The 68,798-nt window shown below is 48.2% G+C and overlaps 4 protein-coding genes and 1 pseudogene across 8 annotated transcripts; 3 read left to right on the top strand and 2 right to left on the bottom strand.

Moving 5' to 3' along the window:
• The first annotated feature begins 16,648 nt into the window (after nt 1-16,648).
• Nucleotides 16,649-23,541, top strand: ARMC5 (armadillo repeat containing 5). Its single transcript, XM_090277686.1, has 6 exons — nt 16,649-17,155; nt 18,544-18,651; nt 18,750-19,536; nt 21,109-21,614; nt 22,226-22,358; nt 22,461-23,541. The coding sequence occupies exons 1-6, from the start codon at nt 16,696-16,698 to the stop codon at nt 23,269-23,271; spliced, it is 2,805 nt and encodes a 934-aa protein (XP_090133812.1). The 5' UTR covers nt 16,649-16,695; the 3' UTR covers nt 23,272-23,541.
• Nucleotides 23,542-26,732: 3,191 nt separating this feature from the next.
• On the top strand, nt 26,733-32,079 carry TGFB1I1 (transforming growth factor beta 1 induced transcript 1). The gene is made up of 11 exons (XM_090277694.1): nt 26,733-26,826; nt 28,078-28,193; nt 28,320-28,372; nt 28,475-28,617; nt 28,787-28,874; nt 28,953-29,058; nt 29,168-29,362; nt 30,226-30,399; nt 30,704-30,785; nt 31,076-31,224; nt 31,445-32,079. The coding sequence occupies exons 1-11, from the start codon at nt 26,814-26,816 to the stop codon at nt 31,709-31,711; spliced, it is 1,386 nt and encodes a 461-aa protein (XP_090133820.1). The 5' UTR covers nt 26,733-26,813; the 3' UTR covers nt 31,712-32,079.
• A 4,693-nt stretch (nt 32,080-36,772) lies between these two features.
• Nucleotides 36,773-42,857, top strand: SLC5A2 (solute carrier family 5 member 2). Of its 2 annotated transcripts, XM_090277687.1 has the most exons (14): nt 36,773-36,898; nt 37,469-37,540; nt 37,617-37,721; nt 38,581-38,745; nt 39,046-39,151; nt 39,387-39,467; nt 39,613-39,842; nt 40,149-40,284; nt 40,503-40,610; nt 40,730-40,880; nt 41,006-41,174; nt 41,250-41,465; nt 42,187-42,316; nt 42,403-42,857. In XM_090277687.1, exons 1-14 carry the CDS (start codon nt 36,773-36,775, stop codon nt 42,627-42,629), a joined length of 2,022 nt encoding a protein of 673 aa, XP_090133813.1. In that variant the 3' UTR covers nt 42,630-42,857. The 2 variants fall into 2 exon arrangements, with proteins under 2 accessions (XP_090133813.1, XP_090133814.1); XM_090277688.1 differs by lacking the exons at nt 37,469-37,540; nt 37,617-37,721.
• RUSF1 (RUS family member 1) lies at nt 41,583-60,614 on the bottom strand. 4 transcript variants are annotated; one of them, XM_090277690.1, is made up of 13 exons: nt 60,298-60,614; nt 59,991-60,105; nt 52,218-52,263; nt 50,565-50,597; nt 50,373-50,478; nt 47,745-47,846; nt 45,898-45,968; nt 45,634-45,818; nt 45,495-45,552; nt 45,037-45,107; nt 44,229-44,372; nt 44,049-44,126; nt 41,583-43,016 (listed from the first exon to the last, which is right to left on the bottom strand). In XM_090277690.1, exons 1-13 carry the CDS (start codon nt 60,595-60,597, stop codon nt 42,919-42,921), a joined length of 1,407 nt encoding a protein of 468 aa, XP_090133816.1. In that variant the 5' UTR covers nt 60,598-60,614; the 3' UTR covers nt 41,583-42,918. The 4 variants fall into 4 exon arrangements, with proteins under 4 accessions (XP_090133816.1, XP_090133815.1, XP_090133817.1 ...); XM_090277689.1 differs by having other exon boundaries at nt 44,049-44,153; XM_090277692.1 differs by lacking the exon at nt 41,583-43,016 and adding an exon at nt 43,661-43,922 and having other exon boundaries at nt 44,049-44,153.
• On the bottom strand, nt 56,363-56,967 carry LOC150009725 (thioredoxin reductase-like selenoprotein T pseudogene; annotated as a pseudogene).
• Nucleotides 60,615-68,798: the final 8,184 nt, after the last annotated feature.

Here is a 68,798-nt window from a genome sequence, read left to right on the forward strand (position 1 = left end):
GCAACCTACTGCCCTTTTCAGTGGGGTGAGCGTATTGATGACATAAGACACAGACCCCAAGAGGGGCCGTGACCTCCCTAAGTCATACAGCTAAGAGGTAGAGGGTCTAGGAACAAATTCGAGTGGGTCTGACATCCCTTGTCTCCTGTTTTTCCAACTATCCCACAGTCTTCTTTTCTTTTTTTAAAAATTTATTTGCTATAGTTTTTTTTATTAATTAATTAATTTGTTTGTTTGATTTTATTTTTAAAAGAGAGGGGAAAGGAGAAAGAGAGGGAGAGAAACATCACTGTGTGGTTGCCTCTCACTCGCGCCCCTAACTGGGAACCTGATGTGCAACCTAGTCATGTGCCCTGACTGGGAATCAAACCAGCAACACTTGGCTCACAGGCCGACGCTCAATCCACTGAGTCACAGCAGCCAAGCTACCACAGTCTTCTGAATGTGCTTTATACATTCTAGGACATTCTGCATAGAGGAGGAAGTTATCATTACTATTACTGCAATATTTGCCCTCCTAAGAGTATGTGTGGACAGCCTGGAGGAGGCATAAATTTCCATATACATAATCCCTCCAAGCAATTTGTCCATTTTTGAGGACACTGGGACTTTTAAGATGTTGGTTAGAATTTGGGCCTGGGGTTCAGATGCACATGGTTTCAATCTGTGTTTTCTGTTATTACCAGTATAGGCTTTCAGACTAACTTCTGAAAACCTCCATTTTCTTCTCTGTAAGGTGGGATAAAGACACATACTTCATAGGGTTACTGGGAGAATTAAATGAAATTATGAATGTTAAGTGCTTAGCACCTGGAACATAGTAAATTCAAACAATGAAAGCTGTTGTTATGATTCATCTTCCACCAGCACTTATCATGGGGTTGGGAATGTAGTAGATCCTTGATACATGTTTTTAGAATAAAATAGTCTTCAGAAGCCTTGTGTCCTTCTGAGTTCAGAGTCTATAATGTTTTCATAGAGCACAGCCACCTATCAAAAGATGTAAATTGTTCCCAATGAGTTCCAGCTTGAAATCACTGCAGCAGTGAGGCTTCCAGTCCTAGGAGAGGAAAGGTTGCGTGTCCCTGGCCCCTTGTCCCTCGCTTCCCTGTGACATCACACCAAAATGCTAGCACTTGCTCTGAGGCAACGTCAGGTGACTGGTCTGGACAAATCTTTCCCATTGATCTGCCAACAGCCACCAAGACTCAACTACGAGAGGAGGATGTACTCAGCCCACACAAAGGGTGCACCTTGAGTATCCTGGCTGGGTAATAGGGAAGTCTGTGCCACTGGATCCTACAGGCCACCTACTATATTAGGCCATACTACCAAGACAGTGAGTCATAGCAGCTCTACCTAATACATAGAAACAAAAACAGGGAGGCTGCCAAAATGAGGAGACAACGAAACATGGCCCAAATGAAAGAACAGATCAAAATTCCAGAAAAAGAACTAAACAAAATGGAGATAAGTAATCTATGAGATGCAGAGTTCAAAACACTGCTTATAAGGATGCTCAAGGAACTTAGTGAGGACCTCAATGGCAGTTTAATAACTAATAAGCTTAGTAATCAATGTGTGTTAAAAGCTATTGTTTCAGACACTGGAGGTATGACCCACCTTGACTCCAGAACACCATTAAGCAGTTGCACCTCTGTGCCTCAGGAGGACTGCAAGCAATTAAGATGGTATCTGAGCCATTGTACTCCAGGGTGACCGCTGCCCAGGACACTAAGACCACTGCCCTGCAGCTTTTATCTCATTAATTTTTCTCTGAATTCTTAACCCCTTACCTAAACTTTTCTTCTCCTTATAAAAAGGGTCCATTTATTCAGTGGATTGAGCGTCGGCCTGCGAGCCAAGTGTCGCTGGTTCAATTCTCAGTCAGGACACATGACTAGGTTGCACGTCAGGTCCCCAGCTGGGGACGCGAGTGAGAGGCAACCACACAGTGATGTTTCTCTCCCTCTCTTTCTCCTTTTCCCTCTCTCTAAAAATAAAACAAACGAACAAACAAATAAAAATAATTTTTTAAAGGGTCCATTTATAATGATATTTAAGACAGTCTGTTAGGGTACAAACCCGTTGTCTTCTCAGATCACTGACCATTTGAATAAAGTGCCCATAAAGATTCAATTCCTATCTCTGTTTATTGGGTCTGGTAGGTGACAGGCAGCGCAAACACCATCTTTTCCAGTTTCATAAGGAAAAGTATGACTACTGTTTGGCTTTTTGAAATGTTGACAATAACTCTGCCTCTCATCAGTACCTACACAATCTCCTTCTTCCTGAAAAGAAAGGATGTTGGGCTTGCTGGAAGGTTGTGCTTTATCCTACTCCTTCACCTCTTTGCCCTCCAGGAAGGGGATCCAGCATAGAGCTGAGTAGTGTGATGTGAATGGCAGGAGAACCAAGGAATCCCAAGCTTAGTGGGAAGTTCGCAGCTGTGGGAAAGGCAAGTTTTAATGCAGGTATAAGCCCATGCTCACAAGCATGCACCCTACACATAGTAGAATCATACCCTCATTGAGTAGTAGCTTTGGAAGGGGCCTTGAAGACCATCTTATCCTATATGCTCATTTTACAGATGAAGAAACTGAGGCCCAGAGAGAAGTGATTGGGGGAGGGGTTAAGAGTGTATTAAGAGGTTGGCATGGGTGGGCTGGAAGAAAAATCTGCAGGAAACTTCTTGGTATCCAAGGCGTTTTTGACTTTACAAAGATTGTGCTGAGATGTGAATGTGTTGTGCCTAACTCAGATCCAAGATGGTGCTGGCCATTAAGAGATGCAAGCCTTTTGAACTGGGAGAGGCTATGAAGAGAAAAGGCCAAGTAATATAATTCTAAGTTTCAGGACTTTTTCTTGTTGTTGTTCTTTTAATTTTGAGAGGGGAATGTTGAAGCAATAGAAAAATTACCTGTAGGAAAATAAATATATGATATTCTTACTTAAAAATTTTGTGTTAGCCCTGGCTGGTGTGGCTCAGTGAATTGAACTCTGGCCTGTGAACCAAGAGGCACCAGTTCGATTCATGGTTGGAGCACATGCCTGGGTTGTGGGCCAGGTCCCGGTTGGGCATGTGCAAGAGGCAATACATCGATGTTTCTCTTGAACCTTGATGTTTCTCTACCTCTCTTTCTCCCTCCCTTCCACCCTCTCTAAAAATAAATTTTTAAAAATATATTGGGTTGGCCAAAAAGTCTGTCACTTTTTTCCATGAAATAAAAGACATTTTTTATTTTCAATAATAACTCTTGATTTGGATATTTTGAATATGTTGGCTGTCTCCTGTTATTGGCTTCTAGTGGGTAGATGCCAAGGATGCTGCTTAAACATCTTCCAATGCATAAGACAGCCCCACAGAAAAGACTTATTTGGCCAAAATGTCAATAGTACCAAGAAAATTCGTAAACCACTTTTGATGCATTCGATCAGTGACAGCACATTCTCCATACCCTGCACAAATTTTTGTGTTTCAGTTGTGTCTTTACCTTTCTTGAACGAATAAGGCATAACACGCCGAAAATGTTGCATATCTTCTTCCATCTTCAATATTAAAATGGTTGCACAAAAATTCACCAATTTTGATACTTTTTTTAAAAGCATGCTGATATGACAACTGTCACAATACAGTCTAACAAAATTGTTTCAAATGAAGTCAAAGACAACTAAGCTCTACAGAAGCCATTGTACGGAAAAAGGGTAGTGGATTTTTTGGCCAACCCAATATATATCTGTCCAGGGTGCTGATGAGGCTCACAATTTCCAGGTTGCAAACACTGTCACATCTGCTTGTTTGTGAGAAACTACTTACTTGTACCCAATTTCTTGGAAAATGTGAGTGACTGCTGGTACAGAGCGGCCAGTAAGTGTGAGGATGAAGCCTCTGGATACTGCTCTGTGTGCTCTGTCCTGTCTCTCTCCAACTTCTTCCACACCTCCACCTCCTCACCCTTGCCAAGACTTTCCTCACAACTCATTTGGGGTTTTTAGCCCAGAAAAACACTACCACGGCTTAGGTTGCCCCACCCTTAAAGTAGAGTGGACACTAGGGAAGGTTACATGTGACAGAGACAGTTCATGAGGCATGTGCATGGTCAATGACAGTTTACTGGGAGTGTGGGAAGCAACCTCCAAGTTGGCCCTAGTGATTCCTACCTCTCAGCGGTCGGGCCTTGTGTAATCCCCTCCCCTTGAATGTGCACTAGATTAGTGGCTCCCTTTTAGTAAAAAGAATGTGGCTGAAATGATAGGGTGCTACTTTCAAGGTAACATTACAAAAAGACTGCAGCTTCCACTTGAGCATCCTCTGTCACTCTCTTGGTTGCTTGGCCTGGGAAGTCAGCTGCCCTGTTGTAAGATACCCAAAGGACTGACCCACGTGTCAGAGAATTGATGTTTCTGGTCCACAGCCAAGGAGGACCTGAAGCCTGCCAACAGCTGTAACAGTGACTTTAAGAGTGGATCCTTTCTCACTTGAACCTTGATATGACTACAGCCCTGGTCCATCTTGATTGCAACCAGAAGAACTCAGCTAAGCTGACCCCAAATTCCTGACGCACAGAAACTAGGAGATAATACATGCTTGCTGTTTTATGTCTCGGGAGAAATGAGACATGGGTCAGTTTCTTACTGCTGTTGGCTGTTTCTGATGACCAGTAAGATGAAAGAGACATGGGGGTTTCCTATGACAATGTTGCAGTGATTAATAACTAATACAAGTGGAAAATAATTTATTCATTTCTTATATGCACTTGAACCATATTTTTCTTTCTATGTTGAGGCCTCAGCAGCTGAAGTTGGCAAGGAGGCTGGCTGCCTGGAGTTGGGTTAGACCGAGTTTTTTAATTTAATTTAATTTATTTTTAGAGAGAGGGGCATGGAGGGAGAAAAAGAGGGAGAGAAACATCAATGTGTGATTGCCTCTCATGTGCCCACAACTGGGGACCTGGCCAACAACCCAGGTATGTGCCCTGACTGGGATAGAACTAGCAACCCTTTGGTTTGCAGGCTGGCACTCAATCCACTGAGCCACACCAGCCAGGGCAAGACTGAGATTTTTCAAAGCCTTGTGGACCATTCATGAGAGGCTTGCCTTTCCCATGCTCCTACTAGTCTTTCTCTTGATACCTGTCCTAGTCCCCAGTCTCCCACCTTCATCTTTCTCAGGTGACCAAAACCCTTAACTCTGGTCCCTCATTCTGCCCATTAAGCAGCAATAACTATAGAAGAGTGGGTCTCAAGTTTCCAAAGGCCAGGCCTCAGCTCGCACCTGTGTAAAACCACCAGACTCTCGTAACTATTGAATATTACACTGGCTATGGGCCTCCCATTTCCAAATGTTTCCCTGTAAATCAGGATGAGGTGGGGGGAAAGAGGGATGCCGAACAATCTTATCCCCACATAAGGAAGTATAACAGGGCTACTGGCAGGCCTTGAGGAGCTGAGTATTGTTTACAGAAAGGGTTTGCCCCTCTCTGACCTAAACCAATTTGCACTAACATTATTTGGAGTACTAACTTCCTTATCTTCTTAAATGGAAAAAAAGGAAAACAAACAGAAAGGAAAAGACCCAAGGCCTTTCGGGGACCAGCTCCTTTGGGAAGCCTGCCTGTGTCTTCTGGAACTACTCCCTGAAACTCTTCCCAAAGTCTGTATCATGTGTACTATGGGCTCCCTGAGGGCAGGGCCATAACTTATTCTGTAGACTGAAAAGGCCTTGAGAGCTAAGACCACAGCTGCCTTGTTCACTGCTGCATTCCCAGGACCTAGCATAGAACTAGCACTTGGCAAGTGTTCAGTAATAAGTAATTATGAATTAATAAATAAATGAATGAAGTTACTTAGTATAATCAATTTTTTTAATGATTTTGAAGGACCATTAAAGACATTTGTTTTCTTTCTTTCTTTTCTTTTTTAAAAGTATATTTTATTGATTATGTTGTTACAGTAGTCTCAATTTTTTTCCCTTTGCTCCCCTTCACCCAGTACCCCCCTTCCCTCCACCAATCACCCCCCCTTAGTTCATGTCCATGGATCAAGCATATAAGTTCTTTGACTTCACCGTTTCCTATATTATATTTTAAAAATATGTATTTATTTATTTAATTTTAGAGAGAGGGGGAGGGAGAGAGAAAGAAAGAGAAAATATCAATGTGTGGTTGCATCTCACATGCCCCCAACTGGGGACCTGGCCCACAACCCAGGCATGTGCCCTGACTGGGAATCGAACCAGCAACCCTTTGGTTCCCAGGTCGGCACTCAATCTACTGAGCCACACCAGCCAGGGCCTCCTATATTATTCTTAACTTCCCCCTGTCTGTTTTGTACCAACCAATTATGCTTCTTGATCCCTGCACCATTTCCCCATTTCTCCCCCTTTTCTCTGCCAGCTGATAATCCTCTAAATGATCTCCATACCTATGATTCTGTTCCTGTTCTGGTTTGCTTAGTTAGATTTTGTTTCTATTTTTAGATTCAGTTGTTGATAGTTGTGAGTTTGTTGTCATTCTAATGTTCATGGTTTTGATCTTCTTTTTCTTAAATAAGTTCCTTTAACATTTCACATAATAATGGCTTGGTGAGATGAACTCCTTTAGCTTTACCTTGTCTGGGAAGCATTTCATCTGCCTTTCCATTTTAAATGATAGCTTTGCTGGATAGAGTAATCTTGGTTGTAGGTCCTTGCTTTTCACCACATTGAATACTTCTTGCCAGTTCCTTCTTGCCTGCAAAGTGTCTTTTGAGAAATCAGCTGATAGTCTTACAGGCACCTCTTTGTAGGTAACTCTCTGCTTTTCTCTTGCTGCTTTTAAGATTCTTTCTTCATTTTGAACCTTTGGCATTTTAATTATGATGTGTCTTGGTGTGGTCCTCCTTGGGTCTAGCTTGTTTGGAACTCTCTCTGCTTCCTGGACTTGTATGTCTATTTCCTTCACCAAATTAAGGAAGTTTTCCTTCATTATTTTTTCACATAAGCTTTCAATTTCTTGCTCTTACTCTTCTCCTTCTGGAACCCCTATGATTCAGATGTTGGCAGGTTTAAAGTTGTCCCAGATGTTCTTAAGCCTCTCCTCATTTTTTTAAAATTCTTGTTTCCTCATTCTGTACTGATTGACTGTGTTTTTCTTCTTATGTTCCAAATCATTGATTTTAACTCCAGTTTCCTTCCCTTCATGATTGGTTCTTTGTGGATTTTTCTTTGTTTCATTTAGCATAGCCTTTAACTTTTTCTTTCTGCATTTGCAGTACTCAAGCATATTTGTTAAGTCTGTGAGCATCTTTATAACCAGTGTTTTGAACTCTACATCTGCTACCTTAACTATCTCCTCATCTGTTAGGTTGGCTATCTCCTCGTCGCTTAGTTCTACCACTGGAACCTTGATCCCTCTTCTCTGTCTCTTCATCTTGACAGGCTCCCGTGTTTGTTTGCCTTTGTGTCTTAGGTAGAGCTGTTGCACCTGTTACATTGTAAGGGGCGGAGCCTTAGGTATTTGTCAGAAAGGGTGACCTGTTTCACCATGTTGTGGTGCTGTATGTGGGGGAGGGGTCTGAGAGGGAACAATGCCACTTGTTCAGCACTCGCCCCTTTTTCAAGCACTTCTCCCACTTCTGTATGGGACTGGTGCCCCTCTAGCTGTTTCCCTGGCTGTCATTTCCAGAGTGGGTGGGTCTGCGGATGTTCTAGGACTGTGGGGGCCCTTTAAACAAGTGGACTCTGATCAGAGACCAGCAGTTTCTTCCTCCGCCCCAACCTCCACTGGTTTTCACAGTCAGAAGCAATGAGGCTTTATTTTCCCTGGCGCTGAAACCTTGAGCTGTGCAGTCTGGTCTGGTGCTAGAGGTGCTCCCCAGTGTCCCTGCCTACTCTTTAAAACATGCGACTGCACTTTCTGCCAGCCTGCCACTGCCACCACACCGTGTCCTCTTCACCGCAGTTTCACCCCTCCTACCTGTCTGGATGAGTATTTCTTCTTTATATCTTTGTTTGTTGGACTTTCATGCAGCTCAGTTTTCTGGAACTTCTGGTTGTATCTAGTTTTGAGGTTGTTGTATTCCTTCTTAGTTGTGGAGGGAGATGCAGTGTGTCTGTCTAGGATGCCATCTTGGCAGGAAGTCTTTTATTTTTAAAGATTTTGTTATTTATTTTCAGAGAAAGGAAGGGAGGGAGAAAGAGAGGGAGAGAAACATTGTTAGCTTGCCTCTTGCAGGATCCCAATTGGGACCCACAACCTAAGCATGTGCCCTGAAAGGAATCGAACTGGCAAGCAGAGGATGCCCAACCTACTGAGCCATATCAGTTAGGGCAAGCACATCAGTTTTGTTGCCGTTCTTTAATACAGTGACTTTTTTGTTTTTGGTGTAGGTCTAGCTAAACACTAAACATTCCCAAACTACCACATTCTTTGACTATTTATTTTTCTAAAATTCTTTTTGAAACAAAAAACATACAGAAAAGCTGCAAACCCATTATAAAGAAATTTCCCCTGAACTATCTGGGAATAAATGAATGTTTTGATGCATTATCATCTCTGAATACTTTACTGTGTACTTCTTATCTATTAAGATCATTCTATAGAAGTACAACACAACCATCAAAATCAGGAAATTGCTACTGGCACCTCAAATGATGCTCAAGTTTTGCCAGTTAATAAAAAATGTCCTTTACAGCAAAAGGATTTTAGAACCACACATTTCACTGAGTTGTTATGTCTCCTTAGTCTCCATCATTCTAGAACAATACCTTCGCTCTTTCTGGACATTGATTATTGTGAAACTTAAAAAAAAAAAACATTTTATTTAATTTTAGAGAGAGTGGAAGGGAGGGAGAAAGAGAGGGAGAGAAACATCAATGTATATGTGAGAGATACATCAATCCAATGCCCTCCACATGGCCCCACTTAGAGACCTGGCCTGCAGCCCAGGTATGTGCCCCGAGTGGGAGTTGAATGGGTGACCTCTGGTTTCACAGGCTGGTGCTAATTCCACTGAGCTGCACCAGCCAGGGCAAAAATTTTTATTTTGGGGGTGGCACTGCCTTATGGCCCTTCAGAGCTAGGGAATAAATGGACATATACACACGTGTGTGCACACACACACATATTGACACAAATATTTATTTCTATATCTAGTTATACATTTATTGAAAATCATAAATGATTTTTTCCCTTTTTCTATTTATGCCTCCCATAAATGAGTTAGGTTTCTTGGTGTCAGAAAAGGGAGGCATAAATAGGAAAAGGGAGAAAACTCTGGGGCTTTAATGGTACTGGGATGGAATTGAAGGTATCAAAGTTTTACTGAGCAAAAGGGTTTTTTTCATGTGGCGTCTTGTTACTGGGTGGGAAAAGGGGTCCCCAAAATTCCCCACAGTCTGTGGTTTGGGAAGTGGGGGATGGGACTCAGTGGCGCACAGCCATTTTTCTTAAGAGATGTCTTTGCATATGTATGGCGGGTAGCTAGTGTCTTAGTTATGCAAATAGCTTTTGCCCTTCTAAGGTGCCAGGAAGATGGGAGGGGTTTTGCCCACAGAATGGTGAGGAAAGAGGTCTGGGTAAGGTTCTGCTAATGGCCATAACCGGTTACCATACCCACCGCATCACAGGCCACTGGTCAGGGATTTAAACATAAGACAGCAGCCATTTAATAGAGAAAGCCATGTGGTCTATGAGGAGGAAGGGAAAACTATGCAGTTGTGAAAGGGCATGGAGCCATGCAGTCTGAAAGAAGGAAAGGTGGGCCTTTTGGCCTGGGCTAGTAAGAAAGCTGGCGTGATGCTGCTTTAATTGTGCCTGCTTCAGTGGACTCCAAAAGCGCCAAGGACTCTGCCTTGCAGACCTGTACTTTAGGACTGTCGGAACTCAGGACATGCTGAAAGGACTGTTAAAACCTGGACTTCACCGTGGTCAGGTGTAACATGGTGTGTGCTTTCCTGGACTATTATAAGAAGGCTGATGACATCGTGCCCCAGATCCTGAAGGAGACAGCTGACAGATAAGAAATGGGGAATTTCTGGGCATGTTTTTGGCTTATAGCCTTTTGGGGAGCAAGGGAAGTGCTGGGTACGGTGGGAAAACAGGGTTCTGAAGTGCTCACAGCCCTCCCCAGGTGGGAATATTGTAAATAAAGACCTGTTTTCCTCAACACTAATTGTTGGGTTTTACACCAAGGTGCCACGTGAAAGAACCCCCTTTTGCTCATAACACTTTGATACCTCCAATTCCATCCCAACACCATTAAAGCCACTGGGGTTACCTCCTTTTCCTATTTATGCCTCCCTTTTATGACACCAAGGAACCTCATTATCCTTTATATAATAATTAAATCAATACCTGGTGTAACGAGTCTCCTATCTCCCCTGCCATCTTCTTCCCTCCCATGATGCCGTCTTCACCCTGTCAGGACTCGACACAAAGCTGTGGCCCACTGTGTCTCCCCCCAACTACCAGCAGATGCCCATTTGGCTCTGTCTGTCCCTAAATGCTTCCATACCTGATTACTCAGGAAGTGATCAGAAGGGAAGAGAAGAGGGAAGAGGACAGGAAAGAGCAGATCTTCTTTGGATTTTTTCTTTTCTCTTTTCCTTGTTTGTTCTTTTAGTTTGCATAATTCTAGCAACATTCTTTCTTCTAATATGCTATTTTTAGTAAGCCATTGGCTTAGAAACCAGATTCACTACTTCTTTACTCTTTCATAATACGAAAGGTTTTTTGTTTGTTTTTATTTTAATTACTGAGTAAATTGAGAAGTCCTGGGTCTGAGAGAAGCCTTTCTTGGGAGTTGAGAGCATGAGCTGGATACATGGACTTGGAGACATCTATTTTGAACTTAATGGCCCACAAGAGATCCCTCTTACTTCACCCCTGGAGCTCAGCTGGATTCTGGGTGGGGGAGGCTGGCAAGCCTGAGAGAAGTTACACATGGCAAGTTGGTTTTTAGTCCTTCTCTGTTTCACTTAGGGAATCCCTAGCATCTATTCTAGAGAGCCAATACTGGTGTAGAGAGGTAGGTGAGTTGTGTGGGTAGGACCCCTGGGGTCCAGGAGAGGAGGAGTCTGGGATTCTGGTGACAGGTGCTCTGAGTTTAGGATGCTGGGATTTCAATCCTGTCTTCTTCCAGCTGACCCTAGGGAGAAACAATGAGCCTCTGGATCAGAATGGAGAGGGGGTACTCTTTCATGATTAATGAAACTTCTTCATTCCCAAGTGCTTCAGTCGTGGCCCCAGGTGGAGCCTCTGTCTCTTCCTTTCTCCCTTTTAACTCTAAGCAACTGCTACCCAAGGGCTGATGTGGCTCTGGGGTGAAGGGAGATGAGAGGCAGCACATCCATGACCTAGAACATCCTGTATGGGGAAGCAGTGGTAGGAGGTAGGGGTGGGAGGAGGCAGGTTCCGGGGCATTTCTCAGGAATCAGAGACTTAAGCCCTCAGTTCCAGCCCCTAAGCCAGGACCTACCTCAAACATTCCCAGAGATCTTCACAGCACTGGGATCAAAATCAGCCAGGAGGGAAGGTAGAAAGGGGACTTCCTATTATGCCAGATGGGGTTGTCATGTTTCTGGATTTCCTGCCCCTTCTCCTCCCTCCCACCCTCAATAGGTAGCTGGGTTATGGGAATCCCTGAGTCCCCCCTTTGCAGGTCTTAAATCTGGCCAGCCACCCTCCCACCAACAACCTGCTCCCAAATGTTTCCTTAGTCTCTGCCTGAAGTTAACAGCCCTGGGACCTTCCGCCCTGAAGCTGGACTGGGGTAGGGACTGGGCATGTCTGTCCTGAGCTGGTTCATCCTCCTCAGCCCTTCCTAGAACATGTTCCCTCTCTTCTGCCACACCCTTAGCAAGTGGACTCAGATCCCAGGGAGGAGAAGCTGAGATCACCTAGGCAGTGACCGGAACTTCAAGGCTCTCTGTGCCTGCCCCAGGTGGGATGCTGTGAATGAGTCTCTGTCCTCTTGGAGAATGTCTAGGGAAGGGAAGCAGAGATTGGCTTGGGGTGGGAGTAGTGTTCCAGCAATCCTAGTACCCCTCCCAAAGCACTTGCCACATCACAGTTGAGCATAAAAGTAAACAGGACTCCAGCTGCCAGCCATGGCCACACCCAATCCACAGCAGGAGTCCATGTGTGGCCCACCAGGATCAGAGGGGGAGCCTGGGTCCCAGGACTGGGTGAGATCAGAAACAGAACTGGATTGTACTGGAATCAATATCACTGAAGTAGGCAGAAGCAGGACTAGCCCAGCAGACACAATGTTCCCAGCTCCCACCCAGCCCAGGACCCGGTGCTCTCTGGTTCACTCCTGTAACCTTAGGGAGGAGCTAGCATGTGAGCTGGTGTGATGCCTGTTGACTGACACAAGTGAAAGGGCTCTAGACTTGAGGGAGGAAGAAAGGTGAACCGAAGTTACTACACTGACCCAGTGTTTCATGTAGGCCACTCCACGGAATCCTCACCACAACTTTGTGAGGTAGCCATCATCATCCCTGTTTTACAGATAAAGAAACTGAATCCAAGAAGAAGTATACCTAAGGTCACACAGCTAGAGACAAGCTGGAAGCTGAGAGAGGAGTTACTTCACATTACTTCCCTTCAGCCCCTATTCTACGTGGGTACAGTCCTAGACACAACAAGTATGATAAAAGGAGGCAAAATCTGGGGACAGGGTGCCAGACGCATGGGGCTCATAATGGGAAGAGTCCCACGGGGGTGGGCGTTAGGCCTCACTCAACCTCAAAAAGGCACACAGGCTGCTATGAGAAGAGAAGGGTGTCACAGCACGGACTCAGTTCTGAGCACGGATTATGTTGTGCTTGGGAGGAACTCCATCTGGCTCCTATATACTCTGATTTTTACTGATAGAAATACTTGTTTGGGCAGCCTTCCCCAAATGGTGAAGGGGCCACGTTCAGTGCCCAATGTCTGGGCATAAGTGAATCTTCACCATGCTTTTCTCTATTACGGGAACAGAGAACGAGTGGGGAACCTGCAAGGAAAGGAACTAAAGAAGGGGAAGGGGCAGATGGTAACCCTTGGGCCTTCTGACCCTGCCTAGAAATGCTACAAAGCACTCCCTCAACTCAACAGATAGGTCTCCTGGTCCTTTGCTTTGGCCCTGGGCCCCACCAGCCCTAGCTTCACCCTGTAAAGACAGTTTAAGAGGCCATACACCCCAGAACTCAGATAATGATCCCAAGTTCAAATTCTCAGGTCCTCCTGCCAGAACACAGCCTTCTTTCCTCTGAAGGTTAGGACTTGCACCTCCCCATTCCCACTGCATTCCTCACAGAGCATGCCTGGCTCTGCCCCCATTCCTCTGGGATGAGGTAGTTGTTCCTCTTGCTGTAAATAGCTACATCATTCCCTAGGCCTGTGAAAGGATCTGGTTAGCAGCTGCCATAGGTGTTCTACATCTGGCGGGAGCTGCTGGGCCAGTTCTGGACAGCTCCTGCTATCTTAAAAACTCCCTCTAGCTCAGCGGTTCTCAGCCTGTGGTTTGCGACCCCTTTGGGAGCCGAACGATCCTTTCACAGGGGTTGCCAAGACCATCAGAAAACACATATGTATTTACATATTGTTTTTGTGATTAATCACTATGCTTTATTATGTTCAATTTGTAACAATGAAAATACATCCTGCCTATCAGATATTTACATTACAATTCATAACAGTAGCAAAATTAGTTATGAAGTAGCAACAAAAATAATTTTATGGTTGGGGGTCACCACAACATGAGGAACTGTATTAAAGGGTCATGGCATTAGGAAGGTTGAGAACCACTGCTCTAGCTGATGTTCTGTCTTTGGAGCTTCACAAAACAGGCCTAAGCCTTCTTTTCTGGGAAGGTTTTTTGAAGGCAGTGATCCCAGCTCTGCTGTTCTGATTCCTCCAGCCTGGGGTTCCCTGAGTCAGCCCATGAATAAACAGTCCTACAGGAGCAGAAAAGAAGTTTACATACAGATGCTGGTCACCTCAGGCTCCTTGAGGACTGGCCTAAATTCAGAGCTCAAGTTTGGGCTGAAACCGAAGCCAGGATATACTGGCAGGGGCTGCCACCCTGGTGTGTCCATTGGTGCTGGCCCCGATTGGAGCTATGGGCAAAGGCACTGAAGGCAGACATAGGGTTTCTAGCTGTTGTAAGCCACCTGGGAGAAGAGCAGGTGGGAGTTCTGGCTGAAGCTATGACCACACTTGCTGCAAGCATAAGGATTCTGATCCATGTGAGTGTACTGGTGCTACAGCAGATTTGAACTATCTGTAAAACACTTGCTGCAATGGGGACACTTATGGGGTTTTTCACCCCACCTATGTGTGGGGAGCTTGGAGCTGTAGCAGGTTTTGCCACACCCAGGACAGGCATAGGGTTGTTCACCCAAGTGGATGTCCTTGTGTTTACTAAACTTGTTAGAGAGTGAGAGTCACAGGACGCAGTCAGGGATTTAAAAATAGGCGGCAACTATTTTAGAGAGGAAGAGAGAGGAGGAGAGGAGATCCACACGGTTTGCAGGGAGGGCAGAGGAGAACTCTATGCAGCTTGGAAAGAGAGAATTCCATGCTGTTTTGAAAGAGAGAATAAATACCATGTGGCTTTGAAGGGGCAAAGCACATGTTTCCTTGGACTGTTATACGGAGGCTGATGACATCATACCCCAGATCCTGAAAGAGCTGACAGATAAGGGATGGGGAACTTCTGGGAATGTTTTTGGCTTATAGCCTTTTGGGGAGCAAGGGAAGTGCTGGGTCCCATGGGAGAACAGGGCTCTGAGCTGAAGTGCTCACTGCCCTCCTCGGGTTGGAATATTGTAAATTAAGACCTGTTTTCCTCAACACTAGCTGTTGGGTTTTATACCAAGGCACTGCGTGAAAGAACCCCTTTTCGCTCTGTAATAGTTTTGGTGACCCCAGATGGGACTAATGGAACCCGTAGCCAGGTTCTCTCTGTAACAAACTGGGTGTGCTCAGTAAAGCCATGGACACACTGAGGACACTTGAAAGGCTGTTCTCCATTGTGGGTGCACTGGTACCATAGGTTGTCAGCTGTTGCTTTCTTGCCACATTCATAGTGTGAACACTGAGCAGGTAAGAGCTGCACCCAAAGCTGTTACCACACCAGACAGTTTCTCAGGATGGAGCTGATGCTGAAAGTCTTACCTCACTGCACAGGTGAAGGGCTTCTCACCAGTGTGCACCCATTGGTGTTTAACCAAGTCCTAGTGGGGGCCCCAAACCTCCTTGCACTCTGGGTACTTATGGGGTTGGAGGCCTGAGTGGGAGTGAGTGTTGGATGAGGCTGCAGTTGAGACTGAAGCAACAGCCACACACAGGGTAGAGTTATAGCTTCTTGCCAGTGTGTGCCTAGTGGTGCTTAACCAGATCTGAAGCCAAGTTGGAAGCTCTTGCCATATTCCAGACAGTAGTAGGGCTTATCACCCAGGGAGGTAGGCTGTGGCCAGACCACACTTCTGGCATTCAAAGGCTTTGGAGATTGCAGGAAGATGGTCCTAGTAGGGGCTTCTTCCTCCGTGTTAGGGCCAGAGACCCCATGTTGTCTGCCCTGAAATCTGCCACCTGTGCCAGGACTTGCAAAACAGACTATGATCAGTGGTCATTCTGTTCTTGGGAACTGTGGGGACTGACCTGTGCTGAAACAAAGAGGGTATGTGTCACCGGCCATGTACCCGATCACGAGGTTCTCTATTATCCGAGGCAACTGAGGCATTGCCGCGGGCATCCTGCTCATAATCAGTTTCCCTTTCCCTTGAGCATTTCCCAGAAACAAGGGCCATAAATCGCCTGGACTTTCTGTTCCCACAGCAACCATCCCTAACCAGAGAACATTTTTGTTTCACCTACATCCTGGGCTCTGGAGCTGACCAGCAGGGTGACTCATCCTCCTGAGGGGTCTGCTCCATACTCTTAAAAATCCCTCTACCCCTTCCCTTACTGCTGCTGTCACCTCGAACTCAGCCCATGCCTCAATAAAGGCTTTGAACTGGTCCACCCGAATCCTCCCTTCTTCTGGGCACCAACCTAACACTCCTCAGATGCAGAGCCGAGTGTGGACGGAAATGGAAATATCCACTAGCCTGTGCTGCTCTACCAAGTGGCAGCGAATGGTTTTGGTAGATTAACCCTATCAGTCACCTGATCATTTCAGAGCTCCCCATTTGTTGTCACTGTCAAGGTATTTGACACTGTCGACCTGGCTTGAGATTCTTAATACCTCAACGTGAACTTACACGGCGAAATGAGCCTTAAGGGAAAAGGTGGTCGCTGCTGAGAGCACCCTGGGGGTGGACTAGCCATGTCATCTGGCGCAGCACGGTACTGAGACTCCGTGGTCGCAAGTCTAGGATCTCCAGATTGCACCAACGCACTCCGGGATCCCTGGGAGAGAGCTTCCCACCTGTCCTCAACCAGGCGTGTTAAGCTTTGCGTGTACTACAAATGCCAGCATGCACCACACGCACCTCCCGGGCTCGCGCAACGATTAGATAACTCCTACTCTCAGGTGCTTTCTGCGACTGTGCAAGAATCAGAGTACTGGGATCGAGAACTACAACTTCCGACTTGCTTAATAACTGCGGCGGCGCTATTTAAAAAGCGTCAGAGACTAGGTGCCTGGCTACGTCCCTCTCTTCCAGTTCCGCTCCCTCGGATCAGCAGCGAAACGGGGGTGGAGCCTTAGGCCTGAGCCAAGATGGCGGCTGCGAAACCAACCCCTGCGGACTCGCTCTCATTCTGCCTGGCACAGCTCACAGCGGCGGCCGGGGAGGGTCTAGGTGGGCTAAAGGACACCAACGAGACACCCTTGGGCCGTGCGCTCTTAGCCCTCCGCACGCGCTACGTCAAGGCAGCGGGCGGAATCGAGGGCTTCCGGGCACGCGGCGGGCTCCTCCCCCTTCTCGCGCTGCTACGGCAAGCGTCTGCAATGGGTCCTACCCCTGGCTCCGGCTCCGCCCCTTCGTCGGTTGAGTCTGCGGCTTCTGGCCCCGCCCCTCCGTCGGGCCCCGCCCCCTCCGTGGAGTCTTCTTCAACGCCCTCGATGCCTGCGCGCCTGCGCAAGACCCTGGACTTGGCCCTCAGCATCCTAGCCAACTGCTGTACAGAGGGGGCGTGCCGGACTGAAGTGCGCAGACTCGGAGGCATTCTCCCTTTGGGTAAGTGCTCCGCCCTAATTTCCTAGAAGGATTCCACGCATTCCCGTTCCTTGTCCGGGTCTGGGCGGTGTCTTGAGTTCTTTGTGTTGTATCTTGGAAGAACGTGCTTTATGACAGCGCGACACCCACACCTTTCAAGCTTTCACGCCTCATTACTTTGCAGCTCTGTTTATAGTCGAGCCCTTCCAGATCAATAATTACAGCCATTGCCTGGGTATTGGTTGTCGGGCGCCTCACTCGCCTCTGGGCTGGTGAGGCCAAAAGGGTTATTTGGTGACTTTTAGATTATGTTTACCTTCCATTTATGAGATTCATAGCAGACAATGGCTCCTAAATGTCCAAACCTATGCAGAGATGTCATTTGATGGGCTTAGGGCTCAGAAGACGTAGTGGTCCAGAAAGTGGGCTCTGCAGTCAGCTGGACCTCTCCGATGCTAGGTAAAATGGGATAATAATAACTACTTAGCAATACTGGAGTTGGGAGAAAATGGAACACAGATATAGAATGCAGGAACTCTTCAGCATGAACTGGGTACTTCAAGTTACTAAGAACTAGCACAGTTAACAAACCCTAACAAAAGACGCCCAGCCAAGTTGGCGCCCCCTAGTGGCAATGTTGTAAATGTAGTTTACACAGGTTATGCCTGTATGAAATTATGCCAGTTTTGATAAAATCTTAAAACTTTTGGATAAAATGAAACATCAGTATACTTTACATTTGCATAAAATGCATCTGGACCAAAATATGTTTGACAAGAGGCGTGGCACATTAATTAGTTCTCAATAAATTAAAGTGTTTTTTTTTATTAGTGTATAACGCCCCATCATTCAGTCACTATTATGCCTTTTAAATATCTCCTGATTCCATCCATTTCTATCCCTCTTCTGTCGTGTGCCCAGAGACCTGTGACTATGTTCTGGGCTGTGCAGACTTGGTTCAAGCCACTCTCCTTTCTCACCTGGACTATTGCAACAACTTCCTTGGTGCTTCCCCTGCCTTATTATTTTTTTCCCTATAATCCATTCTCCCCCCTGGTTGCCAGATTCCGTCACATCACTCCCATTCTTAAAGACCCATATGGCTCCCAATGCCCTCCCATTCAAGTCCTGATTTCTTTGCCTAGCGTTTGAGGTTCTTCATGAGGTCATAGCAGACATTTGGGTCTCACATCTGGACTTTTGTAAACGCTGCTTCCAAACCTGAAATGCCCTGTACCAGCCCCATCTATCATCCTTCTAGTTAATACCTATTTATTTAACCTTCCAGACCCAATAACTAGTAGTTTCTTCTGGAGGACTTCTCTGACCCTCTCAGGCCACATTCTTGAGGTGATTAATGAGAAAGATAAGAAAGGGTAGAACCCTTAAGAGGCCAAGCTCTCTTGCAGTGACTATTCTTCAGTGTGTGAAGACAGACAGCATCCAGAACCGAACAGCCCGTGCTCTGGGCAACTTAGCCATGGAACCTGAGAGCTGTGGGGACATCCATTCTGCTGGTGAGAAGGCTATAAGGATAGTTAGCTAGGGCTTGGGGTGGGAGAGGGGCTTGAATGTCTGTCTTTGCTCATTCTGTGTCCTTACCTTCCCTGTCCAGGTGCTGTACCCCTACTCGTTGAGAGCCTGACAGCTTGCCAGGACTCACAGTGCCTGCAGAGTATAGTTCGTGCCCTCCGCAACCTGGCGGACTCACCCCAGCACCGCCTGGCCCTGGCACAGCAGGGAGCAGTGCGCCCACTGGCTGAGCTTCTGGCTGCTGCCCCGGACCCTGCACTGACCTTGGCCCTAGTCCGTGCCCTCCTGGAGCTGAGTCGAGGCTGCTCCCGGGCCTGTGCTGAGCAGCTAAGTCTGGGTGGGGGACTAGGCCCACTGGTCAGTCTTGCCTCCCACCCCAAAAGGGTAGTACGTGAGGCAGCTATCCTGATCCTTGCCAATCTGTGTGCCCAGGGCCTGGTACGGCCTGCACTGGGCAATGCTGGTGGTGTGGAAGTGCTACTGGGTGAGCTCCAGCGGCGCCGGGGCCCTAGTGGGGCTGCCCCAGCCTCCCAGCAGCCCTTGGTGCGGGCTGTTTGCCTACTTTGCCGGGAGGCCATCAATCGGGCCCGGCTGCGGGATGCTGGTGGTTTGGAGCTGTTGATGGGCCTATTGCGGGACCCTCGTGCCAGTGCCTGGCACCCTCGTATTGTCGCTGCTCTTGTGGGCTTCCTCTATGATACAGGAGCCCTGGGCCGGCTACAGGCTCTGGGACTTGTACCTCTCTTGGCTGGGCAGCTGTGTGGTGAAGCTGGTGATGAGGAAGAAGAGGGAAGAGAAGCTGCTTCCTGGGACTTTCCTGAGGAGCAGACTCCTGAGCGGATAGAGGCTGGAAGCTTCCAAAGCCTCAGGTGAGTCCCCAGCTGAGCTTTGGGATGGGAGTCTGTCTGCTCTGGTTCTCTTCACTACCCTCAGCCCCATTCTGTCTCAGTAAGATTTTTATTGACTCTGCCTCCTGATTCCTTGTTTTCTCAAGACATGACCACTTTCCAGTCTCATTAAACAGATCTTCTCTCCCTTGGGTCCCCTTTTCACCTTGGCACCACCCCAGCACTCTGAACTTTGGGGTCCAGACAGGTTCACTGGAAGGCAGTATGTGCACTGGTTGTGATAGTATACTCTGGAATCTAAGTTCTTATTTTGGTTACCACCACTTAAAAGCTCAGTTACAAGGGAAAGTTAACTTCTCTGAGCCTCTAATTCCTTGTATATAATATTGAGGATGATAATACATACATACCCCAGAGAGTTGTTGTAAACATTAAATGAGGGAACTTTTTCCCTGGCTGGTGTAGTTCAGTGGATTGAGTGCCGGCCTGCAAGCTGAAAGGTCACTGGTTTGATTCCTGATCAGGGCACATGCCTGGGTTGCGGGCCAGGTCCCCAGTTGGGGACATGCAAGAGGGAACTGATTGTTTCTCTCGCACACTGATGTTTCTCTCCCTCTCTTTTCCCTACCTTCCTCTCTCTCTAAAAATAAATAAATATTTTTAAAAAATCAACCAATGAAGCATACATAAGTGCAACAACAAATCAATGTCTCTCTCTTTCTCTCCCCTGCCCTCCCTCCCTCTCTCTCTCTCTCTCTAAAATTAAGAAATAAAACATTAAAAATAAATAAATAAATGAAGGAACTTTGCACCTTACCTAGCACTAAACACAGCTCAATGAACGTCAGCCCTCTTGTGAACTTTCTGACTTCATCTCCTTCTGTCCCCCCTGGAGCCCACTACACTCTTGCACAATGACCTCCTAGCTAGTTTTTTTAACAGGATAGGTAAGTACCATCTCAAGGCCTCTTTGGTTGCTGTTTCCTCTGCCTAGAGCACTCTTCTTCCTATATGCCTTAATTAGATCTTGCCTTCTCAGTGGAGGTACCATCACCACTGTTTTTAAAATGGCAACTTTTCCCTCCTCTGGCTCTTTTCTATTTCTTTTCATTTTCTCCATGTGTATCCCTTCACTAACTCCACACTAACATACCTTATAGTTTCCATGTTTATTTTTTTCTGCTTACTAGAATATAAACTCTAAGAAGGCAGGAAGTTTTGTTTTGTTCATTGCTTCTCCCCAGCACCTAAAATGGGGCTTGGTACATAACAGGCATCAGTCATTGCTGAATGAGTTGGGGTTTCCCCCCTCATTTCTTTCTCCTCCTCTCCTAGGGTGCTGCGGTTTTTGTTTTTTTAAGATTTTTTTTTTTGTTTTGATAGGGAGGGGAGGGGAGGAGAAAGCGAGGGAGAGAAACATTAATGTGTGGGTGCCTCTGTGCCCTGCCTAGGAATCAAACCGGCGACCCTTTGGTTCACCAGCCAGTGCTCCATTCACTGAGCCACGGCAGCCAGGGCTCTTCCCGGCTTCCGTCACTTCTTTTGGACCTCCTCCCTTGCCTGACTTCAGTCTCCTCCTTCTCCTCTCTACAGGTCATGGCTGATATCTGAGGGCTATGCCGCCAGCCCAGGAGACATCTCTCCGAACTGGTCTCCAGACCCCCGTGCGCTGCCTCCACCGCCTGAGCCGGCCGGGTCACCCCGCCCCGCCCGGCTCTCAGCCTTGGTGCGGGCACCCCGCGCAGTGCGCACGCCAGGCCGCAGCCCCGCCGCCGCTGAGGAGCCTTGGGGCCGCGAGGGGCCAGCTCTGCTGTTGCTTTCGCGCTTCTCCCAGGCTCCAGACCCAAGCGGGGCGCTGGTGACAGGCCCGGCCCTGTGCGGCCTGCTGGCCTACGTGACGGGCGCGCCGGGCCCACCGAACCCCCGTGCACTCCGCATCCTGGCGCGCCTCACCTGCAACCCCGCCTGCCTCGAGGCCTTCGTGCGCAGCTACGGCGCTGCGCTGCTGCGGGCCTGGCTGGTACTTGGTGTCGCCCCGGACGACTGGCCCATGCTGCGTTCCCGGCCCCTCACTCTGCGCAGCCAGCACCGGGAGCTGGGTATGTCCCTGCACCTCTCCGCCATCACCTCACCGCTCCTCCCTCTCTCCTCGCCCTCTCAGCCCAAACAACCCTAGCTACCAGGAATCAGGAAGAGAGGGCTCCATCCAGTTCCATCCTGCCCCAGTGTCCCAGCCTACAAACTTCTGCTCCGTACTTTGCCCAAGCCTTGGGGCCCAGATATCCCCAAACCAGCCTTGGCCCCAGCAATTTAGAATTGTGCCTGTCAGTATTTCCTTCTCCAATCTGTTCTTGGCTCTGCATTGTCACTGATTTGTGAACCCAGGCTCAGACACCATGTCCTTCCAGGTCCCATCACCATTTCCCACACTACCAGCGACTGCCCTGTCTCCTGTGTCCTGTTTCAGCCCTTGAGGGCCCTGACTTACTCCCTGACCATCCCACTTCCTGTTCCAGCCCTTGACTTCCAATTCCTAGCATCTGGACCCCATCCCTTGAGAGCCTGCAGTCATCCTCCTTTCCCGTGCCCTAATTTCTTGCCCTGAGGTTTTACCCATCTTCCTTTCAGGGGCCCAGAGGCCTGTCTTGCCCATCCCGCCCCAATCTTGGACGCCAGCTCCCAAGCTGACCCACTCTGCCCATCCCCGCAGGTGAGATGCTGCTGCAGAACCTGACTGTGCAGGCTGAGTCGCCCTTTGGAGTGGGTGCCCTCACTCACCTACTGCTCTCTGGGAGTCCCGAGGACCGTGTGGCCTGTGCACTGACCCTGCCCTTCATCTGTCGGTGAGGGGGATGTGGGTGCCTTGCAGGGGTCAGGGGAGCAAGGTTGCTATTTCCTAGTCCCACCCTTTTCCACATTCTGAAGGATTCTCTTGCTCCTCAAAGGAAGCCCTCTCTGTGGCGCCGGCTACTTCTGGACCAGGGTGGCCTTCGTCTCCTCCTCTCGGCACTAACTCGGCCTGCTCCGCATCCACTCTTCCTCTTCTTTGCTGCAGACTCCCTTTCCTGCCTCCAAAGCCTGGTGTCGCCTACTGTGAGCCCAGTCCTCCCACCTGCAATCCCCTTGGACCTAGACCCACCCTCGCCTTGCCTTTATGAACCTCTGCTGGGCCCAGCCCCAATCCCAGCCCCTGATCTACATTTCCTGCTGGACTCAGGTCTACGGCTCCCTGCCCAGCGAGCTGCCTCATCTACTGCCTCCCCTTTCTTCCGGGCCCTGCTAGATGGCAGCTTTGCTGAAGCCCAAATGGACCTGGTACCTCTTCGAGGCCTGTCACCCAGTGCAGCCTGGCCTATCCTGCATCACTTGCACGGCTGCCGGGGCTGTGGGGCAGCCCTGCAGCCCATCCCCCCGCCAGGCCAGGCACTGCTGGGCTCAGAGGCCGAGGAGGCACTGGAGGCTGCTGGCCGTTTCCTGCTGCCCGAGCTGGAGGAGGAGCTGGAAGAGGCTGTGGGGCATATCCACCTGGGACCCCAAGGTTGTCCAGAGTCAGTGGGTGAGGTGTTCCGCCTGGGCCGTCCCCGGCTGGCTGCCCACTGTGCCCGCTGGACACTGAGGCCAGGGCAGTGCCCACGGAAGCGGGCCCTGGCCTTAGTGGGGCTTGTGAAAGCAGTAGGTGAGGAAGCAGGTCCCCTGACTGAGGCTTTACTGGCTGTGGTGATGGGAGTTGAAGTGGGAGAAAGGGTCCCAGCCTAGAATGTTGATTTCCCCTCGGAGGGGACCCAAGAGTCAGTTGGCTATGAGGGCAGCCTCAGTGTGGCACGGGAGGAAGCTAAGCAGGAGTCACCACCGAGGACTGACGAGAGTATGAAACTAGCCCCAAGATGATGGGCTGAAGATTCAGGAGTGAGAAACCAAGGCCAGGGTCTGCGCATGGGACCCATGAGATGGAGAAGAGCCCAGGGCCCCAGACCCCTGGCTGCATCCAGCCTTCTGGAGTTGGGATTAAAACTTTGGAGTTGGATACCCCTGTTGTGTGGTGTCTCTGCTTACTTTCCTGTGGGCATCTCTTCACCCCTTCACCCATAAAGCAGGGTCTTGTCCAGGTCTCTGTATCTCAATACAGGCTACCCTTGGCGTATAGGAGTTGAATAAGTAAAATGCAGCCCTGGGATAATGTAGAGTTCCCAGGCTTCTCCCTAGGATGTGGTTTTTGGCCCCTAGGGAAGCCTGGTTCCTGCTCATGCATCTTCATTGCTTAGATAGCCACTCAACTGGACACAGACCTTGGTCAGGGCTGAGAGGGCTGTGCTGAGGCAGTGCTGTCAATTTGGCAGTGTATGGCCACGACCTTGGCATTACTGTTTCCTGAGTGTCCATCATCCATCTTGGGCCTTCAAACTCTGGGTTTGTTTTCATTTCTTGGGCCAAGTGCTCTCCTGCTGTTTGCTTGAATGAAGACATACTATGTTCCAGGAATCCCTGAAGCCCTATCTTAGTCATGCTAGAGAGTCAAAGCCCTGGGCTGGCACTGAGGTGAGGGGAAAGCTCATGTTGCTTTGGTCTCCAAGGCAGGGCCTCCATCACCTGGCTCCCAGATCACTGACCACACAGGTGGCAGCCTAACTCTGAGGAGAACGCCTGGACTAAGTCTGCAATCCAGCCTCTGGGGAGCTAAGGCCTGACACTGCTGCCTCTGTGCCTCTGAGCATTTGTCCAGGTCTCCATTTATTAGGCTGTGTGCTAGAACAACCCAGACAGCTTTGTAAGAGATATTTTAAAATATTGATGCCTGAGCCCCTTCTGATTTATTTGGACTTAGGGGAAGGTGCCCTGGGCATCAGTTTTTTAAAAAGCCCCCAAGTTGGCCCTATCCAGTGTGGCTTGGTTGGGCATTGTCCCGCAAACTGAAAGGTCAAGAGTTCAATTTCCGGTCAGGGCACATGGCTGGGTTGTGGGTTCTGTCCCCAGTCAGGGCATGGACAAGAGGCAACAGACCACTGTTTCCCTCTTTCTCCCTCTCTTCCCCTCACTCTAGAATTAAATAAATAAAATCTAAAAAGCCCCCAGGTTGTTTTGTTTTGCTGCTGTTGCCCACTCCCTTAAGTTTAATTAACATGGCCTATTGCATTACAGGAAAAATACGAGATTAAGATTAGTTCTTGTACGAATCTCAGCTCAAAATCAGGGCTATATTACAAGATATAGTATTAGCAAGTATAACTATACAATTGAGAGCCATCTATGGCACTATGATTCTTATTATATTTTTTCTAAATTACAGGCTTAAGGATTGTACCCTATTTTACCCTTGTTAGCCTTGTTTTAAGAATTTGCTCCATTTACAGCAGAACATTGTATACCTCAATGCCACATCCAAAGAGAGGTGCACTGTAAGAAAAGTTACATTTTAATTAAAAATTACACATATAAATCAAAGCCTATGTTAAATATTAAATCCTCTCTCCACCCACTGAAACCACTATTTTGTATGAAATAATTTACAATGATGCTTTGCTGTACAGTTTCAGCAGCAGATGAAATATGCACTCATACCTCAGTACTTGTTGGCTTCAGAACTCAAACCCTGTACTCACGGCATTTTGAGAGAAAAAAGTTTCAGCACTTGGTGCTTGCCTGGGACTCATCGCATTTGCTAGAACTTGTATAAGTCATGACAATACCCAGGAAGAGAAAATGCTTCATCACTTGTTGCGTTCAGTACTCATCAGTTTTGGCCCTGGTCACGAGTTCCAGAACAAATTAATGAGCACTGAGGTACCACTGTATCCTGTAAATGTAACGAGAGTAAACCCATGTGGTCAGCTAATTTTTAAAAATCCTCACCTGAGGATATTTTATTGATTTTAGAAGGAGAGAGAGAGAGAAACATTGATCAGTTGCCTCCCGTACACGCTCTGACCGGGGGTCAAACTCGCAACCTACGTATGTGCCCTGACCAAGAACTGAACCCACAACCTTTTGGGACAACACTCCAGCCAGCTGAGCCACCCAGCCAGAGTATGGCCAGCTAGGTTTTTTTTTTTTTTTTCTTAAGATTTTATTTATTTGTTTTTAGGGAGAAGGGAAGGGAGAGAGAGAAGGACAGAAACATCAATGTGTGGTTGCCTCTCACGCGCCCCCAACTGGGAATCTGGGTCACAAGTCAGGCATGTGCCCTGACTTGGAATCGAACCTGCGACCCTTTGTTCCTCAGGCGGTGCTCAATCCACTGAGCCGCACCAGCCAGGGCCAGCTAAGTTTTTAAGGCTGAAGTGCTCATGTCTGGACTCAGGTCTGGGTTGAGACCCACAGTCCAATGGCTGCAGCACTACTGTGTGTGTCCATACCCATCTATAGAGTGTCTCATTTAATCTTGATTTCTCAGGGTCTCAGTCACAGAAAGGCTTCTTGTTCCTTTGTGTGGCTGAAGTCTGTGTATTTCTTCTCTCTGTTCAACAATATCTTGGGAAGGACCTCCTTTGGACCAAGTCTGGGTCACCTCACTGTTGGGGAAGGTCTTTGTCTTGAAGGCTGGCTGGGTCTGGCTGCCTGGGAGTGTTTTCTGAGTCTGCATGAGGCCTGTGGCTGGGTTTCAGTTTAACTGTATCTGTATGTCTGTTTTCAAGTTTTGGAGAAAGGTCCTCCTTTAGAATCTGGCAGGGTACACTGTTAGTCTCTCTGTCTCTGAGATTTCTTTGTGTTTAGTATTGTGCCTTTTGGGATCTCTGTTTATGTCATTGTTTGTCAGGGTCTCTAAGGCAAGGTCCCAGCTTGGGACCTGACTGATTGTTAGAACATCATTTCTGCCCCTAGCCTCCAAATTTTGTCTGTACCAAGTCTCTCAGGAAAGGACTGGGTGGGCAGGGGGCTCTGAGACTCAGGATGCTAATTTTCGGAGGTGTCTGCTTGGGGGCCTCAGTCTGTGTCTCAGAGTCTCATTGGGCCAGAGATCCCTGGCAGGATCTGGAAGAGCCACTTCTCTGACTCTGGCTGTAGCCGCCTGGGGCTCCCTGCATCTGAGGCCAAGGCTGGGGTGTGGCAGCCAGGCGGGCTGGGCCTGCGTGGACGGCAGCCCTCCCTCCCGTATTACACGCCCCCACCCAGGATTCTCCCGTCCATTGCCCCCCACTCCCCCCACCTTTCCCTCTAGCCCCATCCCAACGGATCCTGGCTTCCTTACATGGTCACGGCTGGGCCTCCAGCTCCCGGACGTCCTCCCCCACCCCCACCGTCCTCCGCCCCACCGGACACGGCCCCCGCCCTGCAAGCCCAGCGTGGTCCGCCTGCGCCCCACCATGGAGGACCTGGGTGAGTGGGCCCCGAGTACCTTTGTACCCAGCCCTTCACCATTGCCTGGACCTGCTTCTCCATCCTGGAGCCCCCTGGCACTCCCCATGCATCTCCTCATCCTGCCTCCTGTCTTCTCGCTTCTGGACTCTGCCCGCGCCTTCTTTCCGACTCCACGTCCCCCTTCCTGCCTCTCCCTTCCTGCCTTTCCCAGGCTGACTGCTCCCTCCTTTCTTCGCTCTGCCCCCACCGTCACTGGCTGCAGACGGATAAGCCGATGAGCCGAGAGAGGCTCTGCCTGCCTGTGGGCTCCTGGGCTCAGGGGCCCTAGGATGGGAGGGGTTAAAGGGGTCTTGGGTCCGGGACGGGAGAGTAGACAGGAAGGGAGGCTATGATACCAAGTTTTAGAAAAGAAAAGGGCCTGCCTCTGGGTTTTGGGAAGGAAAGAGTTAAACGGTTCCTAAGTTTGGTAGGGGTCAGGTAGATGCCAGGGAGAGGTTAGGGGTTCCACCACAGTGCTCAGAGATGAGGAGTAAAGGGGCAAGAACTTCTAGGTTCTGGAAGGGAAAGGCGATGGGGGTGGCGGGTAGTCGTGTCCGAGTGGGAAGGGGACATTTTGTACTCCCTGTCTGTTGGAACTGGGGCTGGAAGGCTGTGCCCTCCAACTGTGAGACAGAAGGGGTTCCAGGACCTTGCAATAGGGGGTGCTGCTCAGTAGGGGTAACGAGCTCTGGTACTGGGGAGAATAAGCCAGTCATAAAGCAGGTCCCTGCAGACTCACCAATGAGGAGCATAGGGTGGGACCCAGTCCTGGAGGTGGGCCAGAGCTGAGTGGGTCTTTCAGGTCCAGGGAGGAATTGGTGGGTTTGGCAAAAAAGCATCCAATCAGAAAGCTGAGTGCCAGGCATGTAGCCAATTGAGCAATTTGGGGTGGAGCCAAATTTAGCTCCAGTGAAGAGGCAATCTTGACGGCATTAGGGAAGATTTTGAGAATTAAAAAAAAAGAAAGAAAAAAAATCCAGCGTCTGGGTTTGTGCATGACTCCCAGGATAAGCCATTTGGGATGTTCTGGTCATAAATATTCCTTGCTGCCCTTTCACTTTTCTGCCTTGGCCTGGCCTTGTGTTTCTTCCTGATTCTTGACCTCTGCTCCTAATACTGGCTTGTCTCCAATACAGCCTGCTTGGAACCCTTATCTTCTCATATCTTAAGGCCCTCTCTCTGCCCCAACCTTGACCTCTCAACCTCTCACCCTGAGGCCTCTCCCTGCAGATGCCCTGCTCTCTGACCTGGAGACAACCACCTCACACATACCAAGGTCAGGGGCTCTCAGAGAGCGACCCCCAGAGCCCCTCACATCTCCCCAGCCCTATGGCCACCAGCCACAGGTGAGATCAGATGCTGTGGACTGGGGTAACCCACTAGGGCCAGTCTGGCCAAGGCTATGGGATTCTGGGCCTCAGTGAGACAAAGTACAGGTCTATCATCCCACACATGTGTCTGTCTTACTGTAGATGGGATCTGGGGAGTCTTTAGGAGCCTCTGGGGACAAGGACCATTTGTACAGGTAAGGGGCCTGGGAACTAGGGGATGGGAAAGCCAGTTGAGATTCAAGGGGAGGAGGCTTGAACTCCCTGACCTGAACCCAAGCTCCCACCCTGTTTCCTAGTACGGTATGCAAGCCTCAGTCTCCAAAGCCTGTGACCCCTGCGGCTCCTCCATTCTCCTCTTCCAGCGGTGTCTTGGGTACAGGGCTCTGTGAGCTAGACCGGTTGCTTCAGGAACTTAATGCTACTCAGTTCAACATCACAGGTACCACGGTTACTGAGATAGGTCTTGATGGGATTGGGGCAGGGCACGGAAGGGCAGAGATAAACGGGTATATGTTTCCCAGAGTAGCAACTAAAAGGACACAAAGCCTTAAGTGGGAGGGTGCGTAGAGCATGGCCCTATGTCCGGTGCTCTTCTCTCCTCTCCACAGATGAAATAATGTCTCAGTTCCCATCTAGCAAGGAGACTGCAGGGGAGCAGCAGGAGGACCAACCTGAGGACAAAAAAAGTTCCAGCCTGTGAGTTTGGCACAGTTGGTAGGGCTAGAAGAGTGGTAATTGGGAGCCTCTGAGCTGACACAGTTGTTTTCTTCGTAGCCCTCCCAGCCCATCCCCTGTTCTCCCCAAACCTTCAGCGACCTCAGCCACCCTGGAGCTGGATAGACTGATGGCCTCACTCTCTGACTTCCGAGTTCAGAACCACGTGAGTCAGGCATGGGGGTGGGTCATTGTGGTTTTGTGGCTCCCAACCCATTTTAGACCTTTCCACATCTCATGCCTTGCTGACTCAACTCATATCCTCCCTGTTGTAGCTTCCAGCTTCTGGGCCAAACCAGCCACCAGTGCCAAGCTCTGTGAATGAGGGCTCCTCACCCACACCAGGGCTGACCAGCAAGGGCAGCTTAGACACCATGCTGGGGCTGCTGCAGTCCGACCTCAGCCGCCGTGGCATTCCCACCCAGGCCAAGGGCCTCTGTGGCTCCTGCAATAAAGCTATTGCTGGGCAAGTAAGTGGAGCTCTGTGAGTAGGGTGATAGATACCTATGTACCCATGGATCTTCACTGAGAACCAGCCTTTGTGCTGTTCCCTTTTAATAAGTAACTCTGGAAAATGGGTATTATTGGTATTCAGATTTTATGAATGAGGAAACTGAAGCTCTGAGTCACACAGCAAGTAAGTGGCAGGGTGGGAGTTACAACGCAGTTACCATTTATTGTGGTTCTTCTATGTGCCAGGCACTGTGCTACTAGGTCCTTTACAAACCCCCATCTCATTTAATCTTCACAAAAGCCTAGTTGGCTCCACCCACCATAAGACTTTCTCCTCTACCAGAGTCTGGTTTGGTTCTTGGCTTATTGACTGAGCAGATATTATTGACAATAACTGTGCCCAGTGGTTGACGTAGATCCCCCTGACAAATAAAGTACCCTGCTTCCATCCCAGAATTTCCAATCTGAGCAAAGCAGGTGGCATTATGACTTCATGGGCCTGAGGCACTTTTGCCTTCATACATCCCTTCCTCCATTAAAAGATATTAAAAATTGTATTTGTAACTGACCATGTTAATGTGAAGACAAATATATTAATATTATACATGGACTCATTTTTCTCTAGCTCAGTTTTCTCTTCTGACTTTAAAAGAAATTTCAACAATTTCATGGGCTCCTAAAAAGTATTGTGGGCCCTACCAGTGTGCTGGAAGACCTGGGTTGACTCTCCATCACTTACAAGACTGAGTGACTTGAACATTAGATTCTTCATCCTCTTCTCTCAGAGATGAAACTTGAAAAGTGCCATGCAAACCTTAGCTCAATGGTGACATGGTAGCTCAAGGGCCACTCTGACCCTGGTCTCACTCCCAACTTGAAGGTGGTGACTGCACTGGGGCGTGCTTGGCACCCTGAGCACTTCGTTTGTAGTGGCTGTTCTACTGCCCTGGGAGGCAGCAGCTTCTTCGAGAAGGATGGAGCCCCCTTCTGCCCTGAGTGCTACTTCGAGCGCTTCTCCCCACGATGTGGCCTCTGCAATCAACCCATTCGACATGTGAGCCCTGCCTAGCCCACAAGCTCCTGCACTGTCTCACCCAAGGAGTCTGTGAGATGGGCATCAGCCACTCACTGTCCCCTCCCTCCCTGCCCCACCCCCCTGGTACCCTGGCAGCCCTACACCTTTGCCTCTTCCATATTTCTTAAGATTCCGTCCTCTCTCTTTGACTCCCAAGTTCCTCCTTAGGTCTCCCTTGCCTCAACTCATGTTACATTCAACCCACTCCCCTAGGCTTAGGCTGGGAGAGGGAAGGAAGAAAGGATGGAGGGTAACCCTGAGTGTCCACTTTCATTTCCTGCAGAAGATGGTTACTGCCTTGGGCACCCACTGGCACCCAGAGCACTTCTGCTGCGTCAATTGCGGGGAGCCCTTCGGAGATGAGGGTGAGCTTGACTCCCGCCTTCAAAGCCATGGATCTGCTTTACATCCCACCTCGCACCCCTTGGCTCAGTCCGCTAAGACCTCCTTAGTCCCTGGGGCCGTGAATTTTCTCCTGGTCTGTTCTGGCCCCAAACCCTCCTTCCTGTGGATTCCCATCCCATCCCCTTCCGCTCTGCTCCCCCTCGCCTCTGCCCCAGACCTGGTCCCTCTCTCCCTACTGCTCACTCTGACCCCACAGTTTTCACACCTTGTAGGACCATTTTCTTTCAGCCCACTCGGTTTGCACCCCTAGGTTTTCACGAGCGCGAGGGCCGCCCCTACTGCCGCCGGGACTTCCTGCAGCTGTTCGCTCCTCGCTGCCAGGGCTGCCAAGGCCCCATTCTGGATAACTACATCTCGGCGCTCGGCGCGCTCTGGCACCCAGACTGCTTCGTCTGCAGGGTGCGCTCTGTAGACGCGGGGCCTGGGGGGGTGAGCCAATAGGGGCGGACTAGGGGTCCGAGGTGGTTATTATTCAGGGCTGGGGATTCCTGGAGGCGAGGCTTCAGTCTCGGAGGGACCGTAGGGTGACGGGCGGAAAGGGGTTATTTGGCTCGTAAAGCCAGTTATCCGAAGGCGGGTTCAGTGGCTGACCCATCCTGTCACTGCCGCCCTTCCCCAGGAATGCTTCGCGCCCTTCTCGGCAGGCAGCTTTTTCGAGCACGAGGGCCGCCCACTGTGCGAGAACCATTTCCACGCTCGGCGCGGTTCGCTCTGCGCCACGTGTGGCCTCCCGGTGACCGGCCGTTGTGTGTCGGCCCTTGGCCGCCGCTTCCACCCGGACCACTTCACCTGCACCTTCTGCCTGCGCCCGCTCACCAAGGGCTCCTTCCAGGAGCGTGCCAGCAAGCCCTACTGCCAGCCCTGCTTCCTCAAGCTCTTTGGCTGACTGTCAAACCCTAAAACCCCACCCTTCCTGAAAAGCCCCTGCTCTCCAGACCCCAGGCCTTGCTCTTTGAGCTTCGGGCTCTCCTCAACCCCACCCTCTGAGCACCACCCGCTGTAGAGACTCGTCCCTAAGGCACTTTATGTTCTCCCGGCCAATCCTAAGGCCACATGCCCCTAGTGTGGGACGTACACTGACTAGCACCCCTCCTGAGCCCTTCACTTTACTCCCACCCTTGAGGGCACCCCGACTGCAGGCGGGCCCTTGCAGTTCCGACTGGTCAGAAGCCCGGCTGGGACGCTCCTACCCCCGCTCCCTCACTGCTCTGTGCACTTTCTCCTACCTACATAAACAGTTCACGTTGCACTGGTGCTGTGTCTCTGCACTGGAGAGCCTTGGGTCGCGACGCCCCGCCCCTTGTGGAGGTTCTTTCTGCAGTCGGTTCTAGGCCACCGCCTTGTGGCGGGAGCGAGACCTGCAGCCTTAGCCTTCAGATGAGCCTGACGCTGGAAAGGACTGCGAGCAGAACCACCTTGTACAGATAGTGGCAGAGCTCAAGCTGGGCCCCATAGAACCTTCCTGCCTCCACGCCCCATTCCTACCCACTTCAGCTCTCTATATTTTTGAAATAAGCACTTAAATTGTTCCCCTCCCAATTTCCCCAACCCCACCATCTTGTCTGGTTTCCAGCCCCCCACCCCCCACCCCCCATAAGACCTTCAGAGATGGACTCTATTCAGAAGTGTCAATCTATGCCCACCCTTTGGATCTGGGCACTAAGGCACAGCTTCCCTCTTACTAGTATTGACTCATAACATCTTCCCTAAGCAGAGGGGGCCATACCTGGTATGGTCAGGGCAGTGGCTGAGGGAAAGCACTGGGGGCTGGAGGAGCCAGAAGGAGGCGTCTGACTGGGAGTCAAGGAAGGCTTTCTGAAGGAGGTGACACTCAAGCTAAGTCCCAGCAGAAAAAGGTTAGGACCAGGGGGTTTTAGGTGTGGAGAAGTTCAGGCTCCATCTGAATCTCCAAGCCTCGGAGGCCTTTCTGAGCCCCCAAACCTTCACCTTGGACCCTGCACTTCCCTAGGGAGGGGGCATGGACACCTGGGTCCAAATTAAAGAGCCCTTTGAGGATGGAAACAATGGATCCATAGAGCATCTTCCAGCTCAAGGAGGATTTAGCAACCAAAGAGAGCATGTGTAGGCAAGAGACAGGTGAGGTGTTATCTGTCCTTACCTCAAGCAGACCCCCAGATCCTTCCCTCTCTAAGACTTCTCCATGGGTCTTCCCAGACCTCCTGCTCTCTGGACATCCCTGTCTTGAGAATGCCCAAATTGGTCATCTCCAGTCTCAACTCATTCATTTGCTGTTTATTGAATACTTACTGTGCCTGGCTCCATACGAGGTGCTGGGTGACCACAGGGAACCAAGTAAACCTACCCCTTGCCCTCACAAAGCTGAAATCTATCTAGCAGGGGAGACAGATGACAAGTGGCAAATGTGATGAAGTAATGGGACTTCTCTGACAGCCTAGATAAATTTGGTTCATCCCCTTTGTTTCCACCCACAGCTCCTTCCTAGTCCTTCATAGCACTTATCACTATTGCAAATACATGTTTATTTGTTGCTTCTTTATGTTTGTTTCTGAAACTGGAACACAAATTCCTGAGAGCTTATCAGAAGACATATTTTTTTGTTAGATGACTTTGTCTCTCCAGTGTCTAGTATGGTATCCGGTATGTAGTAAGTGCCCAATAAATGTTAATGAAAGAAGGAGTGAGGAAGAAAGGAACAGGGTGGGGTGGGGGAATGAGAAGGAAAAAAAATAGAGAACTAAGATAAGGTGGGGAAAGGATTACTTTAACCAGATAGAGGAGTCCTCTGTAAAAATGTAATGTCTAAGCTGAGACTTGGTTGAGAAAGAGCCTACCAGGCAAAGAGCCTGATGAGAGCACTCCAGGCAGAGAAAGCAGCAAGGGCAAAGGCCAGGCGGTAGAAAGAGCTTGGCATATTGGGAGAAAGGAAAAAAGGTCAATGTGGCTGGGATCAGAGCGAGGATGGTGGAGAGTTGCAGGAGATGATATCAAAGTGGAAAAAGGTGCCACGTCATGTCAGGGTTTGAAGGTCACAGGCCTATAGCCCCAATGTGTCCTCTGATTCTGGCACTGCATTTCTCTCAGGAACTTCAAATTTGTCACCCCCTGAAGAAGACACTGTGGGTGGCCTTCCCATATCTCCTTGGCCCACCTGGGAAGTCATATGTAGACAGTTCCCTGATACCTAGTCTCCCCAGATGCTTCCTGAGTTTCTGTCTGAGAGTGCTCTCTGGTGGAAGGAACATGCTCTTGTACCCCTGAGGGATGAAGTGGGTGGGGAGTTTTGAGCCTCCAACTAGGACAGGAACTGGTGGAGGAATACCCCAGCTTCCTGGCCACCCGAGGGTCAATTCTGAGGTGTGTTCACAGGGTCTCAGAGGGTCCCCATTGGGATAGAATTCCAATTGTTCATAGTGTTAGAAACAAGGACATAGTGACTCCCAAACCAGTAAAAAGTCATTAGTAACAAAGGGCAAATGTTATTAGAGGGTCTCTGAGAAGAGAGCTGACAGCACTGGCATATCTACAAAACCACAGAAGGGGCATTTAGATAACCGTGTTAGATTATAACTCCGGAGTAACCAGTAATGGAGAAACGGGGAAGGAGAGGGGAGGGGGAGCTAATTGCGTTAGGCAGGGGAAGCTAATCACTCTCACTTTAGGGCAAGGAAGATAATCATTTTAGGGTGGAGAAGATAATCACTTTAGGGTGGCAATTTCAGGGTGGAAAAGAAAATCACTTTAGGGTGGCAATTTCAGGGTGGGGAAGCTAAGACTATAAAACCAGTTTCCTTTGTCTACTTGGCGCGCACATTCTCCTGGCTGTGAGGGTGTGCCCGGCTCTGCAGACTCGTGAATAAAGGCCTCGTTTTACTGCTCAAGTCCTGTGTCCCAGTTTTTATTGTGAGCGTTTCTCACAATAGTGGTAACCTTTTAGTGGACACATCCTTCATTGGCTTTTCTCTCTTTGTCTTATTTCGCAACTCCTTCACTGTCCTTATGGGGATCACCTCCCCAGTGAAATCCTTGCATTCCAATTCTCATTCTGGGGTCTACTTTTTAAAGAAATCCTTATACATAACTCATTGTATTCCCCATCTCAGGAATGAACCCAGCTGCCATAGTCGGACACCGAAGTCTGGTCAATTCTAGAAGAAATGCAGAGAGAGATAAAGCTATTCATCAACCCCCTCCCTTCTTATATCCAGCCCTGTGCTGAGCGATAGAACTCTAGAGATGAACCGGGTCATTTCCAGCTCTTGGGGAGGCTCTAGCCTGTTATGAAGACAGACCTGGACCCAGACAAGGGCCATACAATGTGCTTGGAACTGTATCAGAAAAATCAGAGAAGTCTTTCCTAAAGAGGTAACATGAGCTGAGTACCGAAGGCTGAGTAGGAGTTGGCTATTGGGAGGCAGGGAAGACCTCTAAGCAGAAGGTACAACTTATACAACAGTTTTAGGCTATAAAATACACAGGCTGGGCAGGACAAAGGAGTAGAAAGGAAATAGAAGGAAACTCTAGATTTGGTATGGGAGCAAGGGAAATGGGGGCAGGAGTTGGGGCATGGCAGGCCCTGAACATCAAGATGAGGAGCTTCTACTTCCTCCTGAGTGTGATGGGGAGCTATGGAGTGTTTCTGAGCAGGGGTGTTGTTACAGAACCCCTGGGCTGCTCCAATTGAAAACAAACCCACGGGCTCTTTAGTTAGGGGCCCGATTGCCCGCCGCCAAAATTATAACTCTCAATACCAGAGTTTAGTGAAAAGAAAAAGAATTGTTTATTTAACAGTTATATAGATTTAGTTATTTGCGGATTTCTGTTGTTAAGTCTTATGCTCTTTAAAACACATATCCTTGCCTCCCCCCTTCCAAACCAGGCTAGTTTTAGGAAAGTCAGAGAAACCGTTTCCCTACTTTCCAAACACGGTTCAGCTTTACCAGCAGCTGCCAATCACTCAATTCTGATTGGGGAGGTCCTTTCTGTGCTGTGGTGCCCTCCAGCTCTCAATGCAGAACCACCTGGATTCTCAGCCTCCTTGCAAACTGCCTTCTTCCTGCAAACCGCGTGGATCTTCTCTCCTTCTCAAAACTGCATGGCGAGAGCCTCTTAAAGCAGCCTGGAGACCCCTTCTCCAAGCCACATGGAGAAGGCCCCTTCACCAAGCCATGTGGAGGGAGCACACGAGAGAGCGAGAGAGCGAGAGCGAGAGCGAGCGCGCGGGCGCGCCAGAGAGAGAGTCAGAGCGCCAGAGCCAGAGCGCGAGTGAGAACCCGAGTCAGAGAGCGAGAGTCTGAGCTAAAAATGTCTGCAGCTGCTTATATATCCCTGACTGCGTCCTCTGACGCAGTAGGCATTGCAAACAGTTCTGACCATTCACAGACCCTTACTTAGGCTCTGTGTGCTTTCTCCATACCGTCCCCTGGTTCAAGACTCCTCCCATCTGCCTGAGGCTTTGGATGCATTAAAGCCATTTTGCATAAGAAAGACAGTAGCCACCAGCCTCAGGCATGTGGAAGCTTTTGAAAAGCTGCTTACTTCTCCCCATCCCCCAGCAGCAAACTCTGGGGATTTTTGGACTCCCCTGTTTCTGTAACAGTGTGACAATGTTAGATTAGGGTTTAAAAATGATCCCTCTGGATTAGTCAGAAGTAGGGGGTTGGCTCAGCCAGATTCCCTAAGTCAAGGCTGAAAAGTAGGCATTTTTAGGGGGTGAAGTGATTTGGAGCCTGAGGCACTGGGGAAAAGGTAGGGGATAAGGCCCAGGAAGGAGTGTTCCTGAACTTGAAAGGGCCCACTTCCCCAAGACCAGCCTTCAGCCTTGATGTGACCTGATTCAGCTAAACAAAGCCCGGGAGGGGGGAAAAGGACTGGATGATTTGTCAGCTCACTGCACCTGAGGTAACCATTAATCCCTCCCCTGGAAGAATACAAGGGCTGGTCCCTTGAGGGGCAGATGCTGGACAGAATGGAGGAGCACACAGAGGCAGGCTTGCCAACAGGGCTGGAGGAGCAGAGGGCCTTAATTGACAACCCTGCTGACATCCTGGTCATTGCTGCTTATTTTCTGCTGGTCATTGGTGTTGGCTTGTGGGTGAGAAGTTGAGGGGTGCTGCTGGGGGCCAGCTTTCTGGGGAATGGGGGAAAAGTCTCAGGGAGACCTCACGTAGCGGTAGGGGCAGGATGCCTAGATCTTTCAGGGAGAAACCAGGGGCTGGGGGGAGGCGGGCAAGTAAGTCTCTCCACCGCCCCCTACTCCCACAAGTAAGTCTTTTGACAGCCTCAGGGAGGCTTAGCAGACACTCACTCTTTGTCTTCCCACTTTTGGATTGGGCTAGTATTTTCCTCAGGAACAGCACTCTAAATGAGTATTCTGTTCCCCTGTCTACATTATGGCTGACCAGAGCCCACAGGCCTGATCCAAGGCCCCCAGGAAAGTCAGACCACAACTAGCCACACTCAGGCTTGGGTAGTTGGACACCAGATTAGGGTGTGGGTGGCTCTGGGTGCCTGGGAAGGGGTTGTGGGGGTAGGGTGTGAACCATCAGGGAGCCAAGCACTGGTTAATCTTCAGCCTGAAACAAGGCTGAGGAATGTGTTGAGGAGGCTAATGAGGTCCAAAGATATGCCCTGAACCTAGGTCTCCCTAATTCCTGTCTCCCAGTCCATGTGCAGAACCAACAGAGGCACTGTGGGAGGTTACTTCCTGGCTGGACGGAGCATGGTGTGGTGGCCGGTGAGAGAGGTCGGGCTGTGGAGTGAGAGGGGGCCTAGAGAAGCAGCCTGGCTCACTCCTACCTCCGTTCCCCCAGGTGGGGGCCTCTCTCTTTGCCAGCAACATCGGCAGTGGCCACTTTGTGGGCCTGGCAGGGACTGGTGCTGCAAGTGGCTTGGCTGTGGCTGGATTTGAGTGGAACGTGAGGACCCCTTTTTGCCAATAACCCTCAACCTTGGTGGGAATCCTTGGGAGGGTCATACCTATGTAGGCTCCAGGCAGAGGGTATATGAGACTGGAGGTGGAACTTCCTGATTGTGGAGTGGGGTTGGGCTTCAAGTGAGGGTCACATGTCCAGCATGGAGGCAGAGGGATATAGGAAATGACCACTTTTAGGATAGTGATATGTCCTGCTACTGACTTGCTGTGTGAGCCCAAACCAGACACTACTTTCTGTGGCCTTTATTTACTTCTCTTAGAAGTGGGATAAACAGCCTCAAAGATAGTGAAGTGCTTGTGCATATGCTCTCTGAAGTTGTGGCCTAATGAAGATCTCTGGGCCAAAAGTGGGAGGGAGTAAAGCTCTGGGACTAATACTGGCCTTGGAAAGGTGGGGAGATAAGGGCTTTGAGCTCAGGGCTTGCTGGAGGAGGAGGCCTCTGTGCTGAGCCATGGTGGCTTCTCGCATGGAGAGGAGAGCGGAAGCAGCCCTTCCTGACAGAGGCTGGGGTCAGGCTGAGGGGTCTGCGCTTGGACTAATGAGTTTGAGGGGTAGGTGTTAGGGACCATCTTGGGAGGTACTGGCCAGGGGTCATGGCCTGGGAGAGCAAGAATGGGTCTAGTTAAGGGCTCAAGAAGGTGTCAAGACCATGTTCCTTAATGCCCAAGGCTCAGAGATATCATCTGCCTTTGTGTCCTCTGGGCCCCAGATGTGAACTTGCCTTTAGAATAGCATGTTCACGGAGAGAAGGCCTTTTATACTCTTCCGGGAGAGGTGGGGGAGGACGTGCTCATGGCAGGAACTCAGGGAGTCACTCTCAGCTGTCATGTTGTGCCCACAGGCGCTGTTTGTGGTGCTGCTACTTGGCTGGCTCTTCGTGCCGGTGTACCTGACCGCAGGCGTCATTACGATGCCGCAGTACCTACGCAAGCGCTTTGGCGGCCATCGTATCCGCCTCTACCTGTCAGTGCTCTCGCTTTTTCTGTACATCTTCACCAAGATTTCGGTGCGTACTGGCAGCAGATGGAACTGGGCTCTGAAAGGGGGAGTTCACCCAGTCAAGGTCTTTAGAAAGCTTTGGAGTGGGCGGGACCAAGGAGAAACAGATGTAAGGAGGCAGGGTCTGGAAGGCATGGATTTCTGGGGCTGTGGCCACAGTGGGTGGGACCTGGGAAGGCCAGGCCATGGAAAAATAAAGGAACCTTTGAGGCGTGGCCACACAGGATTGTGATCTGGGCAGGAGGTGGAACTGGGTCCCTGCCCCGGTATCTGGGTCCTGACTTGCGTGTTTGCTCCTTCCCCCAAGGTGGACATGTTCTCCGGGGCGGTATTTATTCAACAGGCTCTGGGCTGGAACATCTATGCCTCCGTCATCGCGCTCCTGGGCATCACCATGGTCTACACTGTGACAGGTGGCCATGGCAGGGGCTTGGGGAAAGGAAGTAGGCTCGGGAGATGTGATAGGATCCTCATTTAGCCATACTCTGCTCACCAAGCCTCCTGTTTCCTGAGTGCATGAGCCTGGAGAATGGGCCATCCTTTTGAAATCTGTTCCCCAGGAAAGGGCACCTTTTCCTATTAGAACAACAGGGTCTATACTAGGATCAGCCTGTCTGGGCTGTCCCCACTGACCCACGCCCATTGCAGGAGGGTTGGCAGCGCTGATGTACACGGATACCGTGCAGACCTTCGTCATTCTCGGGGGGGCTTTCATCCTCATGGGTTACGGTATGTCCCAATGGGGGAGGGGCGCGGAGGTCATGTGTTGCTGGGCTCTCACTCTGGGAGCTGGGACACCCCGTGTTTCAGCTGTGTGTGTTGTAAGGAGGGCCTTGGCAAGGCTCTGGGTCCCCTGATGGTTTTGTCCGCACAGCCTTCCACGAGGTGGGCGGGTATTCGGGGCTTTTCGACAAATACTTGGGGGCAATGACGTCGCTGACGGTGTCCGAGGATCCGGCCGTGGGCAACATCTCCAGCTCCTGCTATCGACCACGGCCCGACTCCTACCACCTGCTCCGGGACCCTGTCACGGGGGACCTACCGTGGCCCGCTCTGCTCCTGGGGCTTACCATCGTCTCAGGCTGGTACTGGTGCAGCGACCAGGTGCGGGGTCAGGGCCTGGGTGGGGAGCAAGGTTGGGGCAGAACCAGAACCAGTGTGGGCGGGGCTAAGGTGGGTGGAGCCTGAAACCATCTGGTGGAGCTGGTCGAGGGTGTAGCCTGACAGGGTGAGAACCCTGCCAGGGTGGAGCTAAACCCGGGATGCCGGACGGTGGGGGCTGTGAATGAAGCGGAATTGCTGCAGCGCTGAACCAGGCGGGGCCTGAATTAGAGTAGCAAGTTGAGGCAAGGCCTGAGGGGGAGGACTGTCCAGGACTGGCCGCAGGTAGTTGAGTGCCCTTGGTCACAGGTCATCGTGCAGCGCTGCCTGGCAGGGAAGAACCTGACTCACATCAAGGCGGGCTGCATCCTGTGTGGCTACTTGAAGCTGATGCCTATGTTCCTCATGGTCATGCCAGGCATGATCAGCCGCATTCTTTATCCGGGTAACGTACGCATATTGACCCAAGAGCCCTGTGCCCATCCAGACCCTTTCTTGTGTAAAGATCCGGGTGCCAGCTTCCCATGTCCGTTACAGTCCTAAAATTTGGGAATTTGGTCATCCAGTCCCACCTCGCCTCCATTAGAATTCCCAGCCCCCGCTTCAGGGATCCGAGTCCCCAGACCAGGTCCTGTCCTAGCTGTGTTGTGCCCTTTCCCCCAGACGAAGTGGCGTGCGTGGTGCCCGAGGTGTGTAAGCGCGTGTGTGGCACTGAGGTGGGCTGCTCCAACATCGCCTACCCGCGGCTCGTCGTGAAGCTCATGCCCAATGGTGAGGGCGAGCACCCAGGTTGCACCCTGCCCACAGGTCCAGGCACGCCTCGGAGACGGCCACCGGGAAGAATCACCCATTGCCAAGCCCTTGCCCTCACTGCTCCCATTGGCCCACAGGTCTGCGTGGACTCATGCTGGCGGTCATGCTGGCTGCACTCATGTCCTCGCTGGCCTCAATCTTTAACAGCAGCAGCACACTTTTCACCATGGACATCTACACGCGCCTGCGACCTCATGCAGGAGACCGCGAGCTGCTACTAGTGGGACGGTGAGGCTTGAGTCCCCACCCCCCACTCCTGCCCCACGAATCAGCCCAGGAGGCGGACAAGAAGCACTGGTAGGGTTAGGGAGAGAATGGGGTCCTGGGTGAAGTCTGATGGCTGCTCACTGCAGGCTCTGGGTGGTGTTCATTGTGGCAGTGTCTGTGGCCTGGCTACCTGTGGTGCAGGCGGCACAGGGCGGGCAGCTCTTCGACTATATCCAGGCAGTCTCCAGCTACCTGGCTCCACCTGTGTCTGCAGTCTTCGTACTGGCGCTCTTCGTGCCCCGCGTCAACGAGAAAGTGAGCATGCGTGAATACGGTTTGCTTGGTGCAGGCCTTGGACATCAGAGAAGGCTGACGCTCTCTATCCTGCAGGGTGCCTTCTGGGGACTGATAGGGGGACTGCTGATGGGTCTGGCGCGCCTTATTCCGGAGTTTTCCTTTGGTTCCGGCAGCTGCGTTCACCCCTCCGAGTGCCCAGCACTCCTCTGCGGGGTGCATTACCTCTACTTTGCCATCGTGCTCTTTGTCTGCTCTGGCCTACTCACCGTTGTAATCTCATTGTGCACAGTACCCATCCCACGCAAACATGTAAGTGTCAGCCTCTGGACAGGCACCAAACATGTATCATGTGGGCCAGGGGAGAGGACCTAATGTTCTATGTTAAAGACCGTTGAGGGCAGGCTGGGAGTCCAGTTTGAGGTTACATTTGCAAAGCAAGCACCATGTTTTTATTTAATGACATTTATTTGAGGTGATTTGGGGGAGGTGGCATGAAGATTGTGGGGGAAGTGATTAAAGCCCCCAACATCCTTGGCATGGCCTTTGGGACTCAAAACACAGGATATGATTGGTGGCTGAGAGGGACAGAAAGCGCACAAAAGGGTTTGATCTTGTTCTGCTGCAGGGCAAGTGTCCCTTGGCAGGGCTGACTGGGTGGGCCAGGCCAGGGAATGGGCGTGGGGGCTGGGCAAAAGGCAACAGGAGGAAATATGAGCAAATACCTACAGGAAGGAACACTGTATTAGCAGGACTGGAAGACTGGAGTCTAATAAAAGTACTACAATTTTAAGTGCAGACAGGAAAGCTGGGGCGATGAATCAGGGCCAAGAGCTTTAAACAATCAGCTAAAGAGTCTGGATTCAGTCTGAGGGCAAAGGGCAGCCATAGGTCATGTTTGAGTGAGATAAGCCAAAGCTAGGTATACAAGCTGGACAGAGGGAGGCTAGAAAGTGCCAGTGTGGGTGAGACATCAGGGTCTGGGGTGGGGGAAGAGAACTCCCACTTGGTCCCTACTCTCACTTTTCCCCAGCTCCACCGTCTGGTTTTCAGTCTCCGTCACAGCAAGGAAGAGCGGGAGGACCTGGATGCTGATGAAGTGGAAGGTCCAGCCTCATCCCCTGTTCAGAATGGGCGTCGCGAGCATGCAGTAGAAATGGAGGGTAAGGCACTACCCTGGGAGGTAGGCCTAAGGAGCTGGGGAAGCCAAGTACCCTCAAACTAACTGCAGGGCCTTAATTTTTCCCAGAGTCTCAATCTCCAGCACCAGGCCTGTTTCACCAGTGTCTGCTCTGGTTCTGCGGAATGAGCGGGGGTGGGGCAGGTAGTTCCCCACCCCCTCCCCAGGAGGAGGTGGCTGCAGCAACCAGGCCGCTGGAGGACATCAGTGAGAATCCAAGATGGGCTCGTGTGGTCAACTTCAATGCCCTGCTCATGATGGCTGTGGCCACATTCCTCTGGGGCTTTTATGCCTGAGGCCAACTGTGTTGGGACACCATAAGCCACGGCCAGGGCAGGGCTCAGTCTCACAATGAGTGTGGGTGGGGAGCCTGCAGTGGTAAGGGGCAGGAAGGGAGGAGGAGGGCCGTGGTTCTCCCTCTAACTTGTCTCTGCATGGGGCTCAATCCAACTGATTGGCAGTGAGGCCCTGGCCAACCAGCCACAGCAGTTCCCTTGTGCAGAAATAAAGCTGCCTTTCCCCCATGCCCTGCTGTGTTCTTGCTTCAGGCTCTCAGCCTGGGGTCTGGCCTTCCATCTGGGCTGCTCACAAGACCTTCTTTTCTGGAGACTGGAGCCATGTGGCCCTCCACTCATCCACCTCTAGCTGGTGCTTCTCAGTCTTCCAGCCCACATCCTGTAGTCCTGGGGAGAGGTCATGAGGGTATTGGTACTCCAGGGAGTACTGGGGAGGAGTCTAGGCTGACCCTGGAGAGAGGGGTAAGGAGTGGCAAAGGCTGGGTGCAGGCTTTATGCTCTGCTCAGGCTTCCACTGCCTCTGCTGGGTGATCTCTGGCATAAAATTAGGCTAAAACCTCATCTGGTTATGGCAAGAATTCATTGAGCTAGCACATGGAAAAGGGATGGAATGGAATAGATCTAAACAAAAGATTGGCATCTGTAAGCCTCCTCTCACTCCCAGTTCTTTAATGCCAAATGGCATTTATTACAGACTCAACACTGACAGACTCAGGTACCATCTTAACCTCTCCATTCTGCAGACAGGGAAACTTATGCCCAGACTTAAGCTCAAAGAAAGAACCCACACTTGAGGAAGTTTGGGTAGGAGGAGTGGATGGGCGGGCCAGTCCCTTTTCTCGAAAAATCCAAAGAACCTTTCCTGGCTCAGACTCGGGCCTTTTCAGAAACTGGAAGGGGGTTGGGGGGGGCATTTAGCTCCGCCCTACCAGCAAGGGGCACCTCAGCAGCGCGCGGCAGCCCGCCAGCGACCCGCCAGCGACCCTCCATCCACCCTCCATCCACCCGGGATCCGAGTCTCCCCTCCCCCGCCGGGGCCCTCTCCTGGGCTAGAGACGGATGCGGGAGGGCGGGGCACAATGGTCCCAGAGCCGGTCTTCTCTCATCCACAAACGTCTTGCCATGATGATAAGCCGATTCGGCTTTATCCTGTTTGACTTTCCTACGGGCCAGAGCCCTGGCAGGGTAGGGTGTAGGGGAAGGGTCGGGACCGGGAGGGAAGGTCAGGGGGATTCATTCCAAAAGACCTCACTCCAAGGCATTCGAATGGCATTCATTCAAATGCAAAAAGATCTGGGTGGAAAAAAAAAAGAAAGAAAGAAAGAACCCACACTTACCACCTCCCAGGTGGAAGGGATGGGGGCAGGCATGGCCCCTGGGGAGAAGGCCAAGGAGGCCAAGGAGCCTAAATGATGTTACCTTTCAAGAACTTTGGGAATAGCTTGTCCAACACTTGGTGTGTCTCCTTGACGATGACCCAGCTCTCTTTCTTAGGACCTGGATGGGGATGCAGAACCAGGAGCTCTTGGGTCCCCAAGCTGAACATCCTCTCTCTACCCCACCTGGAGTTATAAACAATCTAGACTGTGAGGCTCTTACCTGCCCGTACTTGGTTCCTCAGTTCCTCCAGCTCTCTTGGGAGGGGCCCATCTTCCCGAAGGGCTCCAAGCAGCAGCCCGTGTGTGGCAGCCTTTAGGACGGTCTCAGGGCCTGCCATCTGGCTCAGAATGACCTGTACCCGATCTGGAGACCCAACCACAGCACAGACTGGTACCAGGAAGACCACTCCCCAAACACTCTCGACCCTATCACCCTGCTTCATCCCTGTCTGACCCTGGAGGCCCTCACCTGGCATGGAAGGCCATCTTTCACCCTCTCCTTTCCCACTTCATCTCCTGTTCCTCCCCAGTGCTCTGACCAAACCAAAATGTCCAATTTCCAAATACAACTTCACAGCAGCTCACCAATGTGGGTTTATTTTGCATGTTTGTAATGGCTAGTGAGAATAAGCACCCTTTAACACACAACCAGCAGACCAGTAAACTCTAGTACCTTTTTCCTCAAGAAGTAACTCTGAGATAACTAAAGGTCATAATCTAATTTGAGTGTATTGAAATATACAAGGTGCTTTTACATAATCACATAATCACCTTATTTGATCCTCATAAAAACACTGTAGGTAATAAGGCAGGTATTGCTAGCTCCATTTTACAGAGGGGTAAAGTGAACTTCATGGCATGTGCAGCTCTAATTCGAATGCATCAAGTCTCATCTAGAGCTCCCTCCAGGACACCAGGTGGACTCCAAACTGCCCAGAGCTTGTCCAGGGCTTGTGGCCCTGAAGCTGGAGGGATGACAGGCTGACCCCAGGTGGGCGAGTCTAAGGTTCAGAGAACATGGCACTTACTTTGTGACTGGTCCCAGTGAAGAAGGTAAGGTTCTCGGTGTCCCTCAATCAGCTGCTGCAGCTCACAGACACTGAAGGAAAGGAAGTGCAGTGGAGGAGAAAGCAAAGGCAGGAGTGAACAGCCACCTGTTAACTGTAACTGTTATTGTTACAGTACTGCATCTGTCCTTCACCCACTTCCCTCTATCCCTTAGCACCCATGCACCCCACAGCCACCTTCCCTTCTTTCTGCATCTAGTCATCCATTATCCCACCCATCCATTCTTCCTTCATCCAACAAACATATCCTTCATATCTACTCTATTTTACACACCTAGCTGCACTCAAGCACCCATGCTGACCCACGTCTATTCAATGGAAATAATCTAGAGCAGAGGTGGGCCTGGTCAAGGAAGGCCACTGTGTAACTGGAATGAAGTGCATGTGTGTGGGGGGGTGGAGGACCCTGGGCTACTTACCTGGAGACCAAGCGATGTAGAGGGACCCCCAAGGACAGAGACAGAGATGGCCAGAAACCTGTGGGAAGTTGGAGTCAGGAGTCCCAGGCAGGGGGACAAACTGAGAGACATAGGACTTGAGCCCATGAGGTTGGGTCACCTGTCCATAGTGGCTCCATCTGATTGGCTGAAGTGGGGTCAAGTACCTCTCCCCTCTGAAGGAAGTGCTTCAAGACCAGCCAGAGCCGGCCTTCATTCAAGGTCTCTATGACAAGGGCTTGGACTGCCTGGTAGTTGGCGTAGATGTGGAGGGCAGTGAGTAAGAAGAAACAACTGAGGCTGAAGCTGCAATGAGAGAGTGAGGTGGTCAGCAGGGGCAGAGGCCCAGCAGGACACCACCGTCCCGCACTTGCTCTTGGCTTACCTAGGGCAATCTGACACGAGGGGAAGCATCAAGAGGCTGACCAGGAGCCCTGCCAGATTTACCAGCGTCTCCTGGAAAATGGCAGAGGGGTTGGGAGTTGGAGGGCTCCCCTCCAGGCCAGACTGAATATAGGCATGAGTGCTGGGGCATTTCTTCCTGCCCCAGAACCACTCAGGTCTCCCCACACTAATGAGGGTGCCTAGTAAATTTTTAACATTTTTAGTGAGTGTGCTATCATTTAAAAGATACCAGCTGCTTCTCTGCCCAGGCAGATACAATGCCCTTGGAATATTGTCTTCTTTGTTTTGGAAGAGTCACCTGAGTGGTTAGGCAAGGAAATGTCCAGAGAGTGGGGAAGTATTTTTTTTTTTTTTTTTGGTGGTTAAAGAAGCCTGAATTCCCCCTACCCACTTGGGTATGCAATTAGCAGCATTTTTGCAAAGGAGTCAGGAATGACCAGGAAGAAAGGCACAAGATTTAAACCTCTTACCTTGAGAATCAATGTTATTAAATCCCTCTGATGGCCTGAGATGGCCTGACTGAGCTCACCCTAGGAGGAAGGACCACAGGCCGCCTGCCCCCAGCTCATGAGGGAGGAGTCTGAACTGGTGCCCCTGATTACTTGGGTCTCCAGGAGAGCTGGTCCTGGCACAGAGAGGGCTTAGGCTGGAGAGCTTTTCTTACTCAGCCACCTGGGTAGGGGGGTGAGCTGTGGAAATAAAGGCTGTAGGTGTGATAGTAAGCTGGGGATCAGGAACCTTGGGAGTTCAGGAGTAGAGGACTGCCTTCTGCCTAGGTGGGGACAGTCATATTCAGCAGCCACATTAAGTGGTAACAAAGCAGCATCAGCAGAAGGCAGGGGGTCTGCTGCAGGACTGAACATGTCCCAGGTTGCCCCTGTGATGTGTTATTGCCTCTGTGGACTGAAGAATCCCTAGAGCCTTGGAAAATACAGCTAGGGGGTGGGCAAAGCTGAGGGGTTAGAGAGAGTAGATGAGAGACAGCAGGCACAGTGCTGGGAGATCCTAAAGATCAAGGCTTGGGTTGTACTAATTTCTTCTTCCCTAACAATCTACAGGAGAAATAATGGGGAAAAACTAGTCCAACCAGTTCCTGAAAGAAGGGACGTGTCCAACGGGACCCAGGGAGACTGAATCACTCTGTGTCTTACTTCATCATTGGTGGTAGATTGATGAGTTATCTCCTGACAAGGCCGCTATAGGAATTTAATGAGTTCATACAAATGAAATACATGGTTAATGCTTAACAAATATAGGTTTGGTGTGAGAGTTACATGATGCAATGCACACAGCACTTACCACAGGGGTTATGGGCGACCCAATACCTATAGGGTTCAGCCTGCAGGGGTGGTGACACCCCTACTCCAGCCTTCCCTGGTCAGGTGAGGGGCTGGGCCAGAAGGCCTGCTAAACTGCTGAGCAGGTGCCTCTGGCCAGCCAGTGACTGAAGCCACCTCACATGCTGAGCACTTTTTGACTTGCCAAGTGCTTTAACATGTGGGGCCTAACATGATCAGAACATTCACCTCTCAGAGTGGAGCTATGGCCTAGAGAGAGTGAGGGCTAGGGCTCATTCTTGGCCACTTGGGCAGTGGACAAAGGCTAAAATGATCAGCTTGGACCGACTGCCACCAGAGCCTGTGCCCTCACACCTGACTATCTATCCTGAAACTCAGAGCAGGGAGCACCTGCATTTCTTTCTGCATGTCTCTCACCTCTACCCCCAGAAGCATTCAGGTGCTTCTGTCCACACTCCCAAATTGTGAGCAGGCCTGATGCCCAGCCCCCCATTCTACTTTGTACCATCCCTCTGATTCTGCTGCTCACCTGGCTGCTATCCTTGGCGGACACGTCGGCCATGTTGTTTCTTCGCGCCTGGTGCATGGTCAGAGCAGCCCGAGTGGCCCCGCCGGCCACACTCACGATGCACTGGGTGAGGAAAGGGAAGAGTGAAGGCGAGAGTGGCCCTGAGCTCTGAGAACACAGGCACCTCTGTGGGCGAGCCAAGCAAATGGCTCAAGCCAGCTGGAGAAAATCAGGCTTCAGGCAACCCTACAGCAAAACCCTGAGTGCTCTCCTTGGTACTGGTCCTCACTCCGCACTTCTGCTATACCGACTGCCCCTCTAATTCTGGGAGAAAACTCAAATTCTGCCTGCCAGACCACCCCGTGTACCTGGATCTGAGGACACTCAATTTCCTTCCCCAAGGCGGAGGCCCAAAGACCAGAACGCCCTGCCCTCCAACTTCTACTTTGGTTGCACCCTCTCCCTTGCTGAGCTCCCAGGCCCCATCTGGTTTCCAAGTTCATGGTTGCACTCTGCCTGCTGGCAACTAAAACTCCACTCTCTTTCTGCCCCAGTGGAGGTCTATCCAAGTCTTCCAGACCAGTTCAAAAGCCACAAAGGTGATCCTGACCTCCAACAGAAACTGGATCTCTCCCTTTGAGATCTAAAGCTTATTGATGAGTGTCACTGATCACCTTCATTCATCGTATATATATCAAACCTTTTTTAGATGTCAGGCAGATTTAAGTAATATTATATAATTCAGGCTCAATCTCTGCCCTCAGGAAGCTTATACTGTATAGCAATAGATGATAAAGAAATAAACAAATTATGTAGACAGAGGAAATAGCTTGCTTAAAGGCAAGAGGAATGTGATACAAAATGAGCAGGAGTGACTGGGGAACCTGGTCACGCAGAACACTGCAAGCCTGGAGTAACGGGGCAGGGAAGTGATCTGATTTGACTCTCTCTCTCTCTTTTTTTAAAAACTATTCCCTTTTTTTTTTTTTTTAACTGATTTTTATTTATTTTTTTAACAAGGTTACTTTTTAATTTTATTTTTATTTATCTGTTTTTAGAGAGAGGGGAAAGGAGAAAGAGAGGGAGAGAAACATCAATGTGCTGTTGCCCCTCACGTGCCCCCAACCGGGGACCTGGCGTGTAACCTAGTCATGTGCCCTGACTGGGAATCGAACCAGCGACACTTGGTTCGCAGGCCGACGCTCAATCCACTGAGCCACAGCAGCCAGGGCTTTGACTCCCTCTCTTATTGGACTGCTCTGGGAAGGACTGAAAAGGGTGAGAATGGAAAGGGAGACTACTTAGGAAGCAACTATGTTTTTTCAGCAGTGAGGAACCACAGGTGACATGGAGATGGAGGAATGACTGGACTGGAGAGATTCAGGAGGGAAAATAACAGAACTGAATGGAGATGTAGCTGAGGGTGACAGGTCAGGGAGCAGGAGAAGGCATGGATGACAGCCAGGCTTTTGGTCAGTGTACCTGGGGGACAGAGGTGCTCGGTCACTGAGACCAGAACTCTAGAGAGGGCTGGGGAGAGGGAGAAAGAGTGCGGGAGTAAGTTCCTGGCCCTGTTCTATTCCCTCCTATGATGAGACTGAGGCCCAAAGGCAGAGTTTAGTTCAGAATTCGAAACATGGCAGAGGTCTCAATCCTTGGGCTACAGCAGCGATTTTCTCTGGGGTTTCCTGGCCTCGGGGGTGAGAGGATACTCAGGGCACTCAGTGCATGGGCCAGGGAAGCTACCTGTCCTCCACCACAAAGAACTGTTGCATATGACATGTCAGTACTACCCTGAGGAGATACTGCTCTAAAGTGATTTTGAACAGATAGATGGGCCTTTTAGATGTGTCTTACATGTCTTCTTAAGAGTCTTCAGTCTGTGGCAGGTACTTAACCCTGTGGTGAAATCATGCTAAACTCTTCACCAAACCTTGCTAGGCTTCAGTTTCCTCATGTGGATAAAGTCAACTTGAAGGAACCGTGAGGTGAGTAGCCTGGATGAAGTGCTTGCATTCACCCTACTTGCCCCTCTATCCTCACCATCCAGTCTGTATCCTGTCTTGCCACACTGTTCTTTCTGCTTAGAATACCCACCCCGCACCTTAACTTCATTCTTCAGGACCCAGCCCCAGAAGAGCGACTTCCTCCATCCCTTCACCAAGCCAGATTCCCTGCTGAATCCTCTTGCCCCATACACTTATCTAGAATACCTCAGTCTGCAATTCTATACACATTTGTTTAATTTTGGGTGGTTTTCTTTCAAAGATGGAAGGGCCATATTCCATGCCAAAGGCACTAGGCAGTAGGCACTCAACACGTATTTTACTGAAAGAATGAAAGGTAGTTAGGAAGCTGGTCCCGAGATGTTGGCACTGGAGCACCCCTCCTCTCAGCTCAGAGCTCCTCACCAGTACCATGGCTCTAGATGCTTCCTTCAACTACCTGAGTCAGCAGAGGCTTTCTGGCTGAAGAAGGATCAGAAAGTATGGTTGGGTTTGAGTAGAAACATCTGAACTTTTTCACTCTTCTATAAGTACCTTAAACACAGTGTCCAGGCTGGGCTGACCTGTGCACCCCAAGTGAGCCCATACACTGCCACACTAGGCAGATATCCTGGCTATAGGGGAGCCCCAGAGGTATAGGTACCTTGGCTAGGTTGCTGATGCAGATGGTCATGGTAAAACAGATTGGGTACAGGGGAGCCATAATCTCCAGGAACATGGCTACATCGTTGAGGATATCAGCAAAAAGCCTGGGGGAAAGGATCACAGTTTAGAGGTCAGAGGTTAAAAACCTTCATAACAGAAGACTTCCCTCCCCTCAGTCCCAGCTCCTCACCTCCACTGCTTGGCATTACAGTCCAGTTTGCTCCTATTAGGGAGGAAAGGTTGATTTGCAATTTGGATTTAAGAAGAAAACAGATCCTGTGGGCAGTTTAGGCCATCCTTAGGACACATTAACATCTGAAGGGCTCGGGAAAACCCATACCCCCAGCCAACATCCTGTCACTGCTGCCTGAAGTGGCACCATTAGCTGGGAGGACCTTCAGTGGTCACTTAAGTGTTTCTCTCTTACTAACCCATGACACACCAAGGAATAAACTGTCTTATGGCTGTTCCCATCCTCTGCTGAGAAAGCTATTCCTGGGTTCCTCTGCCATCCTCCCTCCCCCTCCTCCTGCTTTGAGGGTACCCAGCAAGAGGGCCACTGGTAAATACTTCATTTATGTAACACACTGCATTTTAAGATTATTAGCCCAGAGAAAGAATAAGACTTCCCTCAAATTACATGGAGAGTTGGGGAATAGGCCAGGAGGAAAAGCCAGGTTCTGACAGCCAGGCCTAGGGTATTTCCATTACACACCACCACAGTGGTCACCTCTTCTGCCAGGCAGAGGGACTCCCTAATCCATGCACAAACACCTGGGGACCACTTCCCCAATGGCAAGAGATGTTGCAGTACCCAGCATAGCTCAGATTTGCAGCATTAGTCCCTGACCCTTAATCTGATATCTCCTAGAGGGAAAGGGAGAATTTCTGGGTGGGGAGTGGGACACACATGAGGAACTCCTGAGGGAATATATGGCAAAGGCAGGACTGGAACACATGGGCCCGGCCTAGGACTGCTTACTAAAGCATTTGATACCACAGAAAGAGTACAGGCTTTAGGTTCAAATCCCATCTCACTAGTTACAAGCTGTGTGGTATGGGTAACTTCCCTCTTTTAGGTTTGCTTCGTATCTGTAAAACATACACATTCAATCTTACTCTAAAAACTTTTATAAGGAAAAAAAACTTTTATAAGAATTATAGATGATATATAAAAGCTTACGAAGCATGGTTAGAGTTCTTAATACCAGCTAGTGTTCACTGAGCACATATTATACACCACACAATGTGCTAACCACTTAGCATCAACTATCTCACTGTACCTCACAACCACAATTAACAGAAAATACTCAATCACTCCTGAGGTTGCCCAATACTGACTTGAGGAGGAGACAGGCAGCACAAGACCCTCAGTCCCTTCTAGATAAATGGTAACATTGATCCCATGTGAGACAGGGATCCTGATGACTTGCTCAGGCCCACTCCCCACTCAGCTTGGCAAAGTCCAACTAAGTATCTGAACCTCCACAGTAGCCTCTGAAGTAGTCATTTCTTTTGGGCTAAGCACTGTCCCGTTCATTCTTCTCTTTCAATAAGTAAACAAAGGAAACACAAAGCCTTGTGGCAAATTAGGGCTCTTGAAGGCTAATCTCATCATAGCAATGACTGTGTGGCTTCATTGCTAGGTGACCCTGGGTGAGCCACCCATACCAGGTACTCTAACTAAAGACTCCTTAGCTCTAATGATATAATCGTTAAATCTCCTTTACCTTGAAAATTGGTAGGAGAGAGGAGAAGCTGAAAATACAGCCAGTGTTGAGACAGAAAGGACCACTTTCTGGGGAGAGTGGCCAGAAGTCTCTGACCTGGAAGACAGACTCACCCCTTCCACCAGGCAAAGATGATGCGGCCCAGCATGCCCGTTGAATCTGGGGGAGAGAGGCATTGGTCAGGAACAAGGAAGGGCCCTGGGGCCTGTGGTGCCTGGCAGACCCAAGCACTGACATGACTGATTCACCTTGGGTCACTGTTCGTGGGAGCTCAGTCTGGTACAGTAAGTTCTAGACAGATGCAGCTATATGACGGGTCCGCAGTGCCCGGACTTAACAGCTCATCCACCCGGTATGCACCCAGGAGAACTAGGTACCCATGCACACCGAGCGGCATGGGCCAGACATGGTCCCTGTAGCACTGTTCATAACAGCAAAAAACTGGGAAAAAATGCAAATGCTCATCATCAGCATGTACAAATAAATTCTGGTACATTCACTCAGTGGCATATCAGACAGCTGTGAAAAGCCAATGGACTACAACTACTCACATCAACATGGATGAATCCGAATAAAACTTCACATGAAAAAATAAGTCATGAAGACTATATACATCACAGCATACTTTTCATAAGCTCTAAAATAAAACTAAACAACAGAGTGTTTAAGCCACCAAAAAAAGAAAAGGAGGAAATGTTATGTGGAAAGTTCAGATATTTTGAATCTTAGGTTGGGGAGTAGGTTCACAGGTGGTCATCAGAATACAAAGAAATAAAAAGGATTTGAACTGCAGGTTGGTGACAGAAAACTTGGGGATGTGGGTCAGAGGGAGAGGCCTCCTCAGGCTAGGGAGTCAGAGAAGTCTCTGGAACCATCCAGACCTTCATTTGTACAACAAATGCTTACTGGCTACCTACTCTGTGCCAGGCACTGAGACGTAAGGGATACCAGTGACCCAGAAAATTATGGTCCCAGGCTCCAAACCTAGTGTAAAAGCAAACAGCAATCTGTGTGAAAAACACTAATTTAGACCAGGGATCAACTAGTTAACTATGATCTGTGGGCTTCCAATCTCTGTTTTTGTAAATAAAGTTTTATTGGAACACAGCTGTGCTCATTCATTTACAATGTCAAAAAAAAAAAGGCAAAATGGAGCCAGAGCTGCCACTCCAGATGAACTGCCTTGCACATCTTATGCCTTAAATTGTTGGAATGTTAAAACAGGGAAAAATAATCTTTGGACTGGGACTAAAGCAACCTTGTGCCCCAAGGAACTGTTTGCAAAGATAACAAGAAAGCAGATACTATGACTACGTGATTGAAAATTAAAATCATTGTTTAGAACCAGCATCACTACGTTTTGTTACCTGCACTAATAGAAATAACTTCCTTCTATTGAAGTAATTGTTCCCTTTACCTTTTGTATACCCACTGTGTTTGTATCCTAATCAAAACGTTATTTGGGCTTCTGTCTGAATCAATGCTTCCCAAATAGTTATTTAAAAAAAAAAAAAAATTAATCTAACAAATAATTTCTTCTTCAATAGTAATTGCGGTAAAAACCCCAACATTAGCTAACCTGCTGTCATGTTCTCTGGCCTTCTAATTCATATATACATAGATATTTATAGACTATAGAACTACACAAATTTGTGACCAACCAATAAACTCTGAAATCTTAGGAATAAAACTATATCTTTTTAGTTAAAAAAAATTTTTTAAAAGACTCATTTACTTTTATAGAGGGGAAGGGAGGAAGAAAGAGGAGAGAAACATCAATGTGTGGTTGCCTCTCATGTGCCCCCAACAGAGAACCTGGCCTGTAACCCAGGCATGTGCCTTGACTGGGAATCGAACCAGCAACTCTGGTTCACAGGCTGGCGCTCAATCCAGTCAGCCACACCAGCCAGGGCTATATTCTTTTTTTAAAAAAGGTTTTATTTATTAATTTTTAGAGAGAAGAGAATGGAGGGAGAAAGAGGAGAGAAACACTGATCTGTTGCCTCTCACACGCCCTCCAACTGGGGACCTGGCCCTGCAACCCAAGCTCGTGTCCTGAAGGGGGAATCAAACCAGCAACCCTCCTGGTTCGCAGGCTGGTGCTCAATCAAATAAGCTACACCAGCCAGGGCAAACCTCTATTCTAAATAGCTTCACTTAAACTTTCCTTTTTCCCTTAAATTTTTTTTTATATTCAGGCTTCCCACTAAGTTTTCACCAAACCCCATTAAATCCTAGATTTATATATGACCAAAGAGAAAAACAACAATACTGAGATGGGTATCAACAAAATAGCTGAGCTTTATCAGAGTCTAAGACATCTAAAGCTATTCTCTGAAAGACAATTTATTCACCCAAGGCACCAATGAAAAGTTAGAATCAAACCTTAGGTTATTCACAGCTGACCTGTCAGATACACAGGAACATCCAAGGCTCAAGGCTGAAAGGTGTAAATGCTAAAAGGTTAACTGTCAGTAGTGGAATATCCATCAGCTGAAGAAAGATGCTGGACACACTCAGCAGTATGTTCAACTTGCAGAAGATAGGAAGTTTGAGCTGGTACAAATCAAGTTAATAAGGTTTCAGCCTGAGTCAATGATAACAAAATGTTATTACACCTGAATAATAATAACCTGTAACTAACTTCCCAGCTTAAATTGTATTGATTCTTAGCCATTATATGAACTTAGGTTAACAGTTCTGCAGTCTTAATTAAAAGGACACACCATTTTAATAAATTTTCTGCAGACTAACTTCTTGTAAGCTAGAGATTGCGGAATGTTCCACCTTGAGGTTGTCACAATCATTATCATTACCAGACATGCATTCGACAAATATCTAGTCACAAAGAAAGTATACAGTTGTGCTGTTTGGTGGACCCAATGTTGAATTATGTCATAACTTTTCCATAAATCCCTTTACTTCCACTAACAAATCTGGACCTACTACTGCTATACCTAAATGGAGGCCAAAGTATGTTATGGCTGTTGTTAGATGACTATTTTTCTACATTCAGTTCTATTTCTGCTAAATTACTCTTATAGTCTTTTTAGAACTCTGAAAAGATATTAAATGCACCAAATAATAATTTTCAGTTTTGGCCCTGGCTGGTGTGGCTCAGTGAATTGAGCACCAGCCTGTGAACCAAAGGGTTGCTGGTTCAATTCCCAGTCAGGGCACATGGCTGGGTTGCGGGCCAGGTCCCCAGTTGGGGGCATGCGAGAGGCAACCACACATTGATGTTTCTCTCCCTCCCTGCCACTCTCTCTAAAAATAAATAAAATCTTAAAAAATTTTTTTTTCAGTTTGTTCCCCAAATATAACAAAATTCTGATATATGTTAGGCAAGTTAAATTAGACAAGTGATCTCCATTCATCTAATATGAATATTCTTTAGTTAGACAAGAAGTGTCAATTATCCTAAAAATTGTAAACAATATATTATTTGTGTGTGAATCTAAAGTGTGTTCCTTATGAAATTACCTGAGTTAAACAAAAATTTAAGCAGATGACTGTTAAACATAATGTTAATAGGTACACTGGGCAATAAATTCAAAGTTTTTATTTAACTTATATCTGCTTAGCTTTTTATTAAATATAAAGGTCCAGTTAATCAGCTCATTAGACTGAGAGACACTTTTAACTATAACAGGGTTTAAAAACCAGTTGGTTTTTTAGTAGTTCTCTGGTAATCCCACATGCTCACGTGCACACACACAAACTGGTAGAGTACTCTGCATATAGGATTCCCCCACAGAATCTTTTATAATGTACTGTTCACAATCTGCAGGATTTTGAAACCTATATAAATGGGACATGATCAAATTAAAGATGTCTGATAAACTCTTAAAGTTTTAAAAACTTCAGCTGTATTCCCAAAAAGGAAAATTAACATAAAATCCCAACAGATTTAACAGACACCTTTAAAAAGAATCAAATTCTAACTCATTTTGCTACTTTTTCAAATACTACTAAGGAAAAGGAGGTACAAGCAGTAATGTTTACATTTTAAAAAGCTATTAACTGAGTGGATTTGGGATAGAAAAAACAAACTATTCAGTATTATTAAACTACACAAATATTCAAAATTCCAAAATGTGCAAGCACTGAAAAACTGTCCTGCATTGAGGTTTTCTAAGGTACAACGAGCCTGCCGAGAAAGCATCTGGTCTGTACTAACAGCTCACTATCTTCAGTACAGGCCTTCAAAATGTCAGTCACGCTGCTCTTGCAAAAATCCCTTAATGTAAATGAGGTTTCAGTGCTGATAAGTGGGGCTATGATTGATGATATGGATTGAATCCATAGGCACATGGAATTTCATTTCATTGTCAAGAATTTGAACAAGCTGTGGCATGGATAGAAGGTGACTATATTCCAGCTTAGACAAGGGTACGTCAAAGTTATCTCAAATGCACCTGTTCACATACACTGGTTCTCAATCATGTTGCTCAAGGAAAAAACTATCCTACATCCATAGACCTTATTTATCGGCCCCACTGCCAGATGCTAGGAGCTTGCATGCCAAAGAAAGCAAAAGGATCCTTGCCAGCAATTATTAAGCCTATTAATACTAGTCTGAAGACTGATAGGAAAGATGCTATGTGTCTATATATTGCTTAAGGGAGGTAATTCTCTCCTCCAACGTGGATATCTGGGTACCACTGGCTAATAAGTGGCATGTACTCCTCAAACATCCACCTATAACCTCAGGAAACACAAATCTGGGACTTGAGCAATGGCTTGTGGCATACTGCATCTTTAATCTCTTGCTAGGCACACTGTTCAGGCTGACCTCCGGACCAACACCAACACCGTCATCAGGAGCAGTAGCAAAAGCCTCCTCTTATTTGAGCCAGTCATGTCTGCCGCACTCAGACTAAGACTGCAGCTGGAGCAGGAGTGGTGAGCTGCTCCCCACCCCGCGGGCACAATCTGCCAAGGGCCAACGTCAGGGAGCCAGGCAGGAATCCTGAATAGTTATTCTTATTGACCTCAAATAAAAGCTTGTTGCCTCTCACTTTGAAAAGCGTTTTATTTTGGGGTTAGCAGCAGATTGTCTATGGATGTTTTTGTGACAATGGTAGAATCAGGTTGCTGTGACTGAAACTATACAGCCTGCAAAGTGTGAAATATTTACCATCTGGTCCTTTACAGAAAGCCCGCTTACTCCTGATTTAGACTATACTTTATACTGAGAGTAACAGTTATTAAGTTCAACAAGGGGGATTACAAAGGACTGTTTGAGAACCAAACAACTGGAAAGGCCTCATACAGTGGGTACTGGAAAGGACAGATACATCAGACAGAGGACTCTCAACTTGCTTAAGCTTAAGTGAGAGATGCAAGGGATGCCAGGTTGTGGAAAGGAGGGTTGGGAGCTTCTCACAACATAGAAAGGTAGTGATATACACCAGCCTCCCCCATTCTCCACTGGAACCAGATGTACTCATCCTTTGCCATAGCCTCCATCCGCAGGCATTGAGGCCTTCTACCTAGACATCTTTTACCCAATCCTGGACTTGAGGGAGACTGCCAAGCACTCTGGTGGACACTTGAAATATATATGCCTTTCAATCTTCACAATAGTCCTGACTTTGAGAGGAATCATCCCCTTTCACAAAGCTTGAAGACAGGTAAACAAAATGGGACATTTTGCAGATCTGAATTTCCAGTTTTTCTGAAAGAACCTGAAGACATGGCAACACTGGACCTGCCTTCCCTTACTACCACAATGGGCTGGGGCTGAGTGGTGGCTATCTCATCCAGAGGCACGTGTACAACACATTTCCCATCGAGCCTGCTGTTTCTTGTTTGTCTCCTGTCTGTCCCTGGAAGTAATACCCACCAGGCTGGCTGTAGTATAGGCATTCTCCCTTTATCATCCACCTTACCCTCTTATCTTCAAGTGCATTTTATTCTACACAAAATTTTCACTGTTCTGTTTAAGATTCTTGTATTGGGTCAACTTAGCGGCTTTGAATATGGCAAGACTACTTTTACTGGTTGAGAGATAGCTCACTGGCCAGACTCCTATTTTTCTTCTTTTGACTGCATGCTCTAACCACTCAGGTGTACGTCCTGCACACAAGGGTCACTTAGCAGAAAGGGGGACTGCTCTGTTTGTCATCAGAGGCAGTCTGTAAGGCCCTGTCAGAATCTGGAGGTTGGCACTAGAGTACAATGACATATATGCTCCCTATTCTCTAAAATTCAACATTTTCCATAGACTAGGAAACCTAATTTCTACCTGCTTTTCTCTGCCTCATTTACAATTAATTAAGCTGTAAGATCTAGAAATTTTTGAGTACTAGTAAGGGATAAGCTATCCACAAACTGCAATTAGCTCCACTCTAAAATCCTAACTGGCAGGAGTGTGATGTTAAGAGTGAAACAAAGGAGTCAGTCAGTTTGGGTCCAAATCCTGGCCCTATGTTATCTCAGGCAAGTTACTAAACCTTGCTGTGCTTCAGCTTTCCCCTATGAAAAATGTATGAACAAATGGCACCCACCTAATGTGGCTGCTACAGAGACTATGTTACATCATTATGTAAGTGTGCAAAATGCCTGGTATACAGTAGGCTGTCAAAATATGAGCTAATAGTATTACTGTTGTTAGGTATGACAACTAATATCATGTCCCATTAAGAGATCTGTAACTGAAAGTGACCGCATAAAAAAATTCCAAGAGTTTCTTATATAAAGCTCTACATATAAATTTCCCGTGTTTGATGGAAATGAATTTATAAAATTCCAGTTAAGAGGGCTTTTAAAATATCAACAATAGGTTCTAAAGTAAACGGATACTTCTTCATATCTTAAAGTGGTCTTTCTTTTTTTAAAGATTTTATTTATTTACTTTCTAGAGAGGGAAAGAGGCAGAAAGGGAGAGAAACATCAGTGTGCGAGATACATGATCGGTTGACTCTTGCACGCCCCCAGCTGGAGGTTGGGGGGAGTGCGCGGGGCTGGCCTGCAACCTAGGCATGTGCCCTGACTGGGACTCAAACTAGCGACCTTTCTGTTCGCAGGTTGATGCTCAATCCACTGAGCCACACCAGCCAGGGCAGTCTTATTTTTAACATTTATTTAAAGACATTCATAGACAGCATGCTGGTGATAAGACTAGAGTGTTAGAAATGACATGACAGCAACAACTCCTGACACAGGCTCCCACAGCACTCCAGACACTTAGCCCACAGAAGAACAATGGAAAAGATCCAAATTAGGCAGTTTGGTGGTATGAAAATGTACTCTGAACTACACCTCCTGGGTTCAAATCCAAGCCCTATAACTTAGTGGTTATGACCCTGGGCAAGTTACTTTTGTGTGACTCAAGATTCCTCATCGATAAAATGAAGGTAATGATGATACCTATCTCAGAACTACTGTGAAGACTGAAGCAGTACATTTAAAGACTGGCATATAATAAGCATCGTTTGCGCCAGCCCCAGATCACTACCACTTCTCCACTGAAATACACTATCAGAGAGCTTCTTCCCAGAGGTAACTCACATTTGATAAATTTGCTCAGTCTTAATGATAAAGGTGTAAGCATCTGGGCTCCAGATGTTAGGGACTCGGATCATCGAACGGGCTGCACTGCTGGCGTGCAGGACAAGGGTAGTCCAGCAGTGGACAGCTAATTAATCACTGACTGCAGACAATAAAAACCTTTAAAATGCACTCCGTTAATTTTTAGCAGGATACCAGGCACTGTTCCAGGCGCTAGGGAGATCCGGCTCCCGGACCTAATCGTGCAAAGGTCCATAAACCATACCGAACACCGAGAGGCGTAAAGGAGAGGCTGGAACTGGCCAAACAAGAAGGAAGCCGGAGACGGCAGGGCTGAGAGCGTTCCGGGAGGCTCCGGGGGCTCCGCTTACCTTTCACCAGCCACGTGGCCGTGGCCGCTGAGACGGAGGCCTTCGCGTTTCCCACCCCTACGCCTAGCAAGACCGCGTGGGTGGCCAGGGAGCCCGAGAGGCTGGAAGCAAAGGCCTGGGGAGCAAAGAAACGGGGTGAGGAGGGGCACAGGGGCGCGGAAGTCTAAGGTCTAACGCTGGCTCTCCTTGCTGTGTGACCTGGCCCTGTCACAGCTCTGCTCCGAGCCCGCCTGCAGCCCAGACGGGGCGGGAGAGGCGCCCCCCCCCCCCCGTCCGCTTACCCCCGGCTGCACGCGTCCCCGCTGACCTGCACGGAATCCCACAGCTGGTAGGGTAGGTAGTCTGGGCTGACGCTGTCCGGAAAGCCCTGAGGCAGCAACACTGCCAGCACCGCAGGGAGAGGCGCGAGCGCGGTACCGGGAGCTCCCCCTCCGCCCCCGTCCCGTCCTTCGGGTTTCACCTTAAAAGGCCTGGAGAACCCCCACCAGCGCCACCCCCAGGTCTCCCACTGCAGGCTCCCGTCGGCAGCGGCGCAGCAGCCCCGGGCGGCCTGCGAGCCGAACTGCTCGGAGCACAGCAGAGGCCCTGCACTTGCATGGCCGGCCATCCCAACCACTTCCCTCAGCCCCGCCAGCCAGAACACATGCGCAGATCGTGTGTCCGGCTGGGCTACGGCGGCTGCAGAGGGGCAACCTTCCTTCGCGAAAGCGTGTTCGGCCTTTGCGAGGTCTTTGCTTAAATCTAGGAAGTAGACTGTGCCTTTGTGACCTCACCGCCTCACCAGCGCCGCAGGGCTGATCCTGGCCCTTGCTTTTTGTAGCGTTGTGTGGAGCAATGGGGGCTGTCTAACCCGCCAAGCCGGGGAGGCACCTGCATGTCTGTGACCCTCGACTTCCAGTTATGGGGAGAGGGAAAGAGAGTATCTCCAGACCCGGTGTGGCCACAGAATTTTTAGCTCTGTGACTTTGGGCAAGTCAGCGTGTCTCCCTCTGAGCCTCAGATGCCCTCTTTGTTTGGACACCCGGGGCTCCATTTTACTCCTACTTTATCCCGGGCAACTCACACATAGTAGGCGCATAAAAAGTACTTGCACATGAATAACTGTATGATTAGAATTTGGACCAAATGCTCCCTGAGGAGGCCCTGTGAAACTTCCCTTTTTTTTTTTTTTTTTTTTTTTTTTTTCTGAGAGGCTCTGGCACTCCATTAGAAATTCTCTGCCGCTCAGCCATCCCCAAGACTGGAAGAGGATTGTTTCAGAAAGGATCCTAAGGAGTGAAAAAATGAAGGAATTGCAGTTAATAGTGTCAGAAAACAGGAATAATAGGCAAAAAGTTCTTGTGTGTTTGTTGGGGGAGCCTAAAAACTTTCTCTCCCTTCCAACTCACCTTTCTCTTCCTCTTTCTCCCTTTCTCCTTCCTGTTCAGTGCAATGTACTGACTCCACATAGAAATTAGCCAAAAGCGTCCTCTTATTATCAGAAAAAATACCCTGATTCCTTAACCTGGTGTAGGGTTCAGAAAGAGTCAACCAAAGATGTGCTTCTGTGGTGTGCAAATTGTTTTGAGCTAAAGGCAATTTTAGCTCCAGGCTCAAGAGAAATTTCTGCACATCCCTTAACTACCTAGAAGAATTTGAATTAGTGGCCTTGCCCATAATTAATTAAGAGATTATCAGCAATAATCTTTTTGACCTACCTATATGGCAGGGAAAACTTTTACTTAATAAAACATTTGTTCATATCCTGCGATGACCCTTTGAAGCCCCCAAGGCACATTACCCATCCCTAGCTCAAAATGTCTTATATACCTAGATCCGCCTTTTCTCTCTCTGAACCTCTCATATATTTCGGGTTTCCATATACAATGTATGTATTAAATTTGGTTATTTCCTCTTGCTAATCTGTCTTATGTTTATTTGATGATTAGACCAGCCAGAAGAACCTTGAGCGCACAGGAAAGTTTGTTCCTCCCTCATACTGACATTTTTGGACACTCACCCACTCCCAGTTTGACTCCCTGCTTAAAACTTCTGATTCTCCCAAACTATCACCTTCCTGTGGGAAATCAGCCTAGAATGCCCTTCTACATCATACCATCTTGTCTCAGACCTATATAGAGTCTCTCTGAGGCTGAGATAGACCAAGGGGACTTCATTTTTCTTTGTTTAAATCTGAGTTGCTGGTTGGAGGGAAAAATTGGAGGGTTACAAATGTGTAATATTTTATTTATTTGTTTGTTTATTTTAGCGATATGTGAGAGATACATCACTTGGTTGCCTCTAGCACATCCCCAACTAGGGACCTGGCCCACAACCCAGGCATGTGCCCTGACTGGAAACTGAACTGGCTACCTTTCCATTTGCAGGCTGACACTCTATCCACTGAGCACACCAGCCAAGGTGACATGTAATATTATATTCATTCATTCATTCATTGATTCTTCAAAGTCCAAGATTATGTCTTATTGACTAACACTTGTTTAGGAATTTATCTCCATTAAATTATTCTAATTACTATTCAAAAGCAACTAATTTTTTTTGTTATATACGTATACATATATTATTTTATTGTTGGTCAATTACAGTTGTCACAGTTTTTCCCCTGTTGCTCTCCCCTGCCCTGCACCCCACCCCCACAGTCAATCCCCACCCTATTGTCCATAGTTTCCTTGTATTTGTTTTTATTTATTTATTTATTTATTTTTTATTATTGATTATATTGTTACAACAGTTCCAATTTTCTCCCCCTTGCTCCCCTCCACCCAGCAACCCCCTCCCCCAGCAATCCCCCCAAGTCCATACCCCTGGTTCGTAAAAATTAACTATCCCCCCTCTCTCAAATATTAGGACCCTTTGTAATCTTGTAAAGGACAATGGGCGAAGGTCTCAGGCTCCTCTAGCTGCTTCAAGCTGGACATGGTCGTCGTCCTACCTACCCTTGGGTCCAGAAAACCCTAATAAGAGTGGGAGTGTGGAGGGGAGGGTGGCCTTCCCACAGGGGGAAGGATCGTGCAGACTCCAGGTCAGTTGGCTGTCTCCAGTCAACGGCGTGCTTGGTTTAACAGGCTGGTGTCCTTGTTGTGTTCTGGGGGCAACAGATTTGGCAAAAAGGGTTAAAAGACATCATTCGCTCCATAACTACTAGATGACAAAAGGCAGGGATTAATTTTTCAATGTTCCATATTAGAAAAAAAAAAAAAAAAGGGCTTCTTTGTAAGAAGGTGTGCTAGGCACATCTCACCTGTCCAAAACCCTTTTGCCCATTATACTTAGTTTGGGCTGAGGTAAATAGTTTAGGTTTTCCCCCTCTCAGACCTCTGGGCCTTTTCTGTCCAAGCCATTAGGATAGAAAAGAGAAACCAGTTTTAAAGTGAAGCCCACAGACCACCCCATTCTTCACCAACCCAGCCATTTAGTTCAGCCAAACCGTTGAGTCTCAGGAGGCAGCGCTGCAGAGAGGATTAAGTGAGGCTTATGTGTACAGACAATCACTCAGGTAATGCGATCATAGGCTTATGTCCTTTGAAAACAGAAAACACGTGTTAATTTATGTAACATAACCCACAAACAAGTCTCTAAATATGTAAGACTGTCTTATTGGGAAGACATCCAGTTGCAAGGCACTTGAAATTCTATTTGCCTGCACCTTGAATATCTTTGATGATATCACAGACATGGTTTAATTTTCAAGTGAAACCATATTTTAAATGAGAAGAAACTTTTAAGACGGTTAGTTGCCCTATTTTATACTCTACTACTGATCATTGTGATTTTCCTTGAATAATAATTTTTCTCCCTAAGGTTACCCTCCTTGTCTTTAAAGGGACTACATTAAGTCCATTTTTAATTTATCCTATTCGTTTGCATAAACATAACAAGAGCAGCAAATGACCACTTATGATCTTTAGTTCTGCTTTGCTGGAACGTACCCAAGGAATATTTGGGGTGACCCTCAGTCTGTTCTTCAGGGCACAGAAGCTGAGCCACATATCTGGCATTCATCCTTGCCTGTACACACCTGTTTTTTCCAAGTCTTTCTGGTTTTTCATTGTGTCTTAAGGTCCCTTCCAGCCCTCTTTCAGGAAAACAACCTTCGTTCCTTCCCTGGAAAGATTGCTGTGGACCGCACAACCAACCATGGTACCAGGCCTTTTATCTCACGGGCTTTTATTACCTTTGAAAGTCATTCCCAGTTCCTCAGGGCTTTTTGGTAACATTCTGAGCCCAAGTATGTTTCCTTTAGGCTTGACATTCCAGTCAAAGACTTGGTCAAAAAAAAAAAAAGGAACCTCTATTAACAACTGGTCTTATTAGTTCTATGCAAAGAAACTTATGTCATTACTTACTTGTTTAGAATGCCAAACTCTGGAGGGATCAAATAAGGAGAAAAATATACAACGTGAAGGAATATCTTTGTCCTAATATTCACTGAACTGGCATTTCCATTCTTCATATTTTCATTTTTCCCCCACTAAAAAAAATTTTTTTGTTTGTTTTTCCATTACAGTTGTCTCACTTTTTTACCCCTCTTGCTTCCCTGCACTCTGTCCCTCCCTTCCCCCACATTTAGTCTCCACTCAGTTGCCCATGTCCGTGGGTGATTCATATATATATATATTTTTTTACTTGACCCTTCCCCTTCTTACACCCTTCTCTTCCTCCCCCCCTCCCTCCTTGTTACTGTTAGTCTACTTCTTGTTTACATACCTCTGGTTCAATTTTGCTCATTTGTTTGTGCTGTTCATTAGTTTCCTGTAATAGGTGACAGCATAGGGTATTTTTCTTTTGTTGCCTGGCTTATTCCACTAAGTATAATTTTCTCTAGTTCCTTCCATGTTGTTGCAAATGGTAGAAGTTCCTTCTTTCTTTCTGCTGCATAGAACTCCATTGTGTAAATGTACCACAGTTTTTTGATCCACTCATCTACAGATGGGCATTTAGGTTGTTTCCAGCACTTGGCTGTTGTAAATAGTGCTGCTATGAACATTGGGGTGCATAGGTTCTTTTGTATTGGTGTTTCAGGATTTTTTGGATATAACCCTAGCAATGGAATTGCTGGTTCAAAAGGCAATTCCATTTTTAGTTTTTCTAGGAAATTCCAAACTGTTTTCCACAGTGGCTGCACCAGTCTGCATTCCCACCAGCAATGCACCAGTGTTCCCGTTTCTCCGCATCCTCTCCAGCACAAGCTGTTTGTTGATTTGTTGATGATGGCCATTCTGACTGGTGTGAGGTGGTATCTCATTGTGGTTTTTATTTGCATCTCTCTGATGGCTAGTGATGTTGAGCATACTTTCATATGTCTATGGGCCCTCTGTATGTCTTCTTTGGAGAAGTGTTTGTTCAGGTCTTTTGCCCATTTTTTAATCGGGTTGTCTGTCTTCTTGGTGTTGAGTCGTATGAGTTCTTTATATATTTTGGAGATCAATCCCTTGTCTGAGATGTCATTGGTGAATATATTTTCCCATATGGTTGGTTTCCTTTGCATCTTGCTGATGTTTTCTTTAGCTGAGCAGAAACTTTTTAGTTTGATGTAGTCCCATTTGTTTATTCTTTCCTTTATTTCCCTTGCCTTAGGAGATATATCAGTGAAAATGTTGCTACGTGGGATATCTGAAATTTTCCTGCCTATTTTTTCCTCTAGGACTTTTATGGTATCACAGCTTACATTTAAGTCTTTAATCCATTTTGAGTTTATTCTGGTGTATGCTGTGAGCTGGTGGTCTAGTTTCATTTTTTTGCATGTCCCTGTCCAGTTCTCCCGACACCATTTGTTGAAGACCTTGTATTTGTTTTAAATATTAGCTTCTGTGAGTGTATGGAACTCTGAGACCAACTTCTGTGAATGAATCCCATGAGAGGGCCTCAATTTGAATCCAGGGTCTGTCACTATCTGAGATCTTGGGCAAGTTTCTTACCTCTCTGTCCTATAGTTTCTTCATCTGTGAAATGGAAATAATACTAATACCTACCATGTAGGGTTGGGATGAGGATTAAATGAGTGTCTATGTAAGAACATCCAAACCTATAGAGAATTTTTACAAGAATTTATTTGAGCCATACAGAGGATACTCCTAGAAGCAAAATTTCAACAGACTGAGAAAAATGCTTCTCAAAATGGCAGTTTGGAGCTTCTTTTATACATTTGGAATTAAGGAGGGAACATAAGGAACATGCTTTCCTTGGGGTATACCCACTCATCTTTTTTAAAAATAAATTTTCTCCTAAGCTCTAAGGGTCCCCACGTGACTTGCAACAAGGGGAGCAATGGGCAGTGGCAGCTGTTCATCCTATGCTAACGCCCTGAAGCTCTCTCCAAGTTCCCCTTTTCTCTGACTCTCCAGTGAGCTGACAGCAGCCTCATCTTGGCTTCACTTCTTTCCCACAATGTTTCTAGAGAGCCAAAGCAACCCCATCTAGGTTCTCTCCTGTTGCTTCTATCCTAAGCTCTTCCTTGTCCCCCAGTGCTGATAAATGTACTCTCAAAAAAGAAAGAAAGAAAAAGGAAAAAGGAGGGAACATAGGAAGATTACATGAAGGTGGGAGAAAGCAAGACCAGAGTTGGAATAGAGGATAAGAGTCATTTCAAAGGTGTGCTAACCTAGACGCACAGAAAAAATGGACAGGGCTTGCTTAACACAAAGTTACAATGCCTGGAGCATGACCATCCACCATGACCTGTCCCTTTAAGGAATTTATGATCAGATCACCCTGAAGTTACTGTAGAACCCCCCCTTTTTTTTTCTCCTTATGAGTGTGAAGCTCTTAAGTTATGTTTGGTACATAGTACATGCTATTGTGGACAAAAGAAAGGTTCTGTAATAAAACTGAGAAGTCCAGTGACAGAAAGTAATCTCATAAGGTTATCTAGCATTTCAAAGGTATGTTAACCTAGATGCACAATAACAATGGACAGGGCTTGCATAAATTTTCACTGAAGAACATATACCTAGGCCTGGGGCGTGACTACCCACTATGACCTGCCCAATTAGGAATTTGTGTTTTATTACAGCACTCCTTTTTCATTCACTTAGGCTGAGCTGCCTCCAACACCCTGGCTCAGTTGGAAACTTTTCTGTCAGCAGAGGTTTTATGACCACGATGGAACAAACTTATCCAGGACGATGTATTTTGTCTCGGGGGAAAGGGAGGTGGCTGTTTCCTCTAGTAGAGAAAAGCGCAGGACCTCCATTCCTTATGCTTTTTATTGAGAAGGGTATGCATGGGAAATACAAGGCCAAAATTCACAAATCATCAATAGCTGATAGGCGCCTGAATTACAGTTGACAGTTACAGATTACAAGTATCAATATAGAGGGCACAGTGACCAGTCTGTGTCAGGGTCTATTAAACATCTTGACGTGACACTGGCATTAGGTACAAGGTTTCATATATTCCTTGCCAGAGATTGTTTATAGTTAACTAAGAGATAAGAAAAGCAGAGCAAGCTCCAAAGCATAATAAGCATTTTTTAAATGCAATTCCCATGGAAACCCTCTCTGAATGGCCTTCAGTCATGTCTCCCGCATAGCCTTCCAGTGTGCTGTTGAGACTTAAAGACAAGCCAGGGGCACAAATCTGGCTCACAGCCAGGGTTACAATTCCAGAAATCACAAGGAGCAGTTCCCCATGTCTCCCCTTTTTTTGTTTTTTGTAATACCTATAGTAGAAAGGCTTGTAAAGCTTGCTACTTGCTTTTCTCCGATATGCCAATGGGTAAATAACTTGTATACACATTGGAGGACACAGAATATGACAATGATCAATAAACATTCAGCTGCTCCTACTATCCATATATGTAAATTTAGTCCTTGAAACTAAATTTTAGGGTTAAGCCATTGAAGATTATTACTTAGTGTTTGAAACACTTTTTGTTTAGCAAACTGCTTACTGTCCATAAGGTGCTGATGGAGTTTAAATTGTAGCTAATCAATTTGGCCTTTAGGTTGGTGGAAAACGCATCCCATAGATGATGTTGTATTGTCAGCCTAAGAATGCTGACTAGAGTTCCATTTTAACAGGGTGACACATAGTCTTAAGAATCTGGGGTTGCAGGCAAGCTGTTGTCAGGTGACCAGGGCATTCTGTCATTCCCCCAGCCACAGTATGGCCGATTCCATGGCTGAGAGTCAGGCTAGGATCTCTTGATCAATACGGGTCTGCAACAGGATGTCATAGGGACCAGTCTGTTGTTTAGCCAGTGGCTGTTCATGGCCTTGAGTCTTCCAGGTCTTTAGTAAGATTTGGTCCCCTGGTTGGAGTGGGTCTAGGAACTTGTCAGGCGGATAGATAAACCTGCAATGAGTAAACGTATACAAATGGTTAATTTACATAATAACTTACAAACTGGACTTTGAGTCCGTAAGACTGTGGAGACACCCAGTTGCAGGGCCTTTGCTGGAATGATAGCATTTTTGATGATGTTACAAACCTAGGACTTTTTGCATGTAAAGCAGAGACAAGCATATTTCTGTAATTAAGGGGTTAAAAACAGTGGCAGCTCTTTCCTGGGAGGGTGTTGGGAGTATAGAGTAGCCCCCTGTTTCTGCTTTGAAGTTAGAGAAAGAGAAACAATTTTATTTCAGGTGATTACTACATTCCTTTAATGTGCTTAAAAGTGGGCTGTTTTCATTGTTTAGTGACCTTGAAATTTTCCAGAGGCTACAGAAGGCAGAGGAGATAGCAAGCTTGGCACAGCTTATTCATGGGACTGCAGCTTCTAGGTCTAAAATTTACAATGTTTCAAAGACTTATATGCTTACTTTTCCTTCTTATTTCTTCTTTACTTCCATTTCTATTCTTGAATGT

The sequence above is a fragment of the Furipterus horrens genome, unplaced genomic scaffold (assembly GCF_987537825.1).
Source record: "Furipterus horrens unplaced genomic scaffold, mFurHor1.1.pri manual_scaffold_5, whole genome shotgun sequence".
NCBI lineage: Eukaryota > Metazoa > Chordata > Mammalia > Chiroptera > Furipteridae > Furipterus > Furipterus horrens.

Bases quoted from the DNA above. Each gene is read 5' to 3' on its own strand.
- ARMC5 (XM_090277686.1), top strand. From the start codon at position 16,696: ATGGCGGCTGCGAAACCAACCCCTGCGGACTCGCTCTCATTCTGCCTG. The intron at 18,652-18,749 runs GTGAGAAGGCTA...TTCCCTGTCCAG, and splicing joins TGGGGACATCCATTCTGCTG to GTGCTGTACCCCTACTCGTT. The intron at 22,359-22,460 runs GTGAGGGGGATG...TGCTCCTCAAAG, and splicing joins ACCCTGCCCTTCATCTGTCG to GAAGCCCTCTCTGTGGCGCC.
- TGFB1I1 (XM_090277694.1), top strand. The intron at 28,875-28,952 runs GTGAGTTTGGCA...TTTTCTTCGTAG, and splicing joins GACAAAAAAAGTTCCAGCCT to CCCTCCCAGCCCATCCCCTG. The intron at 29,363-30,225 runs GTAAGTGGAGCT...CCCAACTTGAAG, and splicing joins ATAAAGCTATTGCTGGGCAA to GTGGTGACTGCACTGGGGCG.
- SLC5A2 (XM_090277687.1), top strand. From the start codon at position 36,773: ATGGAGGAGCACACAGAGGCAGGCTTGCCAACAGGGCTGGAGGAGCAG. The intron at 40,285-40,502 runs GTAACGTACGCA...CCTTTCCCCCAG, and splicing joins CAGCCGCATTCTTTATCCGG to ACGAAGTGGCGTGCGTGGTG. The intron at 41,175-41,249 runs GTGAGCATGCGT...TCTATCCTGCAG, and splicing joins TGCCCCGCGTCAACGAGAAA to GGTGCCTTCTGGGGACTGAT.
- RUSF1 (XM_090277689.1), bottom strand. From the start codon at position 60,597: ATGGCCGGCCATGCAAGTGCAGGGCCTCTGCTGTGCTCCGAGCAGTTC. The intron at 50,598-52,217 runs GTGAGTCTGTCT...CCTCCCTAATAG, and splicing joins ATCTTTGCCTGGTGGAAGGG to GAGCAAACTGGACTGTAATG. The intron at 45,819-45,897 runs GTAAGCCAAGAG...CTCTCATTGCAG, and splicing joins CTCGTGTCAGATTGCCCTAG to CTTCAGCCTCAGTTGTTTCT.